At 38.2% G+C, this 67,723-nt stretch overlaps 1 protein-coding gene across 1 annotated transcript; it reads left to right on the forward strand.

Annotated features, from left to right (window-relative positions):
• Positions 1 to 24,462: 24,462 nt before the first annotated feature.
• NPBWR1 (neuropeptides B and W receptor 1) lies at positions 24,463 to 25,446 on the forward strand. The gene has a single exon (XM_059854999.1). It carries the CDS (start codon positions 24,463 to 24,465, stop codon positions 25,444 to 25,446), a length of 984 nt encoding a protein of 327 aa, XP_059710982.1.
• Positions 25,447 to 67,723: the final 42,277 nt, after the last annotated feature.

The raw sequence follows: 67,723 nt of genomic DNA on the forward strand, positions 1-67,723 counted from the left end.
GTCAGCATCTAAGGAGCAGCCATGCTACCAAGGCAGTAGAGAAAAATGGAGGTAAATTATCCCTCACAAGCAGGGTTCCCAATAATGCTTACTCATTATTCAAAGAAGTGAAACATTAGATGAGTATGACCTGAAATATGTACACATGACACAGTTTTACACTTGAAATACACTCCTCTGATGAAGAAATCCCATCCATCTGGTAGATTTTAGGGAGGGAAGCTTAAGAATTGTTTACTTGCTTTTAAAAACCAGAGAAACTGGAGGTCTTACGACTTGCTAAGAGAATTCTGTTCCAGATGAAGTTTTACAGAAATACTGCAAATCAAAGATTTCTCTAAGTTTTCTTCAAAATCCAGTCCTGAAATTCAGTTCTCACATTCAAAGTAGCTGTAATAGATGTCATCTCACCACCTCTTAAAAAAAAAAGGAAGCCAAGTGATCAATATTTGGAACTAAGTGTATCCAAAAGCTTGATCCATCTTTCAAAGTTTGCAATCAATATGGAATCACTCTAGTGTGCCACAGCTGCAATAGGCATTAGACAACTTCCCAACAGTCTTAGAAGAAAAAAAAAATTAGATATGCATCTGAGAGCCCAGTGGTCAGAAAGAGGTGAATGAAGTAAAAAAATAGATCTAGTTTTTGCCTGAAAGCCAGAATTTTATTATCCAGTAGTCAGAGACAACCCGGCACAGACATTCCAGTCAAAACTTCAAATCATGTATATTTTTATCCTATTACATTCTTTCACATCTCATTCTACTTTCAGTAAAAAACCTCTAATTCTTTAATGAAGCTTCTTAATTCCTCTGGAAATCACTGTCTAGCAAAATGATTTTGCATTTTCAAACAGACACGTGGAAAAATGTTAAATCTTCTTTCTGGCACTTTATTCAACAAATATTAAAGGATATCACAGCTTTCTTCATGCCTTCTCTACTCTTCTCAGTAAAAGCAAGCTGTGCTAGACTGACAAATTAAAGATAGTGCCTTTATAAGTGATCTACTGTAGCAAGTATAAAAATACAATTAGAATAAAAATATTTGAACACATTCCTTCATCTAAGAATGACAAACTGCAATATCTCTCCATCTGTCCTGTAGACATCTATATCTCCCACACAGTTGTAGCTGAAAATTATTTCCTTCAAGATGAAGCTGACTACACTACACATTGCTTGAACTCAAACCTTTAAACTTGATTCTGTGCTTCAAAGTATAAAATAAATGTTTTCCTTCAGATATTAAATGTTGTATTCAGCTATTGAGAAGGAGGTTCATCTCTGAGCAGAGGAGTCCTCCCACTAGAATTTCTGAACATTTGTTTTCCATCAAGCAGGCCTCTTAGCCACCTCTCAGTTTTCAGATTACAGCATTATGCCACTTTTCACAAGTAATTTATTTTATTCTGTCAATATTTACCTGTGACACCATTCAAGCTTTCCAGTATTTACTCAAGATCTTAACTTTTGTGGGAACAGAGACAGAATGTTTACTAGCTCAAAATCCTTGACATAGTTTACTAATCAAAATAAACATATGCTAAAAAAAAAAAAGAAAGAGTAAAATTTACCTTTGGAGTCAAAGTGAATGCAAGACTCCTCTCATTTAAGCTTATTTCAAAGGGTTCTGTGGATTTTCAGAGTTCCCAAAAGGTGTAGTGACTTAATAGTAATAACAAGACCCCACTGGAAAACCATGTCCTTCTTTCCAATAGAAAATGTTTGTTTTGTTTGTTTTATTTGTTTTCTGGAGGAGAATACATATTTTAAATGAAAGATGGATTTCCTAAAGAAACAGAAAAATAATAAAATGTGGCAGAAATGTAATATTTGTAGGAAACCAGCAAAAGTATGGATTGGTAATGGCCAGTAACTAAAGTTCAATTATTTGGTAGGATGAAGGAGAACACTGGAAAGAAAAATATTTGCCTGTAGATACTTCTCTACCAGAATTCCTGAAGGGTGGGAATTGGGAAATGGATCTGACTACTTTCATCTGTATCTTTTTTGTACAAGGCATGCACCATGTTATTTTGATGTTGGTGATATTTGCTGATAAACCTATGCTAGGAGCACTGACAATACAGATGGAAATATTCTATAAGAAAAATTAAGGGCACTCAATACTTAATTACATTTTTGTCACTGCTATAAATGCTCACAAGTTTGAGGTAGCTGAGAATGACCTGGATATGAGAGGCAATCTCCAACCACAAATCAGCATTATGATCAACCTGTGAAAAAAGATGTTATTCCCAGTTGCCCCAAAGAGTCAGACTCATGAAGTTGAGCATGTTGTGTGCAGTCAAATTGCTATATACGATGAGATCACATCAATTCAAATTATTGGATAATTGAAATTTTAATATACAATGACACCTATTAAAAGCCAAAAAAAGCTCTCATAATTTTTGTGGCCAAATGATAAGAAATAAAAACTGCCAAATGTAGAGTGAGGAGCTAATATATTGAAGATACTATTTCTAATACATACTCCCAGAAAAACTTTGGAAACACTTCTGAGGAAAAACTTTCAGTTACAGTTCAGGCCACCACTGAGCAGGATTAAGCTGGAAAAGAAAATAGAATCACAAGCAAAGCAAAGCTGGATTTTTCTGGGGAAATTATTTTTTTTATTGGCGGGGTGGTGGGGTGGCAGTCACAAAATTTAATGGCTCCTTTTATGCTGAATCTCTTTTTTAACCAGTTCTCCTCACACTCCTAGGAGAAGCTCTCAAAATCTCACTTCATAAAGATTAGACAGTACTTTGTGTATTCCAGATTTTTCTTTCCATTTCTCCTTCTTCCAAACTCTGTCCCTTCAAATGTGTTTGATTAGCTTTCAAAAGTACCATTATCCCTACTTCTCCTGGAAATAATCCCTCTCCCTGGATATGGTCCTACACTGAGGCTCAGACCCATGACTGATTGCCTGAACACCTGGCTTACACAACAGGAAAATGAAAAGTTCTCATTTTATTCTGCACTGTGTACCTCCTCTTATGTGGGGGAAGAAAAAAAGAGAGGGGCAAAATCAGTAATGAATAATTTTGCAGTTTGTTCAGATGCAGACAATTGCTCTCTCAGGACCAGGAACAGAACTCAGAAACCATTTTTTAATCAACATTATAAAGCTTGGCCTCATTATTCTGTCTCTATGAATTCAATGCTCTTGGTATACTGGCATCGGTGCTGTGGCACCTGCAGCTTAAGAGGCTGAATTATAAGGCCAGCTATTTAAAAACATGACAGGTCACAGGATCTGTACTTTTTTCCTCAATACATTCCTATATTTTTCATTTTAAAAATTTGTTTATGCTAATTATCCCTTGGCCAAAGCATTGAAACAAATTATTTTTTCCATTCTACAGTGGTTCCCCAAATGATAGGTGAGAGCTGCAGTCCTGCTTGTTTTTACCATGGAGCCCTCTCTGGTCTATGGAATTTCAATCTGTAAGGAAACTGGATAAAAGTCAAAGTTATTACCCTCTATCAAAAAAAGATTATTCAAAGGCAATTATGCTATTTTTTCTGTCAAGGCTTTCATCAATGCTTATTACAATGTTGATACAAAATTCTTCCTGTGGCCTTTTTGGAAGCTAAAGAACCTTGTAAAGACTCCAGGGATATACTTTGCTTCAAAGTTACAGTCAAAACTAAAGAAAAGTAATCAGCAACTTCTTACTATCTTTTAGGTCTTTACATATTCCAACTGGAGCCACAAGACATGGCCAAGTCTATTTGCCATTATCACTTTGTCTGAGTGTGTTGGCAGTTCTCACAGTCTCCAGATTAATGCATTGTATTTATCAAGTATTATTTTAAAAAACCCAATAAACCAACCAAAAAAAACCTTGTGAGAACTTGTGAGAACCAATATTTCATAGCATACTTTGTACATGTATAGAGTATACTATACTATATATATATATATATATATATATATATGATTTATGCAAATTTTCCATTTTCAGTTACGTTCCTGATTCTGTCTTCACACTATAATTTTTCTATAAACCAAGTGCTGCCAGTATAGTGAAGATTCTCAATTGTTACTAAAAGAAGGGTGAGTTATATGCTTGAATAGTGTTGTAGGAGTAAGAATCAGTATTCAAGGTTTGTTTTTTAAATTCTGGTTATGGTCTTGTGCTTCCACACATGTAAGTGAATTTTCACTGTGATTAAATCAACCCAGAGGAAAGCAGAAAGTGAATTAGACTTCATGAATTTCAGTGCAGGCAGACATAATCATCTGATATTCCACAGAACTCTGACCCAGTTATTAGGTACAGGAATTAACTTTGTACTTGTGGACCCCCAGGATTTTCCACTGCACTCATGAAAAAGTTGCACCTTATATTGTGGTTTTTTTGAAAAGGATAACAGGACAATTTACCACTGTTTACTTCTCTGCATGGGAACTATGAAAACTGGGATGCACCAAAAACTTAAATGTTTCTAAACATTACTATATAAATAATAAGACACCTAAAAGGAGCTTGCCATTTTCTACAAAGCTTCTCAATAATTTATTTTATTCTTCTCAACTTGCTGCAGAACTGTGAGAGCACTGCAGATGTTGACCACCTTCTTAAAGAAAAATGAGGATTTCACTAGAACTCCCGATTTGAAACAGGGATAACAAAACCTAACCTGGAGTTTGTATCAAGTTGCTGAGAGCCATGTCCAACCAAATTTGAGCATCCCAATGGATGAAGGTTGTACAGTGTGTCTGGTTACCTGCTCCAGTGATTTACCTCTCTCATTGCCAAAATATTTTTCTTGCACTCATCAGAAATTTTCATTGCTGAAAATTGTGACTGAAGAGAGTGAAATTCCTGATGTCCCAGCTTCAAAAATCCTTCAGGGCACTCTGCTCTACTGCTGCTAAACCAGTCATAACAGTTGAGAAAGGTTTTAACAAAAATCCAGAGAAAAGATCCAGAGAACTGGTTAGAGGGCACAGATGATAAATGCATGTTTCCTCTTCTGCTCCCTGGTGGGATCATGCAAACACAATTGGGTAGCTACTAACAAGAGAGATGTGAGTTGAAAAAGGCTTTTCAGTTGTTGACTGTTTGACTCCAGGGAGATTATGTTATCTATTTACCAAAGCATTTTGTCAACTCCAGCAGCTTGTGGAGCCCAGAAGCAGACAAAGGTCCCGAGATGCCCCTCTAACCTCCCTAAGTTTTAACATGAAGTAATTCTTTGACATATAGTGAAAGAGTTTTTTGCTATGACACTGATTTCACAGACTAGTCTACAATCCAATGATGCAGCATAGGACAGTGAGGATTAGTCCTTGGCTCCTGATGTCCAGCCACAGAAATCAAGTCCCGAGGAATTTGGGATATGCCTGGCAAACTTGTAAATTACACATTCAAAATTTCTGATGTTAAGGGAATAGACAATAAAGCTATATTGTATATACAGCCTATATCAAAAGATCACCAGATATATACAGTCTCAAAGTATATAATGTGTTATGTATCACTACATTAGATACAAAGATAGACACAATACTGTAAGAAAATGAAAATTATATTAGTGTGGGTTGTACAGATTTATTGTATTTTAATTTTTACTAAATTGGAGAAAAATATTAAATAGAAATAATGGGAAAGTTATTCCAACATTTGTCCCATGAGATACCTTGTTATTCTTATTCTTTGATTTTAATATTGACATATAATGAACAGAAGTTATTTCTCAATGTGTTTATCTAATACCACTACACCCACAACAATGCTCCCAAATCAGTTGAGGCTCATGAAAATTATGTATCTACTTCTATTTCTTGTTTCAGAATAAGAAACACTCCAGAACTTTCAAAATACTGAGAAAAATATGCTACATTATTCACAAACACTTCTTTCAAGTCACCAGCTCAATTTATGCCAATTTTATGCTGTTTCAAAACTGTGCAAGTCTCTCCCCAGTGACACTCCAGTCCCGGAAGGGAGAAAGGCTTGAAGCCTAAATATTTAAAGCTGAGCTGAGATTATACTTTGTAGGGGGACAGGGTTTAGAAAAAAATATAAAACTCTGGCAACAAATCTGTTTGCCTTGAAAACATGACTGAATCTTTTGAATTACTGAAGGATAACAGCATGGTACATCACTGCTTGTAGGCAGTAACTTTATAGACCTATAGAGATGGTGTGGTTGTGCTGTGCATCCTTACAGTGGGCTGTGATGGATGGGGGCTCTGGTGAAATAAAACCAAATGATTGTTTGGTGCCTGAGATCTGAGTGCTGAGATGAGCACTTCACAATAACTTCTAGGTTAGCTAGGGGAGTGCAATAGATCTCAAGCACAACATCCAATGATGTTTTTCACCAGAACCTTTAAATTCATCCCATGAGCTACTTTGGTTTCTAATTAGAGAATTTATGTTTTCCTCAAACAACACAGTCCAACCTGTTCCTACAAGTCATATTGAAAAATCTTTTTATAGGAATTGTTCCACAGTAAGGGCAGAATGTCCATGAAAGCCCCAGCTACAGCAAGGTGTTCTGTTTCACAGGAAGTCCCTTTAAATTTGATTTTTGATAGAAATAAAAAGTGTAAATACAAAGGTTTATAGCTGAGCAAGAAAAAGAATAAATAGACATATAAATCTACTAATATACCAATATGTATCTGAGTAAATTAGGATGTTATATTCTTGCCACAGCCAAAAATACTGCAGGTATTTTATCCTGAAAAGTTCAGGTGATGCCTTGAGAAAAGTAGTGTTAACATTCAGAGGAACTCCTGCTTTGGTGATGGATACTGGCTGAAACCTCAGGACATCCAGGAAGGTGGTAATGAACTATCCCAGCTTAAAAACAGCAGCACTGGTTTATTGACTGGTTCCATGTATGAGGATACATAAGTCTGGCTGTAAGTCCTACCAAGGCAGCCAGACTTACTGACTCTGCCTGGAGACCCCATGAGTTAAGATAACTCCTTGTAGAAAATCCAGACTGACAGGCTCTTCTACTCCCATATGTGTACCTGGGTACTGCTTTCATCTAGCTACAGATATGATGCTCCCCAGAAAAAAACACTTAGGTAACTAATCTGATGAAGTTGAAGGAAAAATTCAGCATCTTCCTACTAGCAAACACCTGCCATTGGTCACCTCACAGGGCTCAGAACAATTCCTCATTCTAAAGCTCTGGCATTTAGTATGATAAACTCATACTCTTTTCTGGTTCTTAATTTTTAATTCTATAACAAAACTGTACTTTGTTTTGACAATAGGAAGGCTAAATCTGACAAGCTGTTGTTCTAAAAATTAGTAACTGTTTTATTATTTTGGTTCTGAGGCCTGAGGACAAAAATATGCCATTCATTCACTGTAGACATCCCAACACTCTTCCCTGAAGTGCCAACCAGATAAAAAACTTATTTTCTTTGTCAACATACTTTGAGAAAATATTCTTTTAGTGATTTTATTATCACTTTTTTTTAATTTCCCTCTGAGGCCATAAGAGGGAGAGGAAGGATGAGTACACTGTTTAAAGTGTTGGCCAAGCAGCCCAGAGTGGGCCCCAGCATCACCTGAATGCCTAGACATTGCATCAGTGTGCAGGTAAGGGTATGGAAGAAAAACTTTCTCCAGCAACCCCACTCAGGGTGCTGCTGTCGGATTCAGGATATTTTGCATATTTGGAAAAGAGCAAACCAAACTGAAATGATGACACTTCTTATAAAGTGCTCTTGGCTTAAGTTCTATCACTGCATAACAGCCTGAAAGGAAAATGCAGCCTTTATTTTTAACCATAGAGCAGACTCCTTTTTACTTACCAGGTTTCCATTTTAAATATTTACTATCCACAGTTTATTGCTGGGCAATTGTTCTCCGTGGCTGATGGGTGAAAGAGCTTTAGTTTCCCATGTGGCTCCACAGTGGTGCTGACAGCTTACAGCCTGTGGAACCCCTATGGGCACCATAAAGAACATTCAAGCAAAGCTTTGCTTTCCTTGCTTTTCACATGCTCTGAGTGAAATCCAACTATAAGTAATGCCAGGAAACACAACTGTGACAAATGGAATTTTGGAAAATAATTTGTAGTGATACTGGAGAATACCACTTTGAGAGAAAAAAGTGAAAAGTCTGAAGAAGAGTTGTTACTCAGCTGCCTATCAGGGCATCTCCAGCATCACAACTTCTCCATGAAAAGCTGTTTGAGAGATATTGTAAGAATATGAGAACATCTGCAAAATGCTGTGCTGTAGAGCATATGAAAAGATTCAGAGGACCATTCATTTGCTGCACAGATAGAATGAGCTAGGAAGCAAATTATTTAATCAAAACCACACTAAAATATCCTATAACAAAAGGCTTGAAAAAATGTAATCTAAGTGCAGACGGAGATATTGTAGGCTAAAAGGCTGGTGTCTGGACTTTTACCAATCTTTCCCTTTTTATCTTTATTTTAGAGATAGAAAAGCATTCATTCAATTTGAGAAGCAATTTAAAAGGGCTTTATTTATCAATATGCTTTGCTAGAAACATATGTCTCTGGGTAGTAACAAATTTGTCAAGTTCCAATAGCCCCATTTATCTAAAAGGAGACATTGAATTCAGAGTTGCAAGCCAGACAGTACAGACTTAATAGCCTTTGCTTGCCAGCAATCTACTTTTGTACTTAGGAGACTGACTAAAAATTTGGAGTGGTCAGCCTGCAAGACTGCAGGACTAATAGGACTCAAAAACACAGTCCTATGTCTAGGCTTCATCAGTATTTGTTCCTCACATTTTCATTTTTAGTTTACAGAAAAGTTTATTTAAATTCTGGATGAATAAATCAAATAAAAGGACATTTTCACTGCTATTGAAATCTCCTCTATTTCACTTGCAACATCTTCTGTAGCTTTGGAAGAATAAAATAGCAAAAAAAGTATAGCCATATCTTTATTTTCTCTACATCCACTGATGTAAAACTGACAATTTCTCATTAAGTGGTATCAATACTGATCTCTTTTTTTGTAACAACAACAACAACAACAACAACAAAACAACTAGTATTAGTATTAGTATTAGTATTATTATTATTAGTATTAGTATTAGTATTAGTATTAGTATTAGTATTATATGACCAATTCTAAATTCCCCTTTTCAGAATTCTTCAAAGTTTCAGCATGAAATACTTTCTTCTACTGAAATTCTAATCTCATTCTTATTTTCTATCTAATCTCACTCTTATTTCTGGTCATATAATAAAGAGTGAGAAAATGTAAAAGATAGAAGTTTTGCTTTCCTTGAAAATACATAAACTTCAGAACCACCATCATCATTTTTAGATCTTCATGCTACTGACCCATAGTTAAGCATCAGTCTATGAGGAATTAATAGAACATAAATGAGGTTGTATAATTCTGAAGCATACCTCATTTCTGCTGCTTTGCTGAAGATACCTTCATCTGCATATCTGAATATTTAAGGCACAAGGTAGGAGTGGCTGGGTTTGGGTGTGGCCAGAGACCCCTTTCAGCCTGGTAGCCTGTGTCAGCCACAAGGTCTAGCTGTAGTTCCTAGCTAGAAATTTGACCAACCTCTTTAGCAGGAGAGGCAGACAGATTAGCAGCTCACACAAGTCCACTCAGCACACCCTGTTGAGTTTACCCTCTCCTCACCATTGAGGAGGAACACAGAGTCCCTCCTCAATCTACCTCAATCTAACCATCTAGCTCAGCAGGCTGCAGGGTTTGTGCCAAGTGGCAAGTTCTTTCAGCCCCACACAATTCATTACAGCAAAAAGGGTTTTCCCCCTTTATTTCACTAATCAAGCCTAAAGAGTTCTCTGTACGTTCTAGTACGACATGGAGGAAAGCCATCATGGTTTCAGCTGCTGAACATTTTCTCTGTCTTTTAATACTGTGTGTGAGAGTCAAGATGATAAATAAAAGTTATAGTAAGAAAATGAGGTCTTGTGGTTCTCACACAAGAAAAAAAGATGTTTAAAGTAATATTTTCAGTAACATAATTCCAGTAGAGCGACATTGTTAATGTGGACTTGAAAGAAGGATTCAACTCTGTCATCTTCAGAATTTGCAACCACTCTGCAGCTAACAGGAGGAAACTACAGATATTCTTTCCTTAATCCTATGCAGATTGTGAGATTCAGTCTTGGCAGATCTCTTAATTTTAAATTATTAATTTCTTAATTCAAAACAAACCAAAAAAGCCCAAATAAAGATGTTGGTATACCTCTCCTTGTATAATGTCTTGCAATATCTTGTTTTCATTTAGAATGAAAATATGTTATTGATAGCATGATTCTATTGAAGATGTAGATTTGACAGAAATGAGTTTCTCTAATTTAGCAAGTAATTTATAACCCTGTTCTGACATTTTGCAGTTTATATTCTCTTATAAAAAAATTAGCCATTAGAACAAATAGTGAGTCACTATTTTACTTTCTTTGAAGTGAAAACTGAGAACAAAAGATGTTAAATTGCTGATCACCATGGATACCTGGTCCCTTTCATAATACAGGTACTTTTATGATACTTACTTTGAGGAAAAAGTGTAAATTATCTGATAAGATACTGTTTTTTGGGGGAAAAAACCCAACATTTTTACATCTCCTTAAGCCTCAAGAAACCAATAATAAATTATTTTTCACAACATGGTGAGTGGCAAAACTCTCAAATGCATGGTGTGGATGGGTAGAAATTCAAGGTTTTTCAATCATTTGATTTTATTTTGAGATTAAAAATTTCCACTAGCCAACATTATCATTGCCATTAGTTTGCAGGTGTTTACTAGAAATACACATTCTTGCAGTGTGATTTGCAAAATTTCATCATAACCCAGGTGACTTCCTAGTAAAAACCTGTGGCCTTAACAGGGGATCTGGTTGCACTCCAGTGATACCTCTCTGTTCCAGATGAGACAGTGGCTCTGTATCTGAAACTGCTGGACCTAAAGTAAGTGAGAAAGCAAGTCTGAAACATTGCTGCCAACAGAACCTTTGACTCTGTTTCTCAATTTCTGGTATCTGAACAACTTGACTTGTGAGGTCTTGGTGCTCATGGGAACAGGAATTTTTTCTCTCTGTTAATATCAACTGCAATTTCTTTTTGTTGTTGTTTTGGTTGGTTTTTCTTTTGGGTTTTTTTTGGGGGGGTGTTTGGTTTTGGGTTATTTTTTTGTTAGTTTGGTGGTTTTGGTTTGGTTTGGTCTGGTTTGGTTTGGTTTTGGGTTTGATTGTGGGTTTTTGTTGTTGCTGGTTTTTTTTTTTTTTTTTTGCGGGGGGGGTTATTTGTCTATGGTTTTGGAGGGTCTTATCCTAAGGATATAGACTACCAAAATGTCATTCCCTGAGTTCAAGCAGATATCTTTCAGAAAGACATTGACCTCTAGTAAATGTTTCCTTTGATTTCTTTTTTAGTAGCCACTTACCAGCTGATCCCTCCTTAAAGATTATTCTATACTTCTCAAAAGAAACTTTAAAATTTGTGAATCTATTTTCTCATCCCTGTACTCATTGTTGGCTCTATCCAATTACCATGCCAAGTGTTGCTTCTTTTGGGTAAGGTCAATATAGATGTTCTAGAAAAGAAACACTTCCTGTGAAGAGTTCTGGATTTTCCTAGACTATAATGTTTTATATTTAAAAAGGTGATTTTATGTTAAAATAGTTGGACATAAGACAGAGCAAAATTTTCAGCAGTAAAAAAAGAATTCCAAAAGAAGAAAAGAAAACCTGGCATATAGCATCCAGTAAGTAGTTAAGGACTACTTTGCTTCTTGCTAAAGAATAATGTTGGGTTTAGCTCCTGACAGTTCCCTTTGCATTCTTTTTGGGACAAGAGAATTATTTATTTCTAGTATTTATCCAGCTGGAAAAGTAGAATCTGTTATTGATGAGGAAACAGCACTGTGTTTGGGCATGATTAATGCCATGATTCCCTCCTTATTTTATTCATAAAAGGGAAAATTAGATGTATGAAAGATAAGGGGAAGTACAACACACTGTAAAGTGAATTTTTAAATGCTGGTCTCATGCTGCCTTGGGCCAAGGACAAGTTTTGCAATGTGCTTTCACACACACTGACATAGGTAATTCCAGGTCTTTTGCTGTTTCCAATCCTGGAAACATGAATCCCAGCACACATGGCATGGATAACTGCGACATTTAAACAGATTTCCACAGGCCATCTTATCTGCTTTACCAGCTGTATACATCACAGTGCAGTCCAAGGCAGGCAAACTTCATTTCCATCACATCTGGTGTGGAAAAGACACTGTTCTTGGGCAGCAGCTGTGCAAGGTGAATGAGACATAAATGGGGCAAAGTCTGAAATCCGCCCAAAAAAGCGGCACTCTGATACTCCATATCTAAGGCTAACCCTCTCCAAGACCCACTGAAACCCTTAAAGTCTCTCTATCATTGTTTATTTCCCTCTGCAGAAAATGAACACCAAGGAGCACAAATAAAAATATAAATTAATGAATCAGAGTGGAGGACAATAAAAAACTCACTCAAAAATCAAATTGCAGAATATTAAAAATGGCTTGGGAATGTGGCAAACAAATGTCACTATCAATCACTTGATATGAGGGACATTGCATCTGACTGTTCTCAACCTGGATTAGTAGTGTACTGGGAGGCAGCTGTGGAAACACTCCATCAGTCCACATGCAAAGTGATGAGGATGGACAATAACAGAGTAACAATAACTGCACAGGGTATTTTTAAAATAGTTTCTCCTTTGAAGGTGTTAAGGGTTTTTTTGGTTTGATTTGGTTAAGAAATTAAAATCAATACCTTCAGAGCTAGTAAGAAATGTCTAAATAGCCAGCAGAAAGGCTGGTTTCAGAAGAGATGTAGTTTTGCTAATGAAGCTAAAGGGGTCTGAAGCCTTCCTTCACAATTTTCCTGAAGGAGCCAGTGTGGTATAGTGCCTGTTAGTTTCCTGATGCAGACGTATTTGCACAACTGCACAGGGTTCCCATATTTCCTGAAATGTCATGGATTTCCTAGTCCAAATTAAATGTGCTCAACACCTAGTGCAGTTAGGGTTATTTTTAAATAATTTTTTATTATTATTATAAATATTACTATTATTTTCATTAACCTCAGGAACTGGAATTGTTTAAGGGAAACAAGAACTGCATCCTGAGGCTTTTCAGTGCTGCAGTCCATTCCCCTGCCCCCAAGCATGAAATGGTACTGGTGAAAGTGGGGGTTCACAGCACGTATCTTATTCCTAATTGCTTCACTATTTTTCCCCCCCTAAACACTAAAATGAAAGACTTGCAGAATGCAGAAATTGGTATGCAAACAAAACTGACTAGGGATAAGCAGTTTGTAATAATTTTGTCTGCAGAAGTAAAATTAACTGTTATCTGGAATTATTGTGATTTCCGAAACTAACAGCCAATGTATAGACCCACAGTTTAATATTTCTACCTGTAGAATTCTCCAAGCCAGGAAAATCACAGCTTTAACAGTTCTACCTGAAAAGACATTATATTATAAACAAAGAATAATATATTTGTGTGGATTTATTTCTTAGTCACTGTCTTGGTGCATTTCATAGCATTATTTGATCAAAACCACAAGACAACAGAATGTCAAGGTTTAACCACCAGTCAATAATCCCACAGGTATTAAAAGCTACCTCCTTTTTCCCCTTGCCTGAGGATTGTGTAAGACTACTCTAGTATTTATTCCTAAAGATTGGCAAGCATAAGGATGGCTTCTTGAGAAAGGTAAGAATAGATTTAGGGTGAGCTTTTTAAACATCTTTGAACTATAGCAGTTGAAGGACTAAGCTTCAAAAGCCATATTAATAATTATTTTATGTGAAGGCATACTGACCAGTGCTCATTAATATTTTTCAGCTTTTTATGGCTTTATTCTTACCAGATATATTTTGATTACTGTTGTTGTTATTGTTATCATGATTGATAATTTATTATCAAGAAGTTCTTTGGAACAGTCTATGTTGGCACTGAAGTCACTACCAGCCTAAGTTGGAAGCCCTGGTCTGGTTGATAGATTAAACAAGTAATGAATTCTCCCAGTTGCTGAAGCTCAGAGGAAATGTTTTTACTGCTCATCTGTGCCTAATTGAAGTCACAGACATTAGTAATTTTTTTTGTTAGGCTAAATTAAAGCACATTTTTTTTCTCCCTACCTTCACACACTCCGAAGGAGCTAAAATTGTAGATGCAATGGGCACACTCAGGCAACAAAAATGATTATTCACTGGTATTCTCATTCTGCAGCTGGCAAATGTGAACCCATGAAATGTGTAGTGGCTGATAATGGTACTAATGGAACAGATGTCTTTTCATATTGAAATTTTTAAAAAATGCTGGATTTTTTCCATCTGCTTCTGTGTGATGCATTTGATGCCCCAGTGGACATGTTAAGTAGCAATACTTTTTGAAGATTCCTTGAGAACTGGCATCCTGACCATGGAAAAAAGACATAATCTTGGAAAGAAGAGAACTCTTGGCATTTACCACCTTAGCCTAATTTCCCCTTCTAAGACCTAATTTATTCTGAAAACAAATCCCCAGCTTCAGCTAGATGGAACACATCCCCAGTTTTCCCTCCACGCCTTAACCCAAGTTCCATTCTGGGCAGGGTACTGTTTCCATGGCTCCAAAGCTACACAGCAGCAAAGGGCTTCTTTATGAATTTTCACATCAAATTCCATCAGAACTGAAAGCTGAGCAAGCCTGTGAAGCTCTGGCTGATTGGAAATGTGGCTGAAAAGTGACAGAAATAAAGTAGTGATTTTTTAAATATTTATGAAGATATAATATATCCTTTTCACTTGTGCTGAGACAAATCTCAGAAGTCTGCAAATCTCAGGAGACTGTAGGTATATCTTACTGGTCAAAATTAGCTGCCAGAGAAAATGAGCAGTTTCTTATGGAAATGTTGAAGGCATGGAGTAGGGAATAGCCTCCTTAGGATCACTTGGAGGGGGCTGAAGGCAAGTTTTAGAAATTATGTTAAAACTTGATATTCAATAACACAGAATACATAAAAATACATGGGGACGTGGGGGGTGGGGAAAGAAAAGGAAGTGCTCAAATGAGATTCAGAAAGGAAGATAACCAGATTTCCAGGACTGCCAGAGTGAAGGGAACATTTCCAAGATTCACAGAGAAACTCAGCTTACTCTTCCCACTGACTGTTATCTAAGTTTTATACAACAGGTTAAGAAGGTGAGACTTAGAACAGCCAGGGACATGTTGGAGAGAAGGACCTGGAACAAATACTCCTTCTTGCTCATATTCCTCCTTGGCCTGTATTCCCCACCTCCCACACTGAGACACTCTGGCTCCTCTTCTGCCTCCAACTTGCTTCATTTGCAACAAGAAAAAAAAAGGTGAGAACAGATGCTTTTGCCATGAGAAATTTTCCAGACCACCTCTTCCACAATCCCAACTGCTTCCCACACTGAGACCAGCCTAGGTCTTGAGAGTTCAAGCTGCTCCCATTAGCTACTCCTTATACAGTTTTCAAGCTGTTTTTAAGCTGTTCACACAAGCATTCTCAAGTAACCTCAAAAAAACTTCTGCTATTACAGTTGACTAGAAAATGTGCCATTGCAAGCCTCTACAGTAATATAATTATTATGCTGTTCATTATAGAAGAAGGAAAGAAAATTGTTACCTACTTTAAAATGCTCAAATATGACATGGATATATTCCAGGCATACAAGAATCCCACTTCCTGTGGCTGAAATAAATGACAGGTCAGTATTTGCAAGGAAAAAGTTCTGCTGGCCAAGAGACAGAACTGGCAGGTTTCTCACTTGGGTTCATTGCTGACAGACATTGACTCCAGGCCTGTGGCTCCCCAAAAATGTGTACTGTGAGATAAACAGCACCCAGGAGAACAGTAATCTCACCAGAATTAATTATTCCTTTTAGAAGGTGAAATAGTTCCACCAGTAATTTTTTTTTTTTTTTAATTTCAATCTGAGCTTCCCCTGATGTGTTGTCCACTTGGGCCAGCCAATTTTCCAAAGCAATTTCCTAGCACTGCTTAGGAGAGGCCAAGGACCATTCTTAGAGGGCAGTATCCCTCAAGCCAGTGGTTTTAGAGAGGATTTAGAGTTTTTGAGACAGGATTTAGAACTAAGGACTGGATCCTAAGACAGGATTTAGCACTTTCGTAGTGTTCTTTCCTACTAGTCTCAGCATCTGAAAAGTAATAAATAACTCCGGATAACAGTTCATTGTCCTCATGCAGACTCAAAAATTGCACACTGCAGATCTCAAATTAATTTTGCTTGCATGCCAATTACAGCAATTTGCAATTTGAATTTTTACATTTTAGCACTTAGGGGAAAAAAATTGAGTATTCAATACCTGAGTATTCAATATGAGACAAAACTGGCTGGATGCTGGGTTTTACTGCAAGTCAGAACAGTTAATGATGTACCCATTTGGCACAGTCTTGGCCACAAGCCTGACTTTTTTGCCTCTTTATACTGACTGGCAACATTGTGGGTTCTAGGAAAAGATTTAAATCTATTCTTTCCTTGCTACCCTGATATATTCAATTCAGGAGAATTGCTGGCTGCCTGGTGCTATCCAGATTGAGTTGAGGATGTAATGAATTTCCCTTTTTTTTTTTTTTTTTTTTAAGAGAGAAGGAAAGAAACAAACTATTTTGGGAGACTCCATCTGTGTTAGTGCTACCATGGTTAGAGATGGAAGTGCTTGAACTGTCTCATTCCTCATCCTATAAAAGGAGTTATCAGTAGAAAGGTTGAACATGCTCCTCCTTCTGTATCAAGAGATTGACTGGGGGACTGAGGCAGGTCCTCCTCTTCAAGCTGCCTGTGAGAAGTGCTAATGGTCCAAATCTACTCCTCTGGCTCCCTACATGATTTTAGCTTCTGCAGACACCTGCAAGCATCTCCACTCCACCTTGAAAATTATTAAGTTTTATTTAAACGTTAAAACAAATGAAACAAGAAGAAACACAGCTTACAATTAATCACAGAATTATAGAATAATTTCTATTGGAAGGGACCTTAAAGATAATCTTGGCTTGGAAGGCATCCCTGCCCTTGTCATGGGCAGGGATACCTTCCATGCCAAATGACAGGACAGGTAATGTCCCAGAACAGAGGGGATAGAAAGATTCCTAGGCTAGGGCAGTCCAGCTGGCAATTTAGGTATATCAGTCCATCAGTGGGTATATTACTCTGTGTTTACACGTAGTGGGAACAACAGCAAATTGGAATAATGTATCCCATATAAACCACAGTTTGCCTAAAATCATTGTCATGCAGATCAGGCTGCATTGGCCTAGTCCCCAGCAGCTGAGAATGCCAATGTGCCTGTGAATATACAGCAAACTGAAGAATAATAGTCTGTGTCTAGGCTTGGCATAGATCTAGAGCTGGTCAAAGAGGTGAAATTTTGTATTTGTGAATATTGTAGGCCTAGTTACAAAGTGACCTCAGGCCACAAATACAAGTCACTTACCATAGCAATCAAACTTATGGCTGCCTGCTGAAGCCACAGAGAGAAAACAGAAGGAATTGTAGTCAAGAAGCAATGAAAAATTTTCTGTCAAGGGCACTCATCACAAAATAGGTAATAATATTCCAAAACTACAGTGTCTTGAAAACATAGGTAATCAACAGCTCATGCACGAGCAAAGCATGAAGCAACAAGTACTGTGCTTGCTATTTGTGTGGCACAATTTTAAGGTAACATGACGAGTTTAGAAGAAATTATTTCAGTTTTCTGAGTGAAGTGCCAGTAAGTCCTTGTATTTCATCTCTCATACAGAAAACATTCAATAACCAGCCTCTAAGCAGCAACTAGGGAGGAAATGGGGACTATATCTGTATATAGGTACCCCTATAAATGTATAAAAGCAACATGGTTTCCTTCCTTGTTTATTTTCCTATTTTACATTTGTGGAAGATGTAGGTGCCACTTCTTCATTTATTTCACTCTTTATATGATTTCTTAGTAGGTGTCTTTTATAAAGTCTATTTTCTGTCTTTCCCAACCCACAAAAATCAAGACTGTATGTGATAACTTATTTTCATAGACCTCATTTCTTCCATTTTTTTCCTGTCATCTCTACCTATGATTTGGGGTTTTGAGGAAGGTTTTTTGTTCGGTTTTTTTTGGGACATTTTTTGGTGTTTTTGTAAAATTTTATTTTACTTTGGGGAGTGGTCCACAAAAGAAATCTCTGAATTGCTTTTAAGCATCTCTGAGGTTGGTTTTCTAGATAAAGGACTACAGGAGCTTTTTGTCTTCTGACCCTACACCGTATTGCCAGGGCATTGCCTTAGAAGTACACAAATTTGTTCTTCATGCTTTGTGATGATTTGAATAGCATGGGCTTTCTGACAATGTCCCTCATTCTGGAGAAGCTTTTTGTAGCCTGAATGTGGTGATAAACACATCATGGTTGAGGGAGATGGAAGCTGAGCAGCAGCCCCAAGACCAGAGTTGGCTTTGCCCCAGCACAGATGACTGCCTCTGGAAAGGGAACAAAACAAGTCACAAAGTGCCAGATGTTGGTGGTTCACAGACTAAAAAAAGCTTGGGAGCATTTTATTTGAACTCTTAACTAAAGAAAGAAGGGGTGGAAAAGGGGTGAAGAAAAACCTGACTCTGAGACCTGACTCTGAGACTGATAACTTTGGCCTGATAAATATTGTAAAGAAAAGAAAACACAGCATGTAGTTTCATCATTATGTTAAATAATCAGTATTTGTTACTCTGCCCAGCTCCCTGATTTTTATTTCAGCAAGTTTTACTGCAGCAGGAAACTTTTATTTGCCTCCAGCCCCCAAGATCTGGTGAGTTATCAATTATTGGGCTGCACTTCAGCAATTGCTGATGAATCTTTTATAATTTTATCACCTTTTTGGTGTAGTTTTACTGGATGGCTTCCGTATTTCAGTCACAAAATTTTTCTTAGGAGAATTGCGAAGTTTAAGTGGCAGTTACATATAATTCAGTCATATAATCTGACAGCTTTAATAGTGAGCTAAAAAAACCAGCAGCAGATGAGAAACCATTTAAAGGTGTGAGCATGCATACAATGTCAAATCTGACAGAAGGAAAAAGCAAAATAACTTGATTCTATTTCCATCAGGTAGGAGGAGGAATGATGCACCAGGACAGACTAGAGGTATAAGAAGAAACCTCACCGTGCCCTACAATGTTCTTCAAATGTCAGAGGGCTTGCCCAGGAAACCTTCATTGCGTGTTGAAAACAGTAAAGATTTGCTATGATGTCTCACCATGGCAAAGCTAAAAATTTGAACTAATTTTTGAAGCTTGTCAGGAAGATCTTAACTATCCTACAGTTTTGTTGTGTTTTTATTAAAGATCTGCCTTGGAGAAAAAGAATTTCATAAGTTAGCGATCTTAACAGGGAAGATAAAATCAGACATTTCTATTTCAGCATTTATAGGCTGAAGAGCACTCAAGTCTTTCAGAAGTTTTGATCAAGTTTGGACAGCTGCATTTTGTATTGCAGCTACTTCTGTTCTGTTGCTAATTTTTTAGTCTTGAAAGTGGATTCCTTTCCCCTAACAATTTAAATGTCCTTCCAATTCTCATCTTAGAATAGCAAAGTAAATGAGGAATTATGGAACTAATTCCCAAAATAGCAAGCACAGAGTCTAATATAAGCCCAAAACGTTTGTAAGAACCTACTGAAATTAATGGACTTAAAATAATTTCTAAGTTCATCAGACTGATGAGGCTGGACAGTCTCTTTCACAAATAGACAAAAAAAAAAAAAACCAACAAGAAATGTGATTAATCAATTGAAGTTCAGTGAATTTTCTATTACCAAAAACCCCAAACCCTGAAGACAAATAAAACATGCACACAGGGCTAGTTGCTGGATTTATTTATTTATTATTATTCAGCTACTGCTTTTGCTGCTCTTCAATTACCCTTGTTATACTTCGCACATACTGTACTAATTAACTTCACACACACACATATATAAACTTGGGTTTAGAACAAGCTGTCTTTTCTTTTGTTTAAAAAAAGCTCTTGGTGCCAATCATGTTTTCAAAAAGCTTAGAACTGATTTCTAAGGCCTGCATGGTCTGCTGTCCTTCCAGCATGCTGAGGTCTAACACTTATTCACACTGATGCAGTGCCAGAACTCAGCTGCTCCCAGGGAACACAGGGCAGAGAGACAGTTTGCTCTGTGGCACACAAGCTCATCTTACTGGGGTGATTTTGAATTGAAACCAGCAAGATGTGATAGACACAGGTTGTTTTCTTGCTGAGTAATGCAGAGCAGAAGATGCTGTGCTCATGTTCTTTCATAACAACTTCCCAGTGCTCCAGTCCTACCTCACAGGATTCTTTATTTCTCCAAATACTGAGTTTGCAGAAGCCTGCCAACTGTGGCTAAATCAAAACAATCTGAAGCTTTGCCACAGGCCTTGCTCACTGATGTGAAACTCTGCTTTGATACTACCACAAACAAAGGACAGATAATAAATACTAAAAAAACCTGATAGAAGACACCACAAAAACAACCAAAAAAAAAAAAACCTTCAAAACACAACAACAACAAAAAAACACCAAAAAAAAAGACTGAATGGAAATAATTGCTCCTCTGATCTCAAAAATATAATGCAAAAGGAAAGAGTAGGAACTGTGTTTTTCAGCTCTAGAGAAAAGACATTGAAGTGCTCACACATGGAAAAGATCACCACAGGAGACAGAAAATGTTGTGTTACATTTTGGGCAGGAAAATAATCAAAGGGTTTTTGATTGTGACAAAAGGTCAGGGTTCGAAGAACAGATTTTATTTAGCAAATTGTCTGGAGAGGGTGTGGTTCTGCCATCACTAGAATGTTTTTGAAAGAATTCATGCAAGACTGATAAGATTGACAGAATTTGTGAAGATTAGAATAGAGAAGTCTGATCTTGATGTCACCTGGCAATTTTATTCCTTTCCACCCAAAAATTAGATCTATTAAACCAACATCATGGAAGGAGCGTCTCAACTGAATATTTTTGAACTCCTTCATATCTGCACATTGCGCTGGTAAATAAGTCAGTGCCAAAGGTAGAAAATTAGTGCATTGCAGAAGCTGTAGCCTTGCTCCACTGTTGAGCTGTTTTCTCTACTGATTGATGAGGCAGTCCTGCAAACAGAATTATGTGGTACTTTTTTCCCCATGAAGATGATGGAAGTTCTTCAAAACTGAGCCAATTCTCCACTAGAATGGATCTTTCTCAAATAGATTTAATCCACAAGAAGAAATTCAGGCATGGATCAATTGAATAGAGAAGGTACACTACTTGTAGGGTCATTATGATGAAATCTCAGTTCTAAGTGACAATTCATGAAGTCATTTTCTCCTTTGTTGCTCATCTAGATCACCAGATCATGATACTGAGATATAGCAAAGAAACAATTATGACTTAAACTGCTCAAAGAAAATTATATATGACTTCTAACCTGGACAGCAGGAACTGCTTGAAGTATCCAGAAGGAAACGCAGTCAGAGATATTCTGTGTGCACAGAGAATGATTACAAATCAGTATCTTCTCGTGTGCTATGAACATGCCTAATGACCACCCAGTATAACTGTTTGTTAGCAGGCACAGCTCCACCAGAGGTAATGGGGTCACACTTCACTGGCCAAGAGCTGGATTTGGCCTACAGGTTTTAATGGCCCCCAGAGAATCTGCAGTGGTTGTCAGTCTAAACTTTCCAATCCTGACAGCCCCACCTTACTGAAGTTATTCCTAACACTTCTCATTTCTGTTTGCTTTGAGCTGAAAGGAAGATGGTCTGTGCACCTGCTGAGACATTGAGACACATGCTGTGGCTTGGAATTAGCCACACAAAACCAGAATTTCTAAGTTTACAGAAGTCAGCTATAAACTTATAAAGCCCTCTGACTGCCTTTCTGGGAAACTGATATTATAAAAGGGGAAAATAATTTAACTGCTGTATATGAAACCTGATGTCTTTTGGATTCCTTTTCCTACACCAATATCAGCAATGAACACCTGATAGAAGAGGCAAGTTGTTTATAGATGTGCTGTACAGACAGCTACAATTGCCTCAGTATTGACAGCAGTTCACATAAACGCATCAGGGATTAAATAGCCCCCAAATCTATTTCTTCAGCCGCCAGGAGAGAGGAAAAATGCAAATTCCTCCTAGTCAGATTTCTATTATAATCACATTTTTACCCTGCACAGTCAAAAAACCCCAAGACACTCACTCCACAGAATAAAGTTATTGCTAAAGTTAGGGGATCTTTTCCTTGGGAGAAGAAGGTGTCCCCTTGAACCAGTGATAAACTGAAAGGAAGGGAGTGGGTACAAACACCACGGCACATGCATTGTGATAAAATTTTTGTACACATTTAGGTAGTGTCACCCCCAGAACTTGCATGTAAGCAATTAAGTACCTGCAAAGCCCCAGTGGGGAAGAACTCCCCAAGAACTTTCTAGAAACTCAGAAGTGGGGCACCTCTGTCATACTGCTGCTACAGTATGGGGAATAAGCACATTGAGTTTCCAAAGCTGCATTCACTTTAAGAGAACTGTGCTTAAAACTAGGTCACAAAACCTGGCTCAAATGCTAGCTTCTAATAAACTCCATAGCAAAAGTGACATTTTCATTACTTGGATTGTGAAACTATAGGCAAAAAAAGGGAAGCAGAGCTCCATTATGAGCCTGCAGCATAGTATTCATGTTATTCTCATGGGAGTACACAAGTGTGTGAGCACATTTTTATCTCAGATATTTCTGTAAAGGAAGTCAAGAATCACAGAGAACCATACTCTGTATGGTGAAGCATCCTTTGCTATATAATGTAGATAGTAATATGAAATAATGTAAGACAGAGTGCTACAAAAAAATCATAGCCATAATGAAGCAGAGGTGCTTTGCTTGTCCTTTTTCATGTATTTACCTAATAATTTATTTGCTTGGATTTTGAGGTTTGTGCTGTCCTGCTGATCTAGGTAATTATGCATCATAATATGGGAGAATCAGAGCCAGGCTGTGTTTATCTGTCTCCATGATACCAGCTCATCGAAAAAAAACCAGTAATGACAGTTTGCCAAAAGATGAATTTATTATGCTATTAGTAATTTATTAGTAATTATTGATAATGTATGTAGTCAGTCCTGCCTGTAGCATTAAAAAAAAAAGAAGTTCTTTACACTTCTGATTTTGGACATGCAGAAGTTTTGTCAAATGGATTACAAGTTCATAAAATTCTCCCATTGAAAAGACAACGAAAATGAAACTAAAGTTAGATTTTATACCATGTACTTTTGGGAAAAAACCACCAATAATCAGGAGCTCTGAAGATTGCCTTCCCAGGGTTATATTCCAATTTTTTGCTAGCACTGTGTGAAGGAGTCAAAGTGTCAGGCAGAACCAGAACTACTCTGCATCCATCTTTCTTCTGAATCCCGCATCCCATGAAAAATGTGTTTCCCTGGCAAGTTCCCAGAATCATAGATTAGTTTAGGCCAGAAGGGAACTTAAAGGCCACCTAGTCCATCCCCCCAGCAATAAGCAGGGGCACCTTCCATTCGATCATGTTGCTCGGAGCCTGATGTACAGCATCACGCTGCCCCCGCCCCGTGCGAGACAGTCCCGGGGCCAGGCAAGAGCTGAGTACTGAGCTCTCATCCCCAGCAGCAGATGCCGCCTCCAGCTGGGATCTCTCTCCTCATTGCCGCGCTGCCGGACCGCGGGAGGAGATGTGAGTCCAGGTAACCGCACAAACCTCTTTGCAATGCTCCAGCTTCCGACTCTTAAACCATGCTCTCTGCTGTTCGCGTTACCTTGTTTCTTGCTGCCCAGATCGAGTCGGACACGGCCGTAACTCAGAATCCAGCAAAGGAGCGGTGCCGGCACATCCCTCCTGCACGGACTCGGCAGCGCATCCCGCCGCTCCGGGAGCCGCGCCGGCGCGGCCGGGCTGGAAGAGGTCAGTGCACCCTTGCTCCCCCTTCACAGAGCTCTCTCCAGTCGGGAAGGGGGGTGCGTTTTGATTTTCGGGGAGCACACCGAGGGCACCGGCTCCCTTCGAGAGCAGGACCCCCACAGTCCTCGCAGCCCCGACCCAGAGGCGCGGCCGAGCGAGGGCGAGGAAGGCGACCGGGCAGCGCCTCTGGGTTCCCAGGACAGCGCTGTCCCCCCGGGATGGCTGGGCACTTCGGGGGAGCCCGAGGCTGAGCGCTGTCCCCGAGCGGCCCTCCCACGATGTGGGACGAGGGAAGGGCAGCCGCTGGGACACTTGGCTGCTGGCTAAGCCCTTGGTGATCTTCCTTTGCTGCCATCAGGGTGCCAGTGGGAAGCTTATGTGAGATTTTGGTGATTGGACATACCAGAGGAGACAGCCTTGCGAAGAGCAGACGTCTCAACTATTTTTCCTCACTTCCAGGTCATCCTCACCACCAGTGAGCCTAGCCATCCTCTCCTGTAGCCATGGAGAACTCTTCCCTCCCTGAAATCAATTCCTCATGTGCAGACTGCACTGGAAGAGGACAGGGGAGTCTGAATATGTCCACTACTCCAGTAAGCCCCAGGTACTACATCACAGTGCCTGTCATCTACTCTGTCATCTGTGCCGTGGGACTGACAGGCAACACTGCTGTCATCTATGTCATCCTCAAAGCACCAAAGATGAAAACAGTAACCAATATCTTTGTCCTCAACCTGGCCATTGCTGATGAGCTCTTTACCTTGGTGCTGCCCATCAACATTGCTGACTACCTGCTCCTGCAGTGGCCCTTTGGAGAACTCATGTGCAAGCTCATCATCTCCATAGACCAATACAACATTTTCTCCAGCATCTACTTCCTCACTGTCATGAGCATTGACCGCTACCTCGTTGTGGCGGCCACCACCAAGTCCAGGAAGGTGTCCTACCGCACCTACCGAGCAGCCAAGATCGTGAGCCTCTGCGTGTGGTCCTTTGTCACCATCATCATCCTGCCCTTCGCCGTCTTTGCCAAGATACACGAGGAGCAGGGGCGCTCCCACTGTGTCTTCGTGTTCCCCCACCCTGAGAGCGTGTGGTGGAAAGGCAGTCGGATCTACACCCTGATTTTAGGCTTTGTCATCCCAGTGTCCACCATCTGCACCCTGTACACCACCATGCTGTGCAGACTGAGACATGTGCAGCTCCACTGCAATGCAAAAGCTCTGGACAAAGCAAAAAAAAAGGTGACTCTGATGGTGGTTGCTATCCTGGGTGTGTGCCTGCTCTGCTGGACGCCTTTTCACCTTAGCACAGTGGTGGCCCTCATCATGGACATCCCACAAACTCCCCTCGTCATTGGGATTTCCTATTTCATCACCAGCCTAAGCTATGCCAACAGCTGCTTCAACCCTTTCCTGTACGCCTTTCTGGATGAAAGCTTCTGGAGGAGCTTCCGCAGACTGATCGATCGCAGAGCCACCTCATAAAGCCAACCCAGCCCTCTGTCCTGTCCTGTGTCCCTCTCACAGTCACCTGCATTTCCTGGGTGATTCCAGGCAGAGAGTCCTTTCTCTACAGTCTCATTGTGATGGCCCACAGGGCTTCAGGTTGTTGCACTACCCAAGACATGAACCGGGCTCGGGTGGATCTTTCTCACCTATCCTGCACTCATTTCCTTAGCATTGCCCTGTTTTTTTTGATAGTTTATTTGTTGGGTTTTTTAAATCCTTTTCTCTAATGCTCTTTCTGACCTGGGTTTGGAGCTCACAGAGCTGCTACAGGTCCCTTTTCTTTTCAAAGGTTTTGCTTTGTGAACTCAAGCCACATGACTGTCTAAATTATCAGTGATGTGTAAAGCTTAATAAAAGTGTGTTACCAAGTGTCTTGCTTAACAATACCACAGCCTCTTTCCTACCTACAGGACCTGCTTACCAAAGTCTTGCAAACTTAGCAACAACTCCAAAGGATAAGGAATTAACAAAGGTATAGACCTCATTTCATTTTAAAGGAGAGTAAGATAAGGCAGTCAAAATCAATGATAACATGTAAGAGAGATATCAGTCTGAACTTTAAAAAAAAAAGAGCAACCCTTCCCTAGTGAATAAAAGCCACAGATATGGGTTTGAAGCTGCTTGCTGCAGAAAACAGCTTGACAGTGTACTTGGTAATAGTAGTTTGCAAAAAATGCAGCTTTTGTTTGTATCAGAAGTGGTGATTACTTTATTATTTGTCAAGTGTTTATGGGCTGTTGCACTTACAGGTATTTATTTTGTGGTCCTAGAAAACAGAATCAGAGGCTATCTTCAGAACCAGTAACCTTTTAAGGGTTTGAAAAGATCCTTCTGAAACATGGGAATATCCTGACTTCTTCCCTTAGAAATCACAAATAACTTGCAGGAGTTAGGCTACTTTTAAACTATCCCTCACATACTTCCACTTTTTGGTAAGATTTATTAGTGTTTCTCTTAAGAAGGAGAAGTGAAATAAAAATAAATTAAAAAAAAAAAAACAAACTCAAAACATAAGTGAATTTTGCCTGAAGGAGGAGAAAGAGGGTGAATGAAAGTTTCACTAGAATTCACATGTCCAAACACTGCATGAGGAGGTTTTTTGCTCCTATCTCATCTCCTCTTTTAGCCCTCTAAGGAAAATTGCAAAAATGTTAAGGACTGAAAAAGTATTTGCAATCAGTTAATATTTCTCTCCTTAGTGGTCTTCACTGCACTTCCCTGCAGCAGATTCTAAGTCAGTGTAACACCATTTTTGTTAGATATTTTCCCCTTCACTGAATACAGAGAGATAGGGAGATGTGGTTAAGGATTTGCATTTCCACCTACACAGGAGGTCCTGATGGCTTTCAGGAGGTGCATAAGGATTTGTATGGCACATGCAACTTGCTCCTGTGAGACTTGGCACCAGATCCTTTCCCACTGCTGCAGTTTAAAGTTCTGCCATAGACATATGGAAAGTTTCTTTCACTAAATCCTCCCAAAAAAACTCCAAATAAAAATTCTACTCACAGATTTTAGCAATTACGCATGCCTGATAATTTATAATAACATATAACTGGATTGATAAATAAATAATTTCTCCTTTTAAGACAATAATATTCCCTGAGACAGTCAGTGCTAAGTTCAACACCCAGTTTAGCTGTTGTAGAAATGGAAGGACTCCTTTGGGGAATGACAGTCTTGCTCTCTTTCACTGGGGGCTGAATGATCTGATTTCCATCAGACACAGAAGCTGGTGTTTGAAAGAGCAAGTCCAAAAGGTGTGGAGTATCCATATCCACACTCATAGAAAAAAATATGTTTCAAGAACCAGGGTCCCACACTTCATCTTTGGGCCTGAAACAAAAGGTAATTAGCTTTTCCCACCAGCTGCCTGGTGATCAGTCACTTGCCATGGAGAGAGAATTTAGTCTGTATGGACCAAGCAGCAAAATCTTTGTTTAGCCTGTTGCTACACACACCAGCCCTCTTGTATTCTTTAGTCATCACCTTCACAACAACATTATTTGCTTAATGACTACATACAGCTTAAAAAGTAAACAGTTCTATTCTCAGAAGAGACACATGCAGCACCATTGTGCTCTCATGGTTGTGATCTTGATCCTTCCCTGAAAACTGACAAATGGCAGTAAGATAAAATTCCCTGTCAAATAGTCACATTAGTGGCACAGATTTGAGCATTGCTTGTGGTAGTGACCACCAAAGTGCTTTGGTCATGCTGCTATGCAGCTGAATTTTTCTCATCCCCTGTCAGGGCTTCTTTTTACCCCAGAAATATCACTGAAACTTTGTAGCTTTGTTGTGCTTCTGAAAAACCTACTCTGTACCTATACATCAAATGTGTTTCTAAGATGCTGACTGGTAGTAACAGTAAGTTATGAGAACAGTCTTATTTCTACTCCATTTTTATCTCAATTTGAATACCAAAATTTTAACTGTTCCTGAACAATCTAATCTCATTCAAGTTCTTCAATAAATAAGCCACTTTCTAATCTATATCAATGTGGAGAGGGTTCTTCAAAATCTTTGCATGTCTCAGGAAATGGGAAAGCATTTTAAAATATGCCTTTCCTCTTAGACAATGTTTCATTTCATTGTCTTCCCCATGCTCATTTTTTGTTTTCCAAAGAGAAAAATATGAGAAGAACTGTCTATTAGCAAATTTCACTTTGAAGTGTCTTGGACTGCTTGTCTTTTTTCTATTAGAATCATAAAAATGCAAACAGAGCACCACTCATGGTGATGTTATCCATCAATAAATTCCTCCTCCTTCTGAAGCCACATCTTAGCTGTTCTTCATAGTAGGGTGAACTTCTGAGAAGAATTCACTGTTTCTCCAAGTGCCTGGACTTTTCCCAGGGTTGTTGGTCACAGAGCTGGCTGAGGCTTGAGCAAAGCCCAGCTCTGACAGGGGTGCTCAGCTCAGTTTCAGGCACTGGGCAGTGCCACCTCACACAGCTGTGCTGTCTGCAGTGCCTGTGATGTGTCTGGGAGCCTTTCACTCTGTGGGCATTGCAGACTGACATCCACTTGGAGGAGGAAGTTGAGCCTGGAGAGCCTGGGAAGGGTTCTGATTGTTAAGCAATGCTCCCTCTCATCTTGCAGGGCTTCAGTATGGGAACACAATACTTAGTTCTTCTCTCAGCATATATGCCCTTTTCATTTGGGAGACAGAGCATTCTGTCAGAGCCTAAATGTGACCCAAACCAACATTCAGCAGGAGAGAGAGAGGTACAATTTTCAATACTGCTGGCAGCAAGGATGACTTGGTGTGGTATAGAAGCTGAACTTCAGCTCCCAGAATGGGAATAGGTGATAAAAAATAAAAATAAATTTGCTCTCCTTAAACATTTATTTTTTTATTTCTGGAGGAGGAAATAAAAACGCCTCTGTTCAGCCCATGTTTAACCAGCTATAATGAACAGTGGTACCTTGTGAGACAGTAGAGTTGCTGTAGGGCAATATTTTTTATATGTGGAAGTATTTTATATGTATGAAAATTAATAAAGTAAAAATGAATCCGTTTTCCCCTCAGCATAGCTATAACTTGCAACTGATATTGCAGATATTTGTTATAGACTTCCAGAGGAAAAGCAGAAAAAAACCCAGAAAAACTGATTACGTAAATAAATAAATAGAATAGAATTAAATTTTCTGGCTGCTCATGCTTCATGCTTCCCCTCTGTTTGTACCACCCTGAATGGTGTTAAATTCAGCATTTTGAACTTTTGACCACTGCTTAAAAGCATGCAGCAAATATGGGGGGGCAGGTTGGGGTTCTTGGGGAGGAACAAGGTGGAAGGAGTAGCCAGGGCTGTATTCTCAGGGCTGTGGTTAGTTAGAGTCTGAGGAGCATACACCTGTATAATACCTGATGCCTTGCTCTGAGGAAAGCAGGGATGGGAAAAATTCTGGGACCCAAAAGGGTGTGAGCCTTGGATGAGCACAAAGGATAACCACAGGTGTTTGCTGGTTTGATTGCAGAAAAGCCTCATAAACCAAGGTGAGGAGAGTTAAGGAAAGAACTGTGTAGTTTCTTTTCTGCTTAAGTCACCATTCAGCTTCTCACATGCCAAAAAAAATGATTAAACAGAACCAGGCCTCCAGCTTGTGGCAGACTGTCAGCACCAAATCTTCTCAATGCCTTGACTTGTAAAAGACATGCACAGCTTTTCATGGACATCTTCCTATAGTTTCTATACAGCAAGCTATAGAGCCAGAGGATAACACTGTGTGCGATTTTCAAGCACCCCTTCAGCCAGGAACCCGAGTCCATGTGTCCCTTGGTGGCTGAGACACTTCCTGGGAGCTCTGGTTAAAGACATCTGGCAAAACAGATACTCCATCAGGACCACGAGTTTTCTATAAATTTTGTCTAAAAATCACCCTGCATACTTTCACAGCAATAGCATTTTTGCTTGGCTACTCCTGACCCAGAGGCCCCAAACTCAAAGCTGATGCTGACCACCACTCCTGTGTTTCCAGTTCCAGAATGTTTCCAATTCCTGCTTCTTTTTTATTAATGAAAAAGATACTTTTTTTCTAAGTACAGAGCAAAATCTTCCACCCTTTTCTTGTACTTTGCCAAAATAAGTATGCCCATTTTAAAAAAACGTTAATACTCTATTTTTAAGTCTAATACTTTAGGAATATTTTAATCGTAAGGACTTTATTTAAATAAGAATACACTAATTTTACTGAGTTATATTTGAGCAGATGGACCTTTTCTCTATGAGTTCAGAAGTTCTGGAATTTTCAGAGCCTGGAAATAAAGTAAACATTCCTTTTCCAGAGACTATTCCCATGAGGCTCCCTTCAATGGCATGACATCCAAAATCTTAACAAAAAAAAAAAATTAATTGCTGATTAAACATAAGGGGAAAAAGGATCTTCTATTCACCCAGTGAAGACAGCAGATGAAAGAGCAGTTTATAGGTTTGAATTTAACAGACCAACATTTAGTCTAACATTGATGCTGTTGTCTAACACACACAGCACAACTTGCAGCTGGCCAATGCCCTGTGAGTGTTCACATGTACAAAGTAGAAAAGTTAGCATTAAAAGACTGTGATTCTTTTGCTCATCCTGGTAAGCTGCTTGTATGAGCAGCCCAATCATGACAGGGAAATAATTCTGTTCTTAACCCTGTCTGAGGGCTGATTGCTCACCAGTGTCAGTAAGGATCTTTCAGACAAACCCATCCCAGTTACAGTGCTTCCCAGCCCCCTCGGCTTGTTTGCCCTCTTTCTGCTTCAAAATAGTTCCACTGTGGACAGTAGAATTTTTTTTTTTCTCAACAGAGCAAGACTTTAACATTTTGCCAATTTAAAGCATGAAAGCAGCATGAGGCAACATCTTTTTCTGCTTTACAAAGTAAAAGAAAAATAAATTCTGCATAAGTTTTATATATTTTCCATTTTCCCCATCTTCATTCCTAGTCATCCTTAGGAAGCCTGAAGAAGACACACAAACTACCAACTTACTGCTATTTGAAGCTCCACAAATGCTTCCAAAATCTTTTTCTACTCACAAAACCTTTGTACCACCAGAGGGAGTTCAAAGACAAATTATTCAGCAGATGTACTGAGCAGAAATGTATTTGGGCTGTCATGCCTGACACTAAGCATGCATTTTTCCATGTAAGGTGTCTTTTCCTCAAATTTTGTTCAAATTCACCATGCAAGGATAAACAGAATTATAATAACATAGCTTTAATAAAGGTCAGCATTTTCTAGAGGCACAATCCTAAGCTTGCTTGCAATTTTCCTGTTTCTTTTTAAACATCCACTTCCAGAGTACAGTTAGAATTCTCACCGTGAAGAATGGTGTTTGGATGCAGCTGAAGACACAGCAGGTCCTGCCCATTCCCACTTCCAGTTAGTCAGCCCTCCAGAGGGACTGGTTTGGGGGAGAACTGGGCAGGTGTCCCTGACACAGAGAAGAAGCTGTGCCAGTTTGCAGAGATCAACTCTCCTGCACACCATTCCTCAAACCAGGGCAGCCCTGTGGAGCCCCAGCAGCCTCTGGGCAAGGATTTGTGTGTCTCTGTACTCTGCTTCACACTATTTTCATTAGCTAGAAATTTTTTCCCCATTTGCCTTTTTCCTGTCCCTGGTTCCTATTATGCCCAGATTGTATTTAATATTTTGGATACTTCCCCTCCTTGCAGCTTTCAGCCCCGAGATGGCGCTGGTTCTTCACTGATAAGCCTTCACTGTTTTCCTAAACCAGAGTTAAAGACTTTGAAAAAAAAAATGCTCCCAAGAGTTAATTTGGACACTGTGTTAGAGGATGGTACAAATTAGCAAGGGGAAACAAAAAAATACCATTTATTTTATTGTAAAATATATATAAAATAGCATGAATTATTATACTTTTTTTTTTTTTTAATGGAGATTAGTACTTTTTAACAGGCATTGGTTGAACAAAGCATGCTGAAATCATAGGAGTAGTTTGGGTTAAACCTAAATTAAAATTCATTTATGCTCCCAGATTCAAGTTTTAGTTCAGACACTAGGCAGATCAGTAAGGGAAGAGATTCTCAACTAAAATTCTCAAGTCCTTAAACAAAACTGGGGATTTTCTTTCGAGAAGATATGTCCAAAATATTCAATTTTTAAGGTGTATATTGAGGAAAGAAAAGCTGTATGATTCTAATAAGGAGGGAGTAGCTTAATAATTTAAATATTTGGCAGAATTCTTGGGAGCTGTAGGTAGTGCAATGGGCTTGGATACAGTTAGTGTGATTATCCTAAATGAATAGCCAACAGTTTAAGATGTCTTTATAGAATGTTACAGGCTCAGGTGTTGCTAGTCCCCTCCAATACTGCAGTGTATGTTTATGTTTGCTATTGAATGGAAGACATACAACATGCCCCTGTGGCAGCAGATCCCTGTGGGAGGAAATCTGGGCTTACCCTGCTGGGTAAGCACTCCTCAGCCCTGCTCTGAGGTGTTTTCCTTCTGCATTACACCCCTGCCTAGTGAGGCTAACTCAAATCAATGGGAAAATGTTAAAATTGTGGAGGTGCTGGTTGATTTATTTACTGCTGGCACTGTGGTAGCATTGAGATCCTAACTGGTCTGGGTTATCATGGTAGACATTCATCCACCTACAGAAGAGTAAAAACTGCACAAGAGAATTTTGCAAATGAAGAGATTTTACTTTTCTGGGGACACTGGTCTCCTGGAACACCGAGAGGACCGTGAGCCTGCTTCCCTCCTTGTCTCAGGAGAGGCATGTTCTTCCCAAGGTGTATTTTTCATTTCAGCATTATATTCACCTTAAAACTGAAGCTGAAAAATTGCACATGGGCTTTTATGCCTCATTTGTTGAACCTGTGTTACAAAATGGATCTTCCTTATTCCTAAAGAAATACAAGGCTGGTTTCTGGTTGGCATAGTGACATAGGAGCAGTATGCTCTATAAAACCACCATGTGATTTATATTAGGCACCTATAGAAGCTATTGTCTTCATGTTTCATGAGCCTTAGAGTTTGACATTTGTTCTCTGTGATGGGCTAAAGCTGCTCAACTATCAGCAAGACCTAGTGTGATAGATCATTGTTGGTTTCTGGTGCCGCAACATGTGATGGGAAATTTGGACAACTAAATATGTAAACTTATTATGAAGAGAGGAAGCACCTAGCTCTCATTTTTGGACATACCTTGACCATTTTAAAAAAACTAAACCCAAACCTAAAAAACCTCACCAAACTTATCTTCTAAGGAGCACTGAAGTATTGAAAGGAAAAGATTCAAAAGATGATGATTTTTTCCTTCTTCTTAAGTTTTGATACTTCTCTGATATGCTTGTCTGTTCACAAAGGCTGTATGTGGTAAAGAGAATTCTAAAATGCTAAACATCTCAAAAACTGCTATTCCCAAAAAACTTAGAGCAAACTTCAACTCTGTAGACAAACTTTATTGGTGTGATGAAGAGTTCTGCTGACTCTTACTTAAAATACACTAAAATCAAAAACACAGCAAGAAATATCCCCTAGCTAAATTAATCCTGGTAGAAATAACTTAGAATACTTCTAAATAAACCAAGTTAAACCAGAATATATGACTGAAGAACCAATGCAGAAATCACTCTAGTAGGCCCCACTGTAGTTAGTAAACATGTTTTGATTTTTTTTCCCTATATCAATTACTGGGCTCTTATTCAAGGTTGATTAAATCTGAGATGACCAGTTTCCATCCTCTGTGACCAGACAGTAAATGAAGTGGGTCTCAGTGGCTATACTACACATTTAATTTTTTTCCCATGTTTTTAAGAACCACTTCCAATTAGTCACAGTACTACAGTCAGAAGAATTCAAGAAAAAAAAAAAAAAATCCATTGCAAAATGCTGGAACAAATTCACTATTTCAGACTTAACCATTTTATATCAAACCAATGGTCTCTTATGTCAAGTAGTCTGTTTTTAATGGATCTTAAATGATCTCTCTTGATGTGGTGATGTACAGCTGTTTTCAAGGACATTATTACATAATGTGTGTGGGCAGGTAGCAAACATTGCTACCTGTCAGAATTAACTGTGGCAAGGCAGAAATAGAAACTTTTACAATTCCTTCTATTTTTTGTACAATGAGAGCATACAGTGGGCCAAATAGGATTCTCATGGACTGGGTGTTCTGCAAAACACTGACTACAAAATTTTGGTCATAAATACAATCAAATCTAGTCTCTTCAAGAAAAAGAAATGAGTGGGCAAAGGAAGAAGTTCTAAAGTATCTTAAGGGTAGGAAAAGCAAAGCAAATACAGAAATTATGGATAAGCCTAGATTTATTTCCAAAATATGGCCTGAAAATTCAGAAGAAAAATTATAAAAGAGAAAACAAAAGCTCTCTAGCAAGACAGAACAGGTCAGCAGATGATCCCACTTGCTGCACATCCACAGGGCCCAACTCTTTTCACCAGTTATAATTGTTCAGGGAAGGAATGTGTTCCATCCACTCACCAGCTGCTTGAGTGAGGAAGAATAAGGAAATTCCTAAAGCAAGAATGAGTACCTATTCTAGTTTATCATGGAATTTGAAAGACAAATGGACTTATATATAATGCCATTATTTATCCAATATATTACTTTATTTAATCAGCACATACATGCTACATTAGATTAACTCTTCAAAACAGCTCTGCAGTTAAGACAGATCTCACATTCTACTCTGGAGGGTCCAGGTTCTGCTGGTTTTGCTCCAGTTCAGGAGTTGTTCACTGAGGATGTTAAGTCAGGACCTTCTTTTCCTTCTGTGCTTACCTCTGCCCCATCAGTCATCCCGACAATCTCTCTTTACAAGCTCAATAGTGCTCTGCAAAAATAATTTCTTCTACTTTTTTAGGGTCTTTAGCATGTCCCTATCAGAGACCCAAACTTCACTGTGCATTTCCTCTTATTTTCTGAACTGCCTCAACCAAGTTTCTGCTACCACTAAAATGGGATGAATAACGTGTTCATTATTGAAGTGTCAGCTGCTCTTCTGTTCCTCTCTTGTCTGCTTTTAGGAGACTCCAGCACACTCTGCAAAACATTTCCCACTGTTCCTTCAAGAGGAATTTATAATTTATGGTGTGCTGCAAAACTTTCAGGAATTGCAGTCTACCTGCCAAGAAGTACACACCTGTCAGGGGTCATGAAGAAAAGCAAAGCAAAGCAAGGCAGCAGCATCAATGCTAATTCTTAGGGGATGGAAAAAGAAAATGTGGCATAAGTGAATAACTGCTTTGTTTGTTGTTAAAACGTATTTCTACTGAGAAAGAACTTGCAGCAATTTCTTAAAAGAGAATCTGACCCAAAGTAAGTGATTTTAATAGGAATGGGGAGAAGAATGTCTCTCAGATGCTCCCATGCTGGGGATGTTTCACACTGTCTAAGGAACCCAATGCAATTCTCAAACCAGGGTTATGAACCTCCTCAAAATGCAATAGTAAAATTACCAGATGCTATACTTGCATATATGTATAAATCATTGCTAAACACATAAATAAACAAAGAAATTTATGACACTAGATGAGGAATTTACAGTCCTAATTTCTTTTTTATGAGATTGAGGAGGAAAAAAAAAAAGAATATTATGAACAGAAGATGTGGCTAAGCACTAAAAGCTATAGTACTAATATGTACAAGGATTCAGCCAATATAAATAATTTACTAAACTAATGAGAATCATCCAAATCTTATGTAAAACTTCCAACCACTTTCCCAGCAATTTTGTTGCAATTAATACGTCCAAAAACTAGTGTTCACAGTACATTATATATATATATTATAACACAGCATGTTAATTCAATTGCTCCAAAGATAAATTTAAAAGTTTGGGCTTTTTTTACTTTCTAACAGAAGATTTTACTGGGAAATATTTTATTATTATTAAACAATAATATCCAATTTTATGTTTTTATTGCATGTTATATTTGTAGTACTGTAGCTACAATATGCTAAGTAGAAAACTATGGCTAAAAATGAATTTTCTGCATATATGGAACTCTGCTTACAAAAATGAAAAGCAACTGCAAGTGCCTGAGAAATTTATGCACTGTGTAATTACAAGGTGCTAGAAGTACAATTATAGACTTGCTAATAAGCTTTTCATTTCCTTCCCCTTTATTTTAAATATTGTTTCATCTTAGATGATTTCTTTCTTCCTTTCATAACAAGAGAAGGTTTTCCCAAATGAGGATTTTTATAGAGCTTTGCTATTTGTTTTGCAAGGGAATAAGTTTCCAGAAAATGTTTATATTGAGAAATAAGCTCTTACATAACAACTTGATTTTAAATAGAGTAAGTTTATGAAAACCTCCTAGAGCACCTCAGTTCAATGAAAATTAAATCAGAGCTGCTCATTACATTCCACTCCTTGGAATCAAATGTAGTTTGGACGGGAAGAAAACCACAACCAAACAAAATAACCCCCCGGTCTGTGAAATTATACATGCAAACCTTGGCTATATTTATCTGGAAGCAGCTACTTCACCACAGCCAGAGTAAGGATGATTGCTCTTTCCATCACTAACCTTAAGATCCGGGGGAAAAAAACAACTCTTCAGAGAAACAGGGAGCAACTGGAAAGAATTTGCTGTAGGAAGGATGATGAGCATACATAAAAAGCAAGGACAAAACCCAAAATAGGAATCCCTGGTACTGTCCTTTCATGCTCACTTTGTACCTTTTAGTGAATAAATGGTGCATTGCTTAAAAAGTCTCAACTGCAAGGAAGGACATGCAATTGAGGTGGTCTTTACAGTCTTATTCAGTTACCTGTCCAAAGGCTGCCTAATTCTACCTCTGTCCCAGTTTAAAGCAGAGGGGGCCTGCAGTAGGGATGTGCTAACAAAACGCCTCCCTGAGGAACCTCATCACCAGAGACTGTGTTAATCTACCACAAAACCAATGATTTCCTGGGTTGCAAATGGATGTTTCCCAATCTTACCAGAGTTTGACCTGTATCCAAGACTTTTCTTGTTTTCACTGCAGCTGTCATGTCTGAATGCAGAAACCCATCCTCAACAAATCTGCACTTTTTAGGAAGTTACTTCAACAAAAGTATTTCCAACTGCCTCCAACAAGGACTTTTTAAAAGCAATTTTATTTTTTCTGACTGTTTGCCTACATGGTAACAGAGATAAAAGAGCCATGTAGCACATCATACCTCCTGTATTGGTTATCAACACATCTTCACTAACATGAGCATGACAGGCAGCACCTGGTCTGAGCAGCAAGCTTGAACCACTAATGGATACAACAAAGACACATTGCAGGGCCAGAGTAATTTCTCTGTGGAAAAATACAAGAGTGAGCACAGCATTTTCTCACTTTGCAAATGGTCTCCCAAAGTAACAGCAGAAGCCAGATCCTTTCAGAAGTCATATGGTAATCAAGGGCAACATAGGCTTTGAAAAACACTTACCTCAGTAAACCCCCTGCAATGCTCTCTCAGGTCAGCTCATGCTGGGATCCCACAAATATTCCTTGCCTCTTTAAGAGTATGGCTTTGCCTTACAATAAAATTGCATGGTTTACTCTTTTCACAGCAGCAGTGTATATATATTTAACAACCTACTGAGACATCTGTATCCAAAATAAACTAATTGTAATAAATAGGAATTTTCATAAAAATGAGGCATATGTTGGCATTGTGTAGATATATATATATATATATATATATATGCACACACATTTCTGCCTCTGTCTCCAAAGCAACATCTGCTCAAAAGCTCTTTCAGCATGCAATACTGCGGTACAGCTGGGAACACCTTAATAACTTTCTGCAAAGAGCAGCTGAACTCTCTATAGCAAAAAAACTTCTCCATCTGAACCTATCTTACACACCTTTCCATTTCCCATGAAAATCCTAGTCAAACAGCGAAGGGTTTTTTTTTTTTTCTTCTGCACAGATCAGGAACTTTTGAAATATGCTAAACTGGAGAAATAACACAAACAAAAAACAATTCTGAGCATGTGATCAAAGTCATTTTTATTATCCCTCTCCTCTTATGACAGATACCTACTCAAAATTCAATGAGGTGAAAATGGACACATGCATGCCAAAAATCTAATCCAGAATAGTTGTAAAATTATAAATACTGTGAAGTACATTTCGAAGCAGAACTGTTGTTCAGGGTTGGAAAAGTGGGAATAAATAAATAGAAAAGGTCTGCTAATATGCTTTTATCAAGGTCTGTCCAAATTTTGAGGTTGCTTTTGCCATCCTCTGTGAACCAGCTTCTCAGGAGGGAACTCTGCCTAATCGAAAATACAATGACCAGATTCTGGCAACCTGCTTTAGCTGAGCTGAAGATGGAAATGTCTTTAACTGTACTTTCTTGAAGTACCAGCTAAGGAGTCATCTTGTTATCAAAAACCCTAAGAAGGAAAAATAATCTTTGCACTGACAGAAAGGCATTTCAAGTTACCTTATGGCTGTTATAGGCAGTTAATCACAATTTATATCAAGATGTTCACCTTTAAGAGGAAATATTTTCTCATTGAAATTTCCAAGAGACAGCATTTTATCCAAGCAGATGGGGGCTGGAAACAGTTTTTCTTTAGAAAAAAAACTAATTCAGCCTTATTCCAAGTAAATACTATTGACATTCTAATAATGATTTGTAGGATACAGGCATTACATATATTTAGTTTAAGCCAGGTATATCCCACAGTCATGCAGGCCTATAGCTCACACCAGTAATCCTATCAATAGTTCTGTAATAACATAGTATCTCAATGAAATAGATTATCAAAACACACAAAATAATGCCATTATTTTAAACTGAAATAATTTGCCTTCTAAGGGAACTTTGCCAGGAGTTACAACATCTTTTTTTTTTGTATCTATTACATTGATCTATAACTCTACAGCAAATGAATTTCACATATACACTATGACATTTCACATGTGCACTCTCATATTCTTAAAAGAAAAAAAAAATCTTCCTTTGAGCTGCTCTTCTATGTTTTAGAATCTTCACCTTTTGATCCTACCTGAGTCCTTTGCAATATCTCATATAGAAGAAGTGCAAAAGAATCTCTCCATGCAGGAATGTCAGCATCAGGTTCTGAGAAAAAAATTTGTTCAGCTGAGAATATAAACAGTGAAGAGTTAATGGGGAATGCCATTTACTGAGTCCTTCAATAGTGTAAGTTCACAGCAGTTTCAAGTGGGCAGTAGTAATTTTAAAGGATTTTATCGTATCATATTCAAGCCATACATTTATCTTCAGTCACATATCCTCAAATCCATTTCGCTGCACAACACCTGATTCTAACTTTTTCTTGTCGCACACAAGATGAGTTTTAACACTGAAATATAATGATTATTCTCTAGCTAAAGCTCTTAACATCAGCAAGGGTTCAGGTTACTTTACATTGTGTTGCCCACCCTGAAACACCAGTCTTGCAAACAAGGCAAATGAATAAAGACACAGTCACTCTCTCCACTCACATGAATATTTTCAACTTGTCCATTGCACTGTGCAGATCATGTTCTGCAAGATACAAATGTAACATTCCAAAGCTCATAATTTCTGTTTTTTAAAAAGTACTAGGTCATTTGTAACTCAGGATGATCAGCAACAGCTTCTTCATGGCATAAAGAAATTACCATTTCTTAAATTACCTCCAGGGAGGATTTTTTCTTTTTTTTGGTTTTCCAAGTTAGAAAATCTCCCTCTTTTGAATGCTTCAGTACTTCATTTATTTGGCCGTTTCCACCTAAAAACTAAACTAAAATCCATCAGATTTCAGTTCAAAATGAACAGTATTGAAACACAGGTAGTATGAGCAGGAAGGGAAAAAAGCCCTATTTACCAAATTTTATATAAAGAGGAAAGCCTGTGTATCAGAACTGCCAGGTGATCACTGTTTGGAATTGGTGCTCTTTCCTAGACAAGGGTGTGGACTTCAGCAGGTGAATCAGTTATTTAGTTACTCATGGCAGTGTCCTCTCCTCTTCTTTAGGGGGCTGTGTGTTTTTGAATTCCTGCCTTTAACATGAGCTTTTTTCTTCAATGACTAATCAGTATGGATAAAGTCAGAGCAAAGAATTCAAATCATCCTGTTATCTGGCAAACATTTTCTGCCATCTTGTTGGTGTACACTCGCAGTGCTTCTCAAACCTTGCCCTTCTTTCACCTCCCCTCTGCTGTTCATCCACTCCTCCCTCTACCTAGCTTGTATAACAAAGGGGGTAGCTTCCATTAAGTACAGATGAACCCTCAAATATTGGTGCTTTGGTGCCAGCAGCTGCCAAATAATTTCAACATGCTGGTGGCTGGAGTTCCACCTCTTGAGAGCCTTCAGAGCTTGTTCAAGAACAGGACAGGAAGGGGCACCAGGACACCCTGGTGCCAGTGGAGTGCCCACAGCCCATCCCAAGTGACAATCATACAGGGCTAAGACATTTTCATGCACAACAGACTAGAGGGAAAAGGGAAGAATTAAAAGTCTGAGAAGAGTCAGCAGTATTTCCCACACTGTATTTCAGGTGACAGAGATGACCAAAACAATGAAAAAAATGTGGAAAAAGTACAAGCCCCATCACCTTTCTGCCTTCTCCCTCCTGCAGACAGTGCACCTCCTTCCAAATTCTAGGCAAGTTGCTATGGAAACTATCAGCATGGCTACAAAAATAGGGAGGAATTATAGCTCTCATGCATATATACATTATTTAATTTCATCAAAGAAAGAGAAATGGTACGAGGTGGTGGACCCTGTTACTAAGACAGCTTCACCCTGGGGAAGGAAGGACCCTCTGCAGAAGGGCTGACAATCTTAGCCTTTGGCCAGGCCTTTGCTGACAATCAGCCCTTCGGCCAAGGTCACCCAAAGGAAAAGAACATCAGCAAACTCTGCCCCTCTTCAACTGAGAACAGCAAGTGCAAGATGCCCATCAAGGACTTTCATTTGTTTGTTTTGTTGAACTTGTGCAATCTGCCAATAGAAGAGTCACATCACTCCTTTCCTCCTGTTTTGCACATTGACATAGCATTAGGAATTTATTCCTGTGTGTAAGCAAAGATGTTTGGGGACAAATTCAAGCAGAGACATAGATGTCTCCACCTCAAACTTAGCTGTCTGAAAAGAAACAATGCAGAAAAAGGAAATAAGAGAGGAAAGAGAGCAACATAGGGGCTTTCAAATAACAAGGTACACAGTTAGATCCAGCATTTATATTTCTCCCATCCCTCTGAGAGTTCAAAACATTGTTTAATGCATTTGAAGAAAGGCACTGTGTATATAAGAAAAACTGTGGTAGGAGAAAAAGAGGAGGTACGGAACTCTATTAATTGTTCCTGGGTTTTATTTTACTTTCTTAAAATTAAAATGCACTTAACACTTGCTGGAAAACCACTTCAGAAATCCTTTGCAACTCAAAGCTTTTTAATGGCAGTGTACAGATGGAGGGAGTAAACTGGAAGACTCAAGACATGTTACTCTGCAGCTGTCCAAGTTGGATGAACACTCCTATAGAGGGATGTTGGGAGAACCTGACCAGAACCTGTGCCTTCTTCTTTGTCTTCTTTTCCCCTTCAAACTGACAAAAATGTTTCCTAACCAGCAAAAAGAGAATGTATTTTTTGTAACTATTTTACCTTTTTCTTAATTCTCTCTGCCATGCTGGGTTTTTTTACCACTCTCTCTGTCCTGCTTCACTTGGAAAGAAAAAAGAAGGAATTACAAGGTAAACTACATTTCATGAAAAAGCTTTCAGAGCTATAAAAAATAGGGAAGCATTGTAAGTCTAGGACTGGAAAAAGAAAGGCTTGTCTTCTTAGGCCCCAAACCACTAAACAGTCATAAGCATATGAGTAATTTAAGTGAGCTCTTGGATTCCAGCCAATAGATAATTGTTAAATATGTGCCTGTCCCAGCCAATGCACACAATCTGCTTTTAAATGTGACATTTACATATATATATATATATATATATATATATCTTTTGGAGTTGGGGAGATTAGAAAAGCTGTTTATAAACCAGAACATAAGGCTAAAATCGTGATTAAAATTGTCCTGAAAGTCTCTCTGGTGATATTGAGAAGCATTGTATAATATTATTTATAAAAGCTTGGAAAAAACAAATTTTAATGCAATTTACATTTAGTCCACTTTCCACTAAATATGACATGTAGACAAGCTATGAAGAGTAAAACAGATTCTCTGCATGAAAAAATTTCTAAACAACTAAAATCCATGGGGTGTTGTCGAGTGTTCCCTATTTCAGAGGCAATGAAAGACAGCTGTGAGTTAAAATTACAGTTTAATTTGCATTAATGCATTTACACAAAAATCACAGAAAGTGGAGAGCATCTTATCTTTTTTTTTCAACTGAAATTCAGGGGAGGGATAAAAGAGGATGTTTTACTCTGCAAGAAAAATAATTGTTCGAGTTTGACAGGCAAATTGAACTAACTGCATTGAAGATGAGTGAATTTATTGCTTCCAGACTCAAAGTTTTTGCAGGCTTAACTGTCAGATAATAAAATAAATTTCAGCTTTTTGTGGCTTAGATAACATATTCATATTTTCATAAGTACATTTTTCTGAAATCCAGGCAAAGATAGAGGTTAATAAACAGAGATGCTTCAGTGTTGCCACAGCATTAAAAGAGAAGAAACTAAATTCTGCATCCTTTGCATATACCAATAACCTGATCCTGTGATAAATTTTTCTCAGTGGGACTTAGCTGTTCCACCACACTCATAAATTCAAAGAGGCCCTCAATAGCTTTTTAGCAAATCTTATTGATGTCTCTGCAGAGGACTTGAGCAGACCTTAAACTGGGTCTTAAGGGACTTTATTTTCCTTATTGCTGCAGTTGGCCCTCACATATCTCATCCTACAGGAAATCTGCTGACACATTCACCATCAGATCAGGCAATACAAAGGAAATGGGATGGGGACACTGGCATAAGCCTTTGAGAAGAAGGGAATGCTTAATCTGGCCCACTGGTAGGGAGCTGCCACACTTTACAGCACATAAATCAGCAATCTCTGCTAATGCAATTACATGATTCTTATTTTTCAAAATCAGCATGGAGGCAGAGGCTTTCTTCCAAAGATGGCTGTGGTACTCATTTGTCCCCAGTCCCCAGTCCAGCCGCCTAGAGGAAAGAGTTTAAGGAGGAAGCAGATGAAATGGAACCAGTCAAGTTCAATGATCACATGCTCCAGGATCCTCTTGTTATCACAAAAGTATTGCAAGTCTGAGGACTTCATGAAACACACCACCAATGCATCAGTGCTAAATGTTACATGAAGGGTTTTCCAGTTTATGTTCCCAGCATGCAGCGGGATTATCCCAAAGTACAAACTGGGACACCATATTTCTTCATCCTTGTTTGACACTAAGATACCCTCAAAAGATGAAAAAAAAAGCATGATGGAGCAAGCAGAGCAAGAGCATGTGTTGCAAGTGCCACTTGGGTGCTGTCCAAAAGACTGCCACACACACAAGGCCTACAAAAATGCTGTGCAGGGCTGGAGCTGAGGACAGAGAGGATCACAGGTCACAGGCTCAGGCAGAAGGTCTGCCGTGTTCAAATGTTGGTTGGGTGGGGATTAGTCCTTGTGGGTGGGAACTGTTGTGCGTATTCAAGGAATACTTCACTTGTGGATCAAAATGGAACAAGACTGGGTCATGCCATGCACTGCACAAGTGATGTGGGATCAGCTTTGCCAGTGAATTGTAGGAGTCTGCAATTTTAGCAGAGCATAAGATAGGTGGAGATCCACTTCACCAGTGGTAAGGAAGCTGTGCAGCAGGGTGTCTGCTGGCACATCCGCTCAGTTTGGAGCCAAAAGAGTCATGATTTCTCCTAAAAACACCAAGGTCTCAGCAAAAGACTGGAATCTAAGAGATACCTCTGGGGAAACTCCTCAAATCAAAGGATATGCCAGTCACATCACTTCCCTGAGGCATGGCAAAAGATGGCACTTTCCAGGATGTTCTATGTGAGACTGCCAGCCCTAGCCAAAGGAACAACCTGTTAGTTCAGCTCAGTGAGCAGTAACCTAAGGTCCCAACAAAGGAGGCACCTGGTTGTTACAAAATAGGGCAGGCTGGACAAAGGACAAACCTGTGTGTGACTGCACAGGTCCCAGCTTCATTAATTACTCTTGCAGCAGCACAGAGGGCGTGGAAGATCCAGGTAAGTCAAGATCCAAACAAAGCACCTGCACGGTACCCATGAAATAGCTGGGATCCATCCTGTCATGTTTCTTCCCTGATCAAGGAACAAGAAGACAAGAAACTTACAGCTCCTATATGTCAGGTGGAAAAGGCCACAAATCATGAAAAATATTGTTACAGACACTCCAGTCCAGAGATTCCTACATCTGATCTGAGAGAATTACGTTCCCAGCACATACACATTCTTCAGCATGATGCCGTTCCCTGCAATGTTTTAATTTCTGCTGAGGATCAATACTGAGTGCCAATTATCAGTTTGGGAAAATGTCTCCCCTTTAATGAAAGAATGTCTTCCTCCCTGAGAGTGGAAGAACTAATTCAAACAGCAGCAGAGTCCACAGCCCACACACCTCAGAATTCACAGTAAAATTGCATAATCAGCTTGTCAATGCTCTAGGGCTTTTTAGTAGGTATTTTGGCAACAAGCCTCAAATAAAAGTAGGAGTTTCATTGTCCTAATTCCTTACAGTGACCATTTTAAATCTATATAGGACCTACCAAGGACTATGATGAATGGAATATGAAAAGATGACACATGACCTCCAGATCTCTAGAAGTACTGCTGTCTTTTCCTGGACACAGGTGAAACTTTTCTTGGCACCTCTGTTTTACTTCCAGGCAGTGGATACATGTCATGGCTCATAGACACATGTCCCAATAAGCATGGACACACAACTAGACAAAGGCACCCCAAGCTTGATGCACTTCCAGAACCTGGACCTCATGCTACTTCTCATATTTGCTGCATGAATTCCCTGGGAAGATCAGAGAGGTTCCTCTGAGAGAGATAGACCAATACCACATCTCACCATTGGTGGATCCTGTACAAAGTCATTCAAAAAGGATCTGCTGCCTGTATTTGTTCTCCACATCCCTCCCTCTTTGTTCTAGAGTAAAAGCAAACCTCTCCTCCACACAGGGGAAAAAAAAAACTCCCAGAAAATCACTACTAAGCTCAAAACCTTGATGTCATCCTTGCTGGAAAGCCAGTAGGTGAGTCTCACTGTAGAGTAGGGACAGACACCTCCTTGTCAGAGACAGGAGGTCAGAGAATTTTTGATTGCTTGTTTTCAAGTCTCCATTACATGAAAGATGGTTTTAGAATTGCTGGATTTTGCTAGTGCAACCCCTTTGTATGACAGATACATGTAAATTCATTGTTATACATGAACACATCATTCAAAGGCAAGCGTCTCCTCCAACAGCCATTTGCACAACTCTTTTCTGAAGGAGCAAAGAAATGAGACATATATTGTCAGATTGAAATGGGTTCTAGAAAAATGTTTCTACCTACAGTTTTTCACACATTTCCTAAACAAGAAGCTCTCCAGCCCCCAGGAACCCCACTTTTTCTCGGATTCCTCCTAGGAACTCCACACACATTGAAACCATCCTGCTGTGGAGGTAGATAGAATCATGCTATCTCCAAAAAAAAACACCCTAGAATTTGCTCAGCTTGAGTTATTGTTCTCACAATTTAGCCATGGGAGTCTTTATGGCATTCTGTAGACCCCTGTGTCCCACACTGAGTCCCCTTACACCCTGGATGTGCTCCACATATGCTGGCAACTTTCATCTCAGCTCATACAAGCTCTGAGTTCTCTAACTGTGAGAAAAGTGAGGAAAGGTGAAAACATTTACTATGATTATTGATGACCAAGCTGGAAAGGAAACAGTCCACCTTTAGTAGTGTAGATGGCCACTCCTGAGCTTGATGTCCATTAGTGGGATGCACAGTACAATGCACTGTTCAGTTGTGGTTTAAATTTATCCCTTTCTGAAAGTGTAAGACTGGCAGTGCCACCACTCCAGGGTTTATGTCCTGGCAGCTTGATTCCACACCTGCTCATCACCAAGGAAATCCATGAGGCTGGCCTCAACTGCCTTCCCTGGCAAGCAGCAAAGACTTCTGTCACAACATGTAATGCAAGAACTGTGAACCTGATATGAGAGCAATTAGGTCTTCTGCCTTCACAGGAGTTCCTCACAGACTACCAAGAATCATGTGAAGTGTTGGAAATTGAATGCTTTAAAGTTAATTTTATATTGCAAAGCTAATTTAATACTTTAAAGCGTCATATTTTAAATCTTTCCCTGCAAGTATCTCAAAGTCACCTCTGCTTTAACCCCAAATAAAATCTCACTTACTGTGTTGATACCACAAAATATTGTCAGAGAAGCAATATGACAGAGTTACATTCAGCTGGCATTTCTACTCACTGATCTGTTTTCAAGTATGAACTACCAAAAGACATCAATAAAGAAAAAAAATCAAATTTAACAGAGCAAAATATGTAACTATAAGGCCTTTTTCACACCAGCAAAATTTGTCAGCAACATGAGGCAGCAGAAGTGATAGATTATCATATGGTGAACTGCTACACTCTTTTGGAAAACTATCCCTGGCATTACCAGAAAAAAAAAAAAAAAACAACCAAAAAACAAAAAACCCACAATTTTACATGCTGAAATTTCACAATAAATATAATTAAGTGCTTCTGTTGGACGCCTGTACAGAAAATTCAGGCTCAAAACACTCTCCTATGACTTACAAATTTCACTGAGCTTTCAAGAAATTTTTCCACAGCTTCAGCAGTTTTACAAGTTTATGGCAATGAGAAACAGATTTTCTGTGACTAAAATAGCAAAGCTATCCACTACTGTATATTCAGTTTATGGCATGCCATAAAAACTTGACAGGTTTCAACACTGCCCACAGTACTCAACAAGTGAGTCTTTTGCCGGCAAATTCTGAGCATCCTTCCATGAGGTTTTCAATTTCAGCTGGGGGTTTGTCCAAAGAACTGCAGAATTTGACATATAAATAAACATTTGGAATATGAAGATTTCTTTCCCTGTTTATAAGTTTAATTAATCATTCATGAATAATTTTTGTTCTCTCTCTTATTTTTGTTCCAAAACTATGTAACATTCCTAACTTCTTAAAGAAAACAATAACAAGTTGGGCCCCCAAAATTTCATTTTACCTCAGTATATTTAAAATACTGTGAAGCCATGTATTTACATGTATTGCTCTCTGAAAAAGATCTTTTTTCAGCATAATTAGTGGCCACACACTTCAAAACCCATCAGGCATCATGAGTGCCTTTGAGATATTTTCTCATGCCAAAGGGCAAACTACAATTACACACTTGCTTTCATGTAAGTGACATGAGAATTTTGCACCTGAGTGACCAGCTGGACCAAACCTCCCAATCTGGGGATTAAAAGTTGTTCCTGACAAAGCTTTTGAGTTTATCTGGATTTAATAATGGGACTTAGCCATACACTTCAGGAATGCCCCAAAATAGTTTAAAATTTAATCCAAATTACTTCAAATTCTTGTAGTTTGGTGGGGTTTTTTTAACCAGGAAAACATTTCTCTGTCAGCTCTTTACAAGAGAAGGAAGAATTTTCCCTTTCACAATGAAGAACGAACATATTAAGAAAGTACAAGTGTGACTTTGTCTCATGTTATTTTTACACATATATTTCTTCTTTGTATGATAGGAATAGGAAAGTGGATCCCAAATAAAGCAGATGCTATGGAAAAGTCTATTCTCTCATAGGGAATAGACTCTATTCCTGACTGGGAAGAGAGCTGTTTGGTAGTGAAACCAACATCTACCAGCTGGTGCAGTCTAAAAGAGATTTCATCAATTTACATCTAATCCTCAAAGCACAGTGAAAAATATCTCAGTGTAAATCATTCCTCATTTGACCAATAACAAACTTAATGCAGTGAATAGCTATAGGCAGGAGTAAAAGAAAATTTGCTAAGAAAATAGGCTTTTTAAGGTTGTGGTAGCAGAGAGGAAGGTGGGAAAAGGAAGAAGGAATAAAATTTATTTCCCCACCACATGTATATTTCTACCTGGTTAGTCCCTATGGCCCTGATCATGCAACTGAACCTAGCCCAAAAAGGAACAGTTACACCTTCCAGCATACTAGAAAGATACTTGATAAATTTTTAAGTAAAACTTAATAAAAACCCCCAAATCATTAATGACCTTCAAGACTAGACATAAGACCAGGAGCAAAAGTCTTTTCTCCCATTTCCTGTCTTCTAATTTAAGGTAGATTCTTGAAAGGCATAATCTAATGAAGTCAAATTTTTGATTTAGAAATGATATAGTTACCTCAACAAAAGCACTAACTTTATTGCTGGCTTCCTATTAAAAGTGTTAATATTCAGATTAATTTAATTTCAATAAATATTGATTTAATTTACATGGAATTTGACTGCAATTTTACGCATATTTCAATTACATTATTGCTTTACAGTATCATAATATAAAATAACTCTGTTAATGTAGATGAAAATACAGCTTTCATTTGCTCATCTAAGTCCTTTCAGGATAAAATTCTCAATAATCCTCATGAGGATACCATGATCTCTCCATTCAAAATTCAGCTCTACTTTATGTCCTAGACAGATATATGTCAGCAGTTAATGTTAGCACTCAGAGTTTATAATGAGAGGTCCTGAACAGACTGTATTTCCTGGCTCAATGCTGATAGATTGATAGGTTCCTATCTATATAAAAGCCCACCAGTGCTTCTTTAATTCTACTTGCTTTCTCACTCAACTCTTTGAACCCCATTTCAGTGAAAAAAGTTTTAGAAACTCATCTTTCAATATAATCCTTCACATATTCTGGCCTATTGCTAAAGCATCTGTTGAAAGTGTTGGCCAATGGTAAAACACACATTTTTCTTTCATCTCTGCCATAGCTTCATTCCAAAACTGACTGTATTTTGGCAGAAAAACACTATTCCTTTTCTCGGGCGAGAGCATCTCTTCTTTCCCCATGCCTAGAAACTCCTGCTACCTGTGAAATCCCCACTTTGAAGCAGTAGCTGGCTATGTCATGCGACAGCAGGGACTCAGATAAGCCTCACTGGTGACTGAAGGAAGGTGTAATGACAATTTTATCCTTCTGTGCTCTCTTCCCTCTGCTGCACGTTGTTTCTCTCCAACCTTGTCAGCACCCACACGCTTTCCTACTGAGCTTTTCAATGTGCTCCTCATCTTTTCCATGCTGTGAGGACATAGCTTGTACTTTTAGGCCAGGATATGTCACACACCTCTATATCTATGGTGAGAATCTGGAGTACACTGAGGTAAATTCACATCTCAGGTTTTCTTCATTGATTTTTTTGTTTGACTCTATCAGGAACACACAGACAGAATTGTTTAGGCTTTTCTACACTCCTTCTCCAGCTGAAAAACTACTTTTGAAAAACTACTCTGTCAAACTATTTTTGCAGTGGTTTTGAGATTATTCAACCCTTCTGGTAACAGACAGTTTCAATTGTCCTTTAACATTTTATGTAATGGATCTTTTACTAATATAAAACTACTGTTAACCAAAAACAATCACCAACAGTATTTATTCTAATGACTAGAAATTATAAAAAAGTCACACTGCCTTAATCAAACAAATTCATAGAATTTTTAACAAAGGAAAAGACATCTAAGATCACCAAGTCCAGCCCTCAAACCAACATCACCACCATGCTCACCACTAAACCCTGTCCTCAAGCGCCATATCCACATATTATTTGAACAATTCCAGTGCTCAACAACCCTTTCATGAAGAAATTTTTTCTAACAACTTATCTAAACCTACCCTGGTGCATGTTGAGGTCGTTTCCTCTCATCTCATCATTTGTTACTGAGGAGAAGAGACCAGCTCCCACCTGGCAGTTGTGGACCACCTCCTCTCAGGCAGTTGCAGGGAGCAATAAGGTCCCCTCTGAGGCTTCTTTTCTCTTGGCTTAAACAACCCCAGCTCCCTCAGCCAACTTCCAGTCAACTGGAACCTCCTCAGTTAACCAGGACTACTGGTAAATGATGGGATGTGGCTTAGTGAGCTCTTCCACAATCTCCTTCAGTGCCCTTGCATGGATCCTATCCAACTCCATGGATGTGTGAGGGTCTAAGTGGTGCAGAAGGTCACTGTTCCCTCCTGGATTATGAGGCCTTCAATCTGCTCCCTGTCTCTGCCTCCCAGCTCAGGGTGCTGGGTACCAGTAACACAACAGTTCTTACTGCTAAAGCCTGAGACAAAGAAGGCACTAGGTACCTGGTCTTTTCCTCATCTTTTGTGTCTGTATTTCCCTCCCACATCCAATAAAGGATGGGTATTCTCCTTAGCCCTCCTTTTCTTTCTGATGGATTTTTAGAGATATTTTTAATGGTCTTTACATTCCATCTGGGCCTTGACCCTTCTCATTTTCTCCCTGGAGAGCCTTACAACATCCTTGTAGCCCTCCTAAGTTACCTGCCTATTTTTATAAAGGTGAAAATCTCTCTTTTTCTCACGAAGCTCCAGACAAAGCTTTCTGTTCAGTCGGGTTGGCCTTGAACCCCACTAGCTCATCTTTTGGCACATGGCAACAGTCTGTTTATGTGCCTTTGAAATTTTTCTTCTTAAAGGGCACCTGACCTTCTTGGACTATTTTAGTCTTCGAGGTTGCCTCACAAGGGACTTTCTCAGCCAGTATCCTAAAATTTCAGCTGACTTAGAAAAGAGAAAAAATATCTAAATTACAAATAGTGTCGACATAAACATAAATATCAATAATTTTTTTCTTAAACTGGCAGCATCTATTCAATCAGAATCTTTATCACAGTATTTCTTTTCAGTTAGGGCAATATATTTAGCCCATTTATTTTTCTCCTCTTCAGCTATGAAACACCACAAAATCTGACATTTTTGTATAATTCCAATCAGTAAATATTTGATAAGGGAAAAAAAAAAAAAGCAGAAATCATTGGAATCACCAGATAAATCAGCTTGTTATCAACTAAACTGAGCTCTATGCCCCCTTTTCTGTAATTTTTCCAAGAAGAGTCATTGTTAGGGGTGATTATAAACTATAACTGAACTGAAATTATTACATTTACAATTCACAGTTCATTGCAGACTGAATTCAGTTTTTGACAATATGAATCTTGAATAACACTGTTGGCTCTTTCTCACTTTAAGGTAATAGTCCTTTGTGATGCTTCCTTTCCACTATTTTTTCCTTTGTAGCTGATTCATTATCGCAAACTGATGGGTTTAGAAGACAAAAACTTAACAATTATTTTAACTTATTTAGCTGAGAGAAGCTCTCTCCTTTAACAAAACCTCATCTTCCTTCTCAGGGGATGTTTTTACCTGATGCTGTTTTTACCTGACTGCAAGAAAAATGGTTTTTGGGGCTAGTGACAAGGCATGGCCACCCTGTTAACTGGCAGAGGAGCCTAAAGGCCCTAATTTTTCTTCTCCCCAGGTAAATCCATCCATTCCTTTTATTTTTCTTTTGAGGCTGGACACTGCTGAAGTCTATTAGCAAAACTGCTGGAATCATCTCTTCTTATTATTGAATCAGGAACCACTGCAAAACTGAGCCCTTGGGTCATTTTTTTTTTCTATTTTAAACTACACGACAGACACAAGCAGTCTTGCTGTGGCTTGGGACTTTCTGTTCTCTGACCTCTGCCATCATTACTGCTCCTGCATAAATACATCCCGAGTGTGCTGCTGCCCTGCCTTCTCGCTATTTGTTGCTTGTTCACAGAGTTAGGGAGAAACAAAGCAAGGGCTTTGGTCTTTTGGAAGGGTTTATTCATTCAGCAAATAACAGTTTCTAATTGGAAGCCACCGACTCAGCCACCCCTGCTGATGTTTCAAAGTCCCTCATCATAAATAGGTGCTCATGACAGTAGTCTAAAGTGCATTAAAATTCCTTACTTCTTCCACCCTGGCAGCAGAAGCTGGAAATATCCCTTACAATGCAGTCCTGTTACCTGGGGGATGTAGCTGGGGGGAAAGCAAGACCAGCCCAAGGTACCTTGGTGACAGGAAGGGTGACACAGCTCCGGAGCCACAGCCACAACAGGGAGTGGAGACCCTCCACAAGCACAAGAACTCAGGACAGGTGCTTGGTAATAGACTTCTGCTCAGTTACTGCACCAGCCAGGTGCTCCAACCCAGTAACACATACAGATTTTTTGTGTCATTTTAACTTTTTATTTTGGGGTACTACTTTGAAATTGGCTCTACTGATGTGTTTTTAAATCTCAGAGACTGGGCATTTCCCTGTGTCAGTATTCTATTTTTGCTCTCAGAAAATACTATCTCACACAAACTGTTGAAGTTGCTCAATAGTAATCATAACAAAGTTATTCTCATTTAGAACATACAGTTTCTTTTAATGCCTACTTGACATTACTCAATTTCATGTCCTGTCCTTTCTGTAAGCCATATATCTCCCCATTTTTAAAATGTTTCCTCAGCAGAACTAACAAAGGAAAAGAGAACAAAATCTTTAGAAACCCCAGTCATTCAGGATTACTGTGTTTTGCACAGTGATGACAATAATCACTTAAAGTTAATAGAAGCAATATTTCCACAGCTGGGGTGATTTCACATAGCACCTAGAAGTGCTTATTTACAATTGCTTTCTAAGTGCTTATTGTAATAAATGCCGGGTCTTTTCTTGAGCACCAGGTTGTTTTCACAAAATGAAAATAAATTCCATGACTTTGCTACAAAGATTAAATGGATCTGTGTTAAAAAAGAGAACACGAATGTTACACATCCCTTTCCGAGTGAATTTAAATGAGAATTAGATTCATAACACCTCCCACAGATCCAGATGTAAGTTACTGTATCCCTGTGTCACTGATCCTAACCAGTATCACCTCTATGAACTTCCAACACACTGCAGTTGCTCTTCTATGACATTTTCAATCTTCAGTGTCCATTGCCACCTTCTGTTCACTATAATTTTTTTATTTTCCCTTCATCTTCCCAACAACAACAATAAAAAAGCCGTAATACTTTTGTATTTGCTACGTAAGGTCTCTTTTTTGTCTGTATCTTTTTAACACTGTATCTTTTCTTACAGAAATAGAAAAAGCTTATTTTCACACTATCGTGCACTGGTCCTTCTTTTTTTCTTAAAATAAGTAACCTGAGCAGAAAATCTTATTTCTGTTCTCTGTTCTTAGCTAGTGAGGATGACCTTGTTACAGACAGTCTGAAACTGGATGGATATCAACCCTCCCAGAAGATATCAACACATCTTCTCAAACAGTCACCACCTTGTCTGAAAACAACTATGACCTTCAAAAGCATCAAAAAATGAATAACAGTTTGACAGATGCTGATAAAAATTGAAATTAGTGGTTTACTAACTGCTTCTAAACATAGTGTTCTTTTATTCTTCTTCCTGCTCACAAGGTGTTACTGCAAAATTAACCAAGGGGGCCAAAACAACTTTCCCTTCAGGGAAGTGAATGAATAGCAAAAAATGTACATTAAAAAGGTTTCATCTCTTTAATCTTTCCCTACCTTTACGTAAAAAGCTCATAAAGAAAGGAGCTTTGGTAGAAAAGGTGAATTATACTAAGGGTAAGGGGTAAGAACAATGGCTTAAAGGAAGATAAAGGCATTTTTATGCAACAGCAGGAAAAGAAGAATAAGAAGTAAGGAGGAGACTATCAGGAAAACTAATTTCAGTAGTTGAACTAATATGGTCAATAAGGCTCCAAAGTTGATTCAGAGTGTCTCAATACAGAGCTCAAATCTACCTCTTCATAAATAAACGCCCTAGACTCCATCTAATTTAGAAGACTGCATAGAAACTAAGCAAAATATTTATTTTAAAATGCTTACTTCAAAAATGCATACAACTAATTTTTTCTGCAAATGTACTGAAATATGGAGCATTATAGCCAAAAGTGTTTCGGACATTTTTCCACTGGTGTTGCAAATTGACACTGAAGATACATATAGCCTAATTAGTGATTTTAATAATTTGTTCTCAGCTCCTGGTAATTCATATAATCATAAATACTTCCTCACAAAAAAAAAAAATCTTCTCTCTGATAAGCAATGACTTCCCAGACTTCAACAAATTATATACTCAACTTGTTTCTTTTGAAATGAATGGTATATTGCAGTGTGTCATCTCATCTTGCCAAAAGCTAGGTTAAGAAACAGTGATCCTGAAATTTCTGAACGGATTTTTATACCAGCAATACTAAGGTAAACCTATCTCCTATATTATCTGTACTACCTTCAGTTTATCTCAGCTGCCCTTGCAATAAAAATGTAGCAGAGACCATATTAAGGTTTTTAAAAAATGGAAGTACTATTCCAAATCAGAGGAACACAGGTTTTAAAATAACTGTCTATTAGGAATGAGCACGGACATTCTCTCTGCATTTGAACAAAATTTTATTTTGCTTTTTGAAGAGATTTGCAGTACGCTTGTATTCCTCCAGCTCCTACTCAACAGTTTTTAGTCATGGAAAGTTTTCATTGCAGCAAATGCCTTTCTGTGTAAGAATCTGGGATTACAACATCTGGGATTGCAAGGGGGTTAGATAATGACAAGTTTTAATTACCTAAAAGAGTTGCAACTCTTCTTCCTTACCTGAGACATGGAGAGCAATAATTATAAAAGAGTACTCAAACACCCACAGGACATGGAGGTCCTGAAGGGAAGAGAGACATATAATGCTCCCGAGGAGATGTTCCTTTTGGGAAAGTAAAGCTTGCCATTAATGTCAACTGAAACATCTACCCAATAAGAAAGAGACCAGTGGAAGTCAAAATGGTTTGGGAAAAATATAAGAGAGACCAAGGAAGAGGAACTTCTAAAAGGGAAACAAGGTAGCCAGGTTTAAACACAGTAGGAGTTGAGTTTTTTCTAAAGTGAGAAGTAGGATAGAATAAGAATTAATGGAACTGGATATAAGGCATATGGTTCCTCTGCTTCTTGCAGTGATATAATTTTATCCTAAAAAACTTTCAGGAACTTCAGCAAAACATTCTTTTCTACAGCTGTAGAACATGAACCTTTGACAGAACTTGCTGACTGCTTCCAGGCACAAAAAACTGCTGGATTTTGAGATGGAAAACAAAGGATCTGTTCTCAAATTACTAAATAGAAAGGATTTTTCTACAGATGAATATTTTTGATTCAAAGTCAATAAGTTGTATTAAGCACTCTTTACAATGGAATGGAAGAAAATGAAGAATTTCTACATAATAACAGAATACAAAGAAAGAAGAAACCCAGAAGAATTCTACTGATGTGACTCACAAATATTCCATTTATTAATAAATTTCCACTAATAATTTAATGGCCCATTGGGTACCCCTTCACTATCACTAAAATTCCTTTAATAATTTCCCATGCAGAGAATTAAGGATTTTCTTCTAAGTTTTTTCCTTCTGTGATTTATGCAAAAATGTGTTTTCATATTTCAGTAAAAAGGTATCTCAATGTCTTGTAAAAGACATGTCATGTAGGTATCTCGGTGTCACAGCTGTTTGGCTTTTTTGCGTTTTAGCAGTGTTTAATTTCTATTTGTAAAAGATATCAAGGCATTCCTCTTCTTCTCATCATTTTTTTTCCCTCACAATGCTATTTTAAAACTTCAGTTTGGATATGTTTGTTATTTGAGGGGTTTCTCCCTCACGGCTTTCAGGGCAACCATTAAGTCATCTCTCCCAGTAAATTCCTACTCTCTTTTCAAAAGCAGATAAATAATAAGAGAGAAATTAAAATATTTCACTCTAAGCCTAAGGCAGATTTGTTATTTTAATTTCAGTATATTTGTCTTGCCTCGGAGTTTAAAAACATGACATTTTATCTATTTTGTGGGTGAGATGAGTTTGTGAATGGAGATCCAATTAGAGAAAACAAAATCATGTTACCAGTAGATAAAACAATAACACTTTACTAATATCAGCAACTTAAAGGACAGCAAGAAAAATTACAAGACAGACCACATCAATGGGTATAATATTCTCCATTACAGGTAAGCAGTTTGTTCCTGTAAAGCCCAAGATTACTCAGAGACATTCTTCTGCTTTAGTCACCTTTCAGTCAGACTAATACTGTGGTGTATGATCATCACCAAAAAAAAACAAAAAAACAAAACCCAGTCAAAAAACCAAACCCTAAAGCTAAGACAGTGTTTGTCCTCAAAGAGATGAGAATAAGACCTGCTGTGGGTACACACCACCCAGCTTTTGCAAGATTGTCCTGTTCTCCTGTTCTCATTCCGCTTTGCCACAGCTTTAACTTGGAAATTGGCTTTAATCTACAAGTTGAGATCTGTTAATTGTTGGATTACATAAACTGTGGGACAATTATAATTCACAGAAGAATATGCTTTAGTGAGAACCTCTTTAAATCATTGGAAACAGAAGGTTTGTGAAGGTATGATCTCTCACTGCAGAATTTATTTGCCAAAAGAAAAATACAACATCTGTGGGGAAGATTTTTTTTCACTTGGTAGAATATCAAATCAACTACATCTCTTCATATTGCTGGGACAACTTTCTGTGCAAAGCTTGTCATTCCAAGTGAAGCTATATAGTTTTCCCTACAGAAAATGATCACATGCAACCATTTTTAATAAATGCCCTTTATAAAATTCACTCAGTTCTCGTTTAACTCTGCGTAGTTTCTTTTTTTTTTTTTTTAATAATGTTACTGAATAAATAATAAATGAAAGGAAGTAGCTTCTTATCCTTCATGTCCTTTTGATTGCAGATCATTTTGCAGCAGGCAGGACATGTTTTCTTGGCCATCATTTCTGCTACATGCCGAGGTACTTCTTTCAGTCTCATTCCAACAACAAGAGCTTGACTTCTTTGAATGGGTTTTTAAAAAACAGCTGTCTCCTCTTCTGCATCACTTTTGGGTTCACCTCAGACAATAAAACACAACAGCTTAGGGTCTTGAGACTAAATTATTCACTTACCTCAGAGCTCAGTTAGCTGTTTGGTTTCTTTGTAGTTTTAGAACCTCTAGATACCTCATTCCAAAATAGAGAGGTTATAGAAACATATTGTATCTGGACTGGTATTGGGGGGGGTGGGGGGGGGGGGGGGGGGGGGCGTTGCTATATTCAGCAGTACTTATGAAAAGATGTAGTCTAAATTTGATTTTTTTAACATGATTTCACCAAGCTGGCATTAAATGAAAAGGATGTCACTGATTTTTCTTAACAGCCTGTTTCATCCAATTGGTAAAATCCTGCAATTTCCAACCTCCTCAGCTGCTCAGCTGATACTCAACTGCAATTTGAGGCTGGCTTAAGCCTGAAAACTTTGAAAATTTTTATGAAACACATCAGAAATTCAGTTCGATCCATTATGCCTTACACATCAGGACTCCATTTATTTGAGGCTGTGAGATTCATGGATATAAAATTTGGCCCCATCTTTATTGCTTTGCATGAGACTTTTTTATTTTTTGACATCAGACTACAGTAATACATGTCTTATTGTGCCTCCAGTAATTCAGTCACTGGGAGAGAGCACACAAAATCTGTTTCTCACAATGTGTGACAAGCCCTGTCTGTTTGTCGTGCCTGGTGTCTATATTTAATTGTAGCCAACAGTGTGTGGGTAGGTCCCAACAGCTCCGAGTAGGAAGGCAGAAATGGCAGTGACAAAACCTGTGGGATCAATACTGAGCCACAAAGTTGCCTCTGGGCTTCCTTGCCCTCTTTCCAGCTATCTCCTGGAGCTGGTGTGACCCTGATCATCTGCTCCCCACTCCAACCCCAAGAGAGACCAAGAGCCAGCTGTAGCTGCTTCCTGATGATCAAGTGTATCCTGACATGAGCCTGTGTTTTGTCCGTGATGGCATTAAACTGTGAAGCAAACAAAAATCAAAATATGGCCATAAAGCAAGATTTGTTTCTTTGAGGAAATTTAATAAGCATACTTTAGAAGATGGAGCTTTAGCAAATACATTAATGCCTTTAAAGCCCAAAAGCTCTGGGGCATGCTTCCAGGGACCTGCCACGTTTATTCCCACCACCACATGTAGCACACATGCATGTTGGTGTGTGGTATCCACATGCCCTCTGAATGGAGAGAAGCAGAGAAAAGAATGATCAAAACAATTCTTATCTCATTTGCTGCTCCTGTGTTTTTGAACATGTGGAATGTGTTGGAAGATTGTTTACCCAAGGTGATAGCTTGGTTTGATTCCGGAGATGGTGTTTTGATTCATTGCCCAATTGAATCCACATGCGTGTGTGTGCGTCGGGACTGTCAGCTGGCAGTCACGAGTCTTCATTTTAATGTAGTTCTTGTTAATATAGTCCAGTGTAAAATAGGTATAGAGTACAGTGTAAAATAGTTATAGTATAATATAGTATAATAAAGTAATTAATTGTGGCATTGTCTGTTTTTAGAATCTGTCATTCTTTTTGTAACTCAATAATGGTTTGGTCCTCGGTTCCCCCCATGTACTTCCCTCACGATGGTTTCTCCCTATTTCCTTCCTTTTGGAGCTGTCCCCCCATCCCCTGCCTGTCCTGGTAACCACCCCCCTTATCTCGAGAATTCTCTGTGTCAGTCATCCCTTATTCGATGTATGATTTGCCCCTGGGGTTTTTCCCCTCCCCTGTGTGATCCTCAGTGGCTTAGCTGTAACCCACGCTCCTCCCTGGGTCCTGGTTATTGGTAAGCTTTGTGTCTCCTCCCATCACACCCACTCCTTTTATCAGCGTACCCCCGAGACCCCGTCTTTGGCACCCGTCCCTGACCCCACCGGGGAAGAAGATTAAGAGATCCTTGGTATTTATACGAGCGTCCACTCCTCCTTCCTTTCTTCAGTACCTCATAGCTGAGATCCCGCCTGCGCCACCCACACCGCAGACGATAACCACTACCAGGGCTCCGAAGGGAGTCCGGGAGTGGCACTTCGTGTGGCCATCTTCGGCCGGGCCAGGGGCACCCAGCCAGGCTCCCGTACAGCCCCTGCGGCCACAGGAGAGAGGCTACAATTAATTAGCCTTGTGGTATCATGGAGTTTTGTGCATCATTCTTCCCAGACATTGGGGTTGCCTCATAAATACAGTATTGGTATGCACACAATCCCATGTTCCTAGATCCTCTCCAATCTCAGCTACTGTCCCATCAGCTTGTTTTGAGGAAGGAAAGGATCTTGAAGCCAACTAGATTGCATAATAGAAAGCATATAATGTAAAGTGATGTCTCAGGTTTTGGCTTTTATATTTTTCACATTCTGTACTGCTTTAGTGTGTAGTTCTGAGCTTCATATTAGGGGATAGTAAGCTCTCTTCACAGAGTAGGAAGACAAAACAATTCCTTCTCTAGTTGGGGACCAAGGACAAATGATTCAAATTTCGGGCCCAAGAGCATAAACAAGGGAGAGAGAAAAGCAAGAAAGATGGGACTTCATAATCTAAAGCTATAACTGGACAATTAAGTCCAATATGCAAATGGTCCAGAACTTATTAAAGTGTGAGACCCTGTGACCGGTCATCCATTTTGAGCCCATTTTGGTTATCTTGGGTGTAGCCCTGGCTGGGCTCTTGTACTGCTCAAGCTGCATCCATCAAAGCCTTTTAATAAATACCTACTTTATTCTTGAGCTCTGTCCAGCTTCTGTTCTAGGCCAGCCTTCACAAGGCATCAAAGGTATATGCAAAGTTGTGGTAAACTGGAAAGGGTATTGTTCTCCAGTGTATAGCTTAGACATTCATCCACTTGAAGTAATTTCTGATTGGGATAGTGCAATCTTTACGTACCAATCACAATAGTACACATTCACAACAGTAAATAACGACTGAAACAACCATTAAGATCATTTTAATTAAGTTTTGTGCAACAGAGTAATAATCTTCAACATAAAATCATCAAAATTTTTTCTTACATTTCTCTTTTGCGAGCACTTCTCTAAATGACAGCATAATTTGTTAACTTTGAAAAAGTTCTTAATAATCATGTTCTGTCTTTTCTTTATGCAAACTGTTAAGTAGTTACAGACAAATAACCCATTTCAACAGGAATCATCTATATAAAATTGAAATATTTTAAAAAATCACAGCAGAAACATAGCTGTTTTTTTGAGTGAGACCAAACCTTAGAAACTTGCAAGGTGATTATTTTTATTAAATTTAAGAGCTCCATGTTTTTAGTTATTAGCTGTAATTTTGTCTATTCATTAATGTAGAAGCAACAATTTTCTCCCTGCCTGGAGCTTTTCTCATTGCTATCAAATCCATTCTTACATGAAGAAATTTTCCAAACAAAAGATATGAATGAGGCCGGGTTCAGAATGCAGCTGAAGTATTTCTTCCAGATCTGAAGTCACTCTTTTGTGCCTGTTTTAAGAGAGGAACATTACTTTTTTATGACTGTCACGCATTGCTCATTTCAGTCCTCCATTATCCTTCCTCTATAGACTCTTATCTTACTGCCTTCTCCCCTTCAATAGCTGCCAATCATCCTATTTTATATGGAGCTTAGATGGTCTTAAATGCCATAATTAATACAACTAGTCACAGGGTACCTCAACTGAAAGATTCGAGTGCATTTAGCAGAAATATCTTAATTTTCTTTTTTGGGTTTTGTTTGGTTGGGTTTTTTTTTTTTGTTTTTTTTTTTGGTAACAAAAACACTGAATCTGAAGAAAGCCACATTTAATGGTCATGGATGTCTTTGCAAAGCACCTTCCACGAAGGCTTCCTAATGTCAGCTTTGCACCTGCTGAAAGACTTTTGGTAACTTTGCACAACTCCATGGCATGCCATGATTCATTTGTTACAAGAGAGGTCAATATGTCTCAGGAAAAAGGATGAAATTATTGTGTATGTACATATGCCTCTGAATATCATTACTTCATAGTGGCTCTTAAACTTGGTGATCAAATGTCTAAAAACCAAATTATGACCATTGTCTTCAAGGAGAGTAGAAATACCTGTTTTCACACAAAATAACACTCCCTTCCCACAATTTTTCTTCAATACCTTCTGATCAGAGACCTCAAAGATGCACTTGGGCTTCTTTTCACCCTTAAAGAAATCAAATCTTTTAAATGTTCAGTCTAGAAGAGCCTTTAAGAATTAAGGAATAGCAACATGACTATTATCAGTGATTAGGCAGCTCTTGTGGGAAAAGGCAAACCCCATTTTCTATCCTTTTAAAGGATTCTGGCCTTGTGTCACTCAGTCATTAGTTAATATGCAGTTCTTGGAGTAATACACCTAAAGCATCTCCAGTGAATATTTTACTGCTTCTTGCCTTGGACTTGAGAGTTTCAGACCTCTCAGGCAATGACAAAACAAAAAATGGGGTATCCCACATTCTATCTAGAAAAGGGATAAAAATTTTTCAAATCTTTCCTTAAAATGAATTGATATGGACTTTTACCAGAGGTTTACTGAAGGAGGATACAAGTCCATAGTGCCAAGGTTCACCTGCTTATTCCCAACATCAAAGGATTTTCTCATGGCTGGTTTTCCCTACTCTACTTTCCACATCCAACATAATGTGTAAGTACTCACTATAGGATTTAGATTTCACTTTGTGAGACGTGTGTGCTGCCTTTTCCTAAGAATGAACAAAAGTCTCATGCAGTAACTGACTAAAGGACCTTCTCCTAGATAGACTTAGGAGCTAAACCTTTCCCAATGTCAATTTTAGAGGTGTGACCACAATTTAGGCTTGCTAAGGTGGTCTTTCATGCTACTGCAAAGGTGCTGAATGACTTCAATCCAGAATATAGCTTAATGAAAAGTCATAATGAGCACTGACAGATGGTGTTCTAACTTAATATATCAAATCATATGACATTAGATTTCACAGAGAGCAGACAATGGATGTAAATGCACAGAGAAATAAAAATATATCCTTCTTTGGGACCAATGTCTTAAATCTGCTCATAGCAGCCCTCAGAGGTTTTTAATTCAATTTTTCAACACACCACAATTACGCCTTTATCATCTGAGAAAAAAACATCATGGTCAATTGTTTAAGATCTCAGCTTCTGTTCAAGTATTAAAGAAAGAACAGCACTTGTGAATGACAGCAAGCTTTTAACACTGTTGAGAACACAGTGTACTAAACACGAGATGTAAAGAAGAGAGCTTGGGGTTTGGGGGTTTTTTTTGGGTTTTTTTTTAAATCAGAATTGTTCATAATGGGTTTTTATAGCACTAGTGCACTCACAGGTTTTCAGGCAATGTGGATGAAACCTGGATGCCCCAGCTGACAGCAGCAGCCTCTCCACCTCAGCACCCTCTCTACCTCAGAACCAGTGCTGCAGGGCTAATGCTGGGGTTTCACAACCAAAAGTAACTCCCAAAAGTCCCTGAGTCTGAGTTGCCCTCTTCAAATCCCACAGAAACTAGTCATGATGCTCACAGAGCTTGAAACAAAAATACACTTTGTTTTTCCAAAGATCTTCCAGGAGGGAAATGCAAAATGTTTTTTCACTCAGACTTTCAAGACATGTTTTCCTTAAGAAGAAAACAGTGAAGAAATACTTGTTTCTTATCACAGAACCAGTGTTCAACAAATCCTATAAGATCTACAGCCTTCTGACAGCTTTAATAACTAAGTAGGAAGAAATCACACTGTACAACAAACATCAATGTGTACACACAGTAGCTGCAGGTCTCTAATGAAATGTTACAATCTTAGCAATATATTAAAAAAAAAAGAAAATAAGACATAAATCTGTATACACTGAGTCACAATTGTGTACAATTGCCCATATCAATTTTTTTGACATGTTACTGCATATTTACTTCACTCCTGCCTTTGACAAGCCTTTTTATAATTTTCATGCATTACTCTGTTGTATCTCTGCACCATTTTGCATGTCTATCTTCATCCACAAGCCCTTCCACAAGCCCTGCATTCTCTCCACTGCTGAGGTTGATCTGCAAAAGTCACTAAGTCACTAGAATATTCCTTGTTTCACCATCTTGTTCTGCCACCTCACTATTGTACTTTGGTTTTGTACTTTACAGCTGAGGGAATGATCAAACCTAATTTTCTGTATGATAACAGACCATTTTAGGTTGTAGTGAAAAACTGCATATGTGTCTGTAAATGCAGATAGTCAGGACAAACCAACCAGCTGCTATACTTAGATTTTTGTTCCAGAGATGCACTTGGAAAATCAATATGGACTTGGATAAGGGAACAACAAGGAGTCTGATATGAAACCCACTAAACCTGTGGGAAGACTCCTACTGATTTTAAAAGTTTTGAAATATAGTCCTTCATATGTTGTCCAGTTTTTAAAGCATATTCAGAGGAAATTGCCATTTTACTATTACAGAAACCTAAAATTTTCCATATAAAGTAAGCTAAAATTCATAAATAATTTTTAAAACATCAGAAACTTTATTCAGCAGGAGAAAGGCTAGGAAAAATTAAAAAGAACAAATCTGTACTTGCAAATTCATGCTTCTTTGAAGGCTGATGATAAAAAATAAAGCAAAGCAAGTAACTTGTGTCAAAGGAAGGTAGATAATGAATTAATTTTAATTAAATTGAATTAATGCAAGGATGATGCTAAAAATCGCTAAAAGTCAATTTTTACAAGAAGAAGCCCACAGTCCCAAACTATAGTCATAACACAGCATGACAAATCAACAAATCAACTGAACATCATCCAGATCTTTGAGAACTTGGTAGCCAAGAGACATGACAGATGGCTGAATAGCAAACACACAGGCATCTTTCTTCTGTTGTGAAGCAAAGTTTTTTTCCAAGATTTTGCAAAGTGTAGTGGTTTAATTTGCTGAATTAGTTTACCTCCTACATTTGGAACCTTCACAGCAAAGTAGAAAGGAAATTTTGCCAATTTCAGAGCATTCAGATATTTTAAAACAAGATCCAGAGTCTCAAAGAGTTTTTATTCCTGTTCTGCAAATGGAGAAGCTGAGGAACAGATGGGTTGAGAGGGCTTCTTGTGCACTGAGAAACTCCCCTTGAAACCAACCAGTGGTGAGCACAGAGGTGATGGAAACAAGATTTCACAGTAAAGCTGACTACTGGAATTAGAAATGAGATCTAACAGCTCCCTCACTCTCATGTTTCACAATCCAGGTAAAATCAAATCTCTTTTCTCAAAATGAGAATCTGGTATCTTTTCAGAATCCATTCTCTGTTAATCATTGCATGAAGCTTTACATCCCATGAGAACACACACCAATCTGTTTCCTAAAACTAACAATTTTATCACTTGCCTTTGCCAGAGAAATGTGAGCTGGCCCAATTTTGAAAAAGGAGGGCTAATGAATTGCACTTTACAGAGATTCATATGCAATAAGATTTGGGTGCTGGCTTTGGAAGGACTTTCACAGACCTGCAAATCCCTTCTCAGCTGCTCAAATTTTTCCCATTTTCTGTGATTTTGTTCTTTTCACCAATTGTGTCAAGAATAAAGAAATCTATATATCTGGAACCATAACTACAGTGTCTTAAACTCCCTATGCAGCCAACACTGTAGGATGTCAAACACATAAATCAACTATGCTATTTAGGTACTTTAAAATATATTGACTGAATTTCCATTTACATTTGAAATTGTTTAAATAAAATGTTTTATGTTGGGTTTGGTTAAGGATTTTTCTGTAGGAGAGTCTGGGATTTTTTCTATATGTTAGAAATAGCAACTGAGTCTTAGATCATTTTTTTAACTATATAAAAGAGATTTTTCTTCAGAAACTCATGCTAGAGCAAGTGACTTATGCCACAGTTCTCAGAACTGGTTGCAGGCTAGAATAAATACCTCCCTGAAGGTCTACTGCACTGTTTACTGAAGAATCTTAGAAGTACCATTTGAATTTGAAAAGTTATATTTAAATAAATACAACTAGGAAATATGAACCAAGGTGCATATTTCCTAACAAAAAGCCATTTTATCCCCAAATTTATTTTTTAAAAATTTCAAATCAAATATGGCAATAATTTCATAACTCAAAAAGAAAGAAGTGTCAATTTTTCAATGAGAAAAATCTTTTTCCATAAACCGTTTTGAACTAAACTAAGTGGCATTTTGGAACTAAATTTTCATGCTTTAGTATATGCATATTTTGGACTTCACTCTAACTTAATCAAGCAATCTATAGTCATGCCAGATCTAGCATTAACAAAAATGTAAATTACATGACAAATGAATAGCTCTTCTACTAAAAAAAACTTTTAACCCTTTCTAGAGTCCCGCTCAGCATTATAATATTTTTGTATACTCACAACAAATAATTTTTTCTACCCTGAAAACTGTATTTTTCTGAGTTTACATTATTATTCTTTAAAATGTCTGCACTGAATAAGCTTATAAATGAATGCCACAAATAGTTTAAGACATTTTTAGCTCAGTATGGAGTGCTGAGAGTGTATCACTGAGCCTCTGTTCTGCTCTGCTCTACCTGATGGGAAATATGATGGAGGGAGAGCATGATGTCTGTTCCCTCTAACCCCTTCCTTCATCTTGAAGTGTTGAGTGCAAGCCCAAAGAAAACCTTTCTGCCCAGGGCACTCAGGGAGACCTTAGTGCCAAATTTTAGAGATGCCAAAACTTTCTGAAAATATTGAAGACTTCTGAGGATCGTCGAAGAAAAGAAACTGGTGATATTTAGGACAAGCTCATGTGCAAGCACTGAAGTTTGTCTGTAATTTGAAAATATAAAAAAGGTGAACTCATGAACAAATAACAAACAGTGCAAACCTGTTCTCTTTACATCCATAGCAATGTAAACATAAAAAACTCAAGATGGAAGTTACACTGATCTTAATCAGATTGTGCAGAGAGCATTTTGGAGTTATGAGGGCTACAGAGGGATCTGGAGTTGACACAGTGTAGGGCACAGAATAAAGGTGGAGATCTGAGTGCATGATATTCTGCTTAGTTCAAGGTGAAACAATAAGCATCAGGGGGAAAAGTGTGTACAGTAACTAACAATGAAGGCAACTGAAATAAGTGCATAGAAGACCAACAGGCTCTAGAATTGGATGCATGTTGATTTTGCTACAAGTCACTGTCTCTACAGAGGAGGTTAAGGACTACAGAAAATGCTTTATTATACTTAATAGTAACAAAATATATTGGCAATAAAGTTCCTAATTCACATTCATGTCAAGACTAATTACATTCATAGTAGGGAAAAGGACGAAAGCTGACAAACTGCAATTTGCAAATATCACAGTATGTATCAGAGATAAAAAAGCATTTCCAAAGTCATCTAGGAACTTCTATGAATATGCATTTTACATAGTAATTTTGGCAGAAACTAATGCTAACTTTCCACAATCAGCTTTTAAAAAGAACTGAACTACAGATTACTAGTAAGGAAATTAAGTTTAAATCAGATAAATTAACGACGAATTTAAATACATTTATTAAACAGAATTAAATCTCTAACTGTTCAGTTTCATTCAAAATTAAAGTGACATCAATATGGTATGACACAATTTTCAAAGTTAATTAAGCAAATCCAAATTAAGGCTGTCTTAGCCCTAAGAAAAGGAAATCCCTGTAGGTGTTCAATCTAATCTAAACAGTCGTTTTCACACATTCCTTTTTTAATGGTATGTAGTTTATTCTCTGGGCTTCTTTGAATTAACCCAGAAAGAATGTTAATAATGGATGAAAAATCTCAAGTCAGATCCAATATTCTTTATACAGGGCAAACTCCCAGGAACTTAATAAATCACAAGGAATACTTGACTTATGACATTTGTTTTCTAGAGGATAACAAATTAGCAACAACTATGCCTCAGATTAACAAATAAAAGAAAGGTTATTAACAAACAAAGAAATATACTGAGTTAAAAACAGAAGCTTTAAATTTATGCAGCAGTTCTGGCAAATATCTGTTTATACATTATCAACTACAAGCAGGTAGGACTCACCCATTTTTTCTATTATGAGATGTTCTACACTGATCCTTCATCTGAATTTGCTCTATGCTATTATGCTTGGAGATTAAAGTATCTTTTACTTCAATATCAGCTACATATATTTTTTCATAGCAATTCCTTGTAAAAAAAAACAGATTACCTTCTTTCCCTAGAGAATGTTATCTTTCTATTGTTTATCTTATCTTTCTTTCCATTAGAGCACTTTAATAGGCTCATCCAATACACAAAATTATCCAACTGACCTCTTTAAGGAAGATCAATTTTTATTTCTCTTACATTATTGCACACTGTTTACAGCACTTCATGTGAGATCAGAGCCAGAATGACTCGTAAATAAAGAAGCAGAGCTGTTGCAAGCCAAAAGGTTTGAAGGAACAACAAACATACAAAAGTGTCTCTCAAATGGAACTTGAGAGAACTTTCAAACTTGTAAATAAATTTATCAGTTACATTTCGTTTGTGTGTCATAAATAAGCAGTGAACAGAGCAGAGAACATCACTGCCTAACATTGCAAATTCATGATCTAGTCTCATCTTTCCCTACTTAATCAATTTCCTATCAAAAATAGTTACATTAAATAGTAATTCATACTTTTAAAGCAAAATTCCTTAGGTAATTTCTTCATGGAATTCTTTGCAACTCTAATGTACATCCATTTTTAAAAGCTACAGATACTTGTAGCCCTTCAGTAAATTCAATATGCAATGAAATAGTTTAAAAACTCCACCATGTGCCCTTCAGGCATCCCACAGCAGCTTCTAAACTCCCTTTACAGTTATAAAATTCACATACCATTTTTCATTTTCTCTTTGAAGTGCACTCACACAAATAATGAC

The sequence above is a fragment of the Haemorhous mexicanus genome, chromosome 1 (genome assembly GCF_027477595.1).
Source record: "Haemorhous mexicanus isolate bHaeMex1 chromosome 1, bHaeMex1.pri, whole genome shotgun sequence".
Classification (NCBI taxonomy): Eukaryota; Metazoa; Chordata; class Aves; order Passeriformes; family Fringillidae; genus Haemorhous; species Haemorhous mexicanus.

Coding starts and splice junctions, on each gene's coding strand:
- NPBWR1 (XM_059854999.1), top strand. CDS start 24,463: ATGGAGAACTCTTCCCTCCCTGAAATCAATTCCTCATGTGCAGACTGC.